The following is a 71636-nucleotide window of genomic DNA, read 5'->3' as shown; positions in this document are numbered from 1 at the left end:
AGACTCCACACAGACAGTGACCCAAGGCCGGAACTGAACCCGGGTCCCTGGCACTGTGAGGCAGCAGTGCTGACCACTGTCACCTTGCTGCCATTTATGGGGAGGTTGGATAAGATATGAGGGAGAAAGGAATAGAGGATATGCTGATAGGGTGACATAATAAGAAGTCTCACAATACCAGGTTAAAGTGCAACAGGTTTATTTGGTAGCACAAGCCACAAGCTTTCAGAGCCCTGCTCCTTTATCAGGTGAGTGGGAGTTCTGTTCATAAACAGGGCATATAAAGACACAAACTCAATTTACAAAATAATGTATTTTGTAAATTATTTTGTAAATTGAATTTGTGTCTTTATATGACCTGTTTGTGAACAGAATTCCCACTCACCTGATGATGGAGCAGCGGTCTGAAAGCTTGTGGCTTGTGCTACCAAATAAACCTGTTGGACTTTAACCTGGTGTTGTCAGACTTCTTAATGTGCTTACCCCAGTCCAACGCCGGCATCTCCACATCAGGATGACATAAAACAGGGGGTGGTAGGAGGCTCATGTGTGTCGAATTGATTTAACACAACGTAAGCCCCACCACACCAAGAAGTCATACTGTCAATGGCACTGCTTCATTGAAGGAGTATCACCCCTGACATTGTCTCCACAACAGACTTAGTTTTATAAAGTTTTATTGTTGCACTGTGTTCTCCCAAGATAACGGGAAAAATATTCCACAGAACCCACTTTGAATAACAATCTTAAAGACTTTTATCCTTGCTGGATGATATTTTGTCCACATATCCAACAGAACCGGAATGTAAAAATGGAATATTGCTGGATTTTGTTTCCTTTTCATTTATTGATTAAAATACAAATCCTTTCTGCCTCAAAGTAATTTTACATTTTATAGCCAAAAGACTAGGTATTACTTCATCACGCCCCTTTCCAGCCCCACTGGGAGACACCGCTTAGAATTCTACAGTGCAGAAGGAGGCCATTCAGCCCATCGGGTCTGCAACGACCACAATCCCACCCAGGCCCATAACCCCATGCAATTACCCTAGCCAGCCCCCCTGACACTAAGGGGCAATTTACCATGGCCAATCCACCAAACCCGCACATCTGTGGACTGTGGGAGGAAACCCACGCAGACAGGGGGAGAATATGCAAACTCCATACAGACAGTGACCCGAGCCAGGAATCGAACCCAGGACCCTGGCGCCATGGGTCAGCAGTGCTAACCACTGTGTCACCGTGCCGCCTGACATGGTCCAGGCTGTGAATGACAGGTGGCAGTGACAACTCAACCAGCAGCTCTCACCCCCAGGGAGGAAACTGTGGGCTCCAGAGGCCTGAGCACAAACTCCAGCACAGAATGGAGAGAGTGCTGCACTGTCAGAAGTGCCTTCTGTTGGATGAAGCAGTCCTGTCTGGCAGGGGTGCAAAAGAGCCCCCGGCACTATCTCAATAAATTTTCTTAGTGTCTTGGCCAATATTTATCCCTCAATCAACTTTATGGAGAAAAGATTCTGGTCATTTCATTATCACGTTGCTATTTGTGGAGTCCAGCTGCTACATTTTCTACTTAACAATAAGGACTACACGTAAAAACCATACTTATCGACTAGTACATACTTTGGGGTATCAGGTGGCCATGAAAGAAACACTCATTTTTTTAAAACAAGAGTATCAAAGAGTACAGAGGAGTCCTGGTTTCCAGTTCGCCTATACTGCGGTCTTCAACAGCGAATTAGAGCGAGAAGGACATTGCTTATAAAATTCTCAAACTCTTCAGCTCAGTAGGAATTTGGAATTAAAATTAACTATCCTGGGTTGAGAAATTTCTCTGTGGATTACAGAAAGAAACGGACACCCAGGTGATGGGCAAGATGTTAACCGGAGGCTCCATGGACATCGCCACCCTAGAATATGGCAAAGACCAGCCAATGAATGTAAAAGACCAGACTGATGAAATATTAACTATCTTAAGCCAGAAATGCCAAGTAGATGGGATTCTTCTTGATTCCCTCGAGGTCCCCACCATCCGAGATGCCAGTCTTCAGCCAATTCAATTCATTTTGCGTGATAAAGAGATAGCTGAGCACAGTGGACACTGCAAAGACTATGGGCCCTGGCTGTCTTGTTAAAGACTTGTGTTCCAGAACTAGCCACGCCCTTGGCCAAGCTGTTCTAATCCAGCTACTGCATCTACTCAACATAGTAGAAAATTGCCCAGGTATGGCCCAGCCACAAAATGCAGGACAAAATCTGATCTAGGTAATTACTGCCCCTTCAGTCTACTCTCAAAGTGATGGAAGGTGTATACAGTGCCATCAAGTGGCACTTACTCACCAATAACCTGCTGAGTTTAGGTTCTGTCAGTGCCACTCAGCTCCAGAACTCATTACAGCCTCAATCCAAACATAGTCAAGAGCTGAACTCCAGAGGCGAGGAGAGAATGACTGTCCTTGACAGCAAGGCCACGCTTGACGGAGTGCAGCACCAAGGAGCCCGAGCAAAACTGAAGTTAATGGGAATCAGGGGGAATAACAGCAAAATTAACTATTATTTAAATGGTAAAAAATTGCAGCATGCTGCTGTGCAGGGTGTCCTTGTGCAAGAATCACAAGGAGTTGGTTTGCAGGTAATTAAGGCGGCAAATGGAATTTTGTGCTTTATTGCTAGAGGGATGGAGTTTAAAAACAGCGGGGTTATGTTGCAGCTGTATAAGGTGCTGGCGAGGCCACACCTGGAGTACTGTGTACAGTTTTGGTCTCCTTACTTGAGAAAGGATATATTGGCACTGGAGGGGGTGCAGAGGAGATTCACTCGGTTGATTCCGGAGTTGAGAGGGTTGGCTTATGAGGAGAGACTGAGTAGACTGGGGCTATACTCATTGGAATTCAGAAGAATGAGGGGAGATCTTATTAGAAATATATATTATGAAGGGAATAGATAAAATAGAAGCAAGGAAGTTGTTTCCACTGTCTGGTGAAACTAGAACTAGGGGGCATGGCCTCAAAATAAGAGGAAGCAGATTTAGGACTGAGTTGAGGAGAAACTTCTTCACACAAAGTTGTGAATCTGTGGAATTCCCAGCCCAGTGAAGCAGTTGACGGTACCTCATTGAATGTTTTTAAGGCAAGGATAGATAAATTTTTGAACAGTAAAGGAATTAAGGGTTATGGTGAGCGGGTGGGTAAGTGGAGCTGAGTCCACGAAAAGATCAGCCATGATCTTATTGAATGGTGGAGCAATCTCGAGGGGCCGGATGGCCGACTCCTGCTCCTAGTTCTTATGTTCTAACTCTCCATGGCTAGAGTCATACCTGGCACAAAGGAAGATGGTCATGGATGTTGGAGGTCAATGACCTCAGTGGCAGACAATGCTCACCTCCAACAAGAGAGTGTGTCGAGTCACCATCACTTCCAGTCAAACTCTGCACCATCAGGATTCCAAGGGTCACCACTGACTAGTAACTTAAGTGCACCAGACACCCAGCCACAGAAACAGGTCAGAGACTGGGAATTCTGCAGCAAGTGATTCACCTCCCAACTCCCCAAAGCCCGTCCACCATCTACCAGACACAAGCCGGGAGTGTAATGAAACACTGTCCACTTGCCCGGATGGGTGCAGCTCCAACATTCAAAAAGCTCAACACCATCCAGGACAAAGACGCCCGCTTCATTGGTGACCCATCTACCACGATAAACATTCCCTGGCCAAGCCAGCAACTCCCAAGTCTCATGAATTAACAGCTGTAAATGTATGTATTAGAAAAACTCCCTTGTCATTATTCATCTTGAGTCAGTGTGTGCACCATTTTACAAGTAGACGAACATTATAAACAGTGTAAAACACATCAGTGTTGGTGGAGTATCCCTCTACACAACCTAAGCTAACTGATGTTAAATGCTGCCAGGGATCCTCAACCCACTACCCTCAGCGTGAGAGAGAGAGAGAGCGACAGGACATTACAAACAAGTATCAGGGTCACAGATGGGGGAACAGGGCAGGTGGTGGGCATGACAGCAGTTGCAATACTTCAAGCCTCACTCACCACTGTGAGTAGGTTGGGGTGGCACAGTGGTTGCACCTCTGCCTCACAGTGTCAGGGACCCGGGTTCAATTCCGGCCTTGGAGGACTGTGTGCACATTCTCCACGTATCTGTGTGGATTTCCTCTGGTTTCTTCCAACAGTCCGAAGATGTGCGGACTAGGTTGATTGGCCATGCTAAATTGTTCCTGAGTGTCAGGGGGACTAGCTAGTGCAAATACATGGGGTTACAGGGATAAGGCCTGGGTGGGATTGTTGTCAGTGCAGGTTCGATGGGCTGAATGGCCTCCATCTGCAGTGTAGGGATTCTATGAAAATGGGTCCAGTTAATGCACCGAGTCCTGGTGCAAAACAAGCAAGTGGAGAAGAGGTTAGCAAAAAGCTCTCAGATACTAACGCTGTTAGTAAAACACCAGTGGTGAGAAATACCCTAGATGCTCTGTGCAACACAACTAAAATTTGAGAATCAACGAAGTATCAGGGAAGAGAACAGCATGAGAACTTGACTTTTTCGAGCTGCATTCCTCTTTCTGGCAGCTCAGAGGCTGAACTAAACTGTTCACAATTTAGTGTCAAATTTGACCAGAGCTGAGCTTCTGACCACAAGCCTGCGTCATCACCATTTCCAACTTGATAACATTGTCTGATCCCATCCCTGCCTCAGCTGATCTGTTATTAGAACCCTCATCACACCTTTGTTATTTTTGGATTTGACTGTTCCAGTGCATTCCTGGCCAGCCTCAAGTCTCCTCTCTGTAAACGTAATCATCCAAAACTTTGCTGCCCATGTGCTAACTTGCACCAAGACCTCCTCACTCATGACACCCAGAGTTTGCTAACCAACGCTGGCTGCTAGTTAAGTTTTCAAATCTCTCCATTTCTAATTTCCTCCAGAGCTACAACCCATCTGATATCCTTGCGCTCCTTCAACTGCGGGCTCGAACACTCCCAATTTTCATTGCTTTATCTTTGGCTTATGTCCTAAGCACTGAGATTCCTACCCAAAATCTCTCTCCTTTAAAATACTCCTGCCCTCTTTTTAGGGAAGTTTATTTATTAGTCACAAGTAAGGCTTACATTAACACTGCAATGAAGTTACTGTGAAAATCCCCTAGCTGCCACAGTCCGGCCCCTGTTTGGGTCAATGCATCTAACCAGCACATCTTTCAGAATGTGGGAGGAAACTGGAGCCCGACAGAAACCCATGCAGGCACAGGAATAACATGCAAACTCCACACAAAGTGACCCAAGCCGGGAAACGAACCCGGGTCCCTGGCACTGTGAAGCAGCAGTGCTAACCACTGTGCTACTGGAATTTGGCCTTCATTTGGAGAACTGTTAGACACAATGGGCCAAATAGCCTCCTTCTGCAGTGTAACAATGTGAAAGCCTATCTCTTTGACAAAGCTTTTGTTCATCTGCCCTAATATTGCCTTGTGTGGCTCGGTGTCAAATTTTGTTTGCTAATGCTCCTATGAAGCACCTTGGGACGTTTTACTAAAGGATTATAGAAATGCAAGCTGTCATTGTCGAGTTTCACATTTGAACAAAGATTATTGGTGCGCAAACATTTAAAAATACAACTGCCAGAGATTCCACAAAGTTGAATGGCTGCCTGACAATTCAACCAAAACGGACTTAATGCTTCTGAAAAGAAACTGACAGTCAGTAGAGGGCCAAGCCTATCATTGGGTCTCACAGGAACAAGTGGCAGCCATTGAGCTCCTCATGCCAGTTCTGACATTCAATGAGATCATAGAATCTCTACAGTGCAGGAGGCCATTCGGCCCATCAAGTCTGCACCAACCACAATCCCACCCACGCCCCATCCCCGCAACCCCTCATGTTTACCTTGCTAATCCCCCTGACACTAGGGTTAATTTAGCTTGGCCAAATCAACCTGACCTGCACATCTTTGGACGGTGGGAGGAAACCGGAGCACCCGGAGGAAACCCACACAGACACGAGGAGAATGTGCAGACTCCAGACAGAAGCCAGATTTGAACCCGGGTCCCTGGCACTGAGAGGCACTGTGCTAACCACTGTGTCACCGTGCTAACCCCCGACACTAGGGTTAATTTAGTACGGCCAATCAACCCGACCTGCATATCTTCGATCTGCATCTTAACCCATGAACATGACTTGTTTACATCCTGCAGGATTAGCTTATTCAATGCACCAGATATTTCTACTCCTGTTATTTGAAGGCAACACAAAGAACCGTAGAAATTAAACAGTTGAAGTGTTGGTGGGGTCTGTTTCAGAATCTTTTAGCACAAAGGGGCGATTGGAAAGGTGCCCATGGGGGAGAGGCTGCGCCACATTCTGGGGGTGAGGGAAAAGCAAGAGGAAGATCAGATTTGACTATTTTTGCACAAACAAAATGATTATTTCACAATAAAGACTGGAGTTGGGGCCCGGCCCCGGACCAGCGGCAGAAACCCCGATACAAACCCGACATTAGAGAGAAAAAAGAGAAATTTAATTATTTAAAACCTCAATCCCCCCTAAATTTAAACATTCATTCACTCCGCCTCCGGGTGGGGGTGGGGTCCCGGGAACGGCAGCGGCTCCGGGGGGGGGGGGGGGGGTGGCAGCGGCTCCGGGGGGGGGGGGGGGGGGGGTGGCAGCGGCTCCGGCCCCCGGGTTTGGGGAAGGGGCGGGGGGGGCGGTGGTGTTGGTCCCCTCAGGCCGGGCCCCGGGACGGTGGGGGGAGGGAAGGCGGCGGCCGGTGTCGCGGTTCCCCGGCCTCCCGCTGCTCCGGCCGGCGGGGCGCTGGCGGCCTCGGCCTGTCCCTGCCTCTCCCTCCGGGCTCCGCTCCCCCGGCCCCGCGGGGGTTTTTACCTTTCACCGAGTCGACATTCCACAGGGCGCCGCCATCTTAACCACCTCACCCCCTCCCCCACAGGACCGGCCACCTCCGCCAGCCTCAGCAAAACAAATAAACCCCGGACTACTTCCTCCAGTGTCCCTCATAAAACCCCCTCAATCGGAGCCTCGGCAGCGCCAAGCCCCGCCTCTACCCCGCCACCTGACCATCCCCCCGGGAAACCCTCTCCCTCCTGGCGGCCGCCTGTGTGGATTTTAATGGAAGGGGAAGGGATCTGTGGAAATAGTTCCCGGGCCGCTTCACCCCTTCCCCCCCCCACAGCGCGCGGAGGGATATGAGGCGGGGCGACGCGGCTGCGCGTGACTGCAGGTGTCCCCTGCGCGCCTGCGCCGGGCTGGAAGGACCCGCATGACGTCACCGTCTCCTGGGGATGAGGTTACTTGCGGGCAAGGGGGCGTGGCCTTCCAGCTGTCAACCGCTGAGTGTGGATAGAGGCAGAGAGAGATGGAGAGATAATTAGAGAGATGGGTAGGGGGAGAGATAGAAAGATGGATAGAGGGAGAGGTAGATAGAGAGATGGATAAAGGAAGAGAGATGGAGAGAAGGACAGATGGAGGGATAAACAGTAACGGAGAGAGATGGATCGACAGGGAGAGGGATAAACAGAGATAGGGAAAGGGATGGAGAGAAAGAAAGAGATGGATAGAAAGAAAATGAGGGATAAACAGATCAGAGGTGGTTTATGAGAAGATTGACAGAGTTATAGATAACACAAAAACAAAATAAGTAGGACCATTTAGCCCATCAAGCCTGCTGTGCAATTCAGTACCATAATGGCTGATCTTGGGTTCAACTCCATTTTCTCGCCCACTCCCCATTTTCCTTCATTCCCTGACAGGACAAAAATCAGTCTACCCCAGCCTTAAATATATTCATGAGGTGGAGATGCCGGCAAGATTAAAGCACACGGGATTGGGGGAAGTGTATTGAGATGGATAAAAAACTGGTTGGCAGAGGGGCAACAAACAGCAGGGATTAATGGGTGCTTTTCAAATTGGCAGTAACTAGTGGGGTGCCACAGGGATCGGTGCTGGGACCCCAGCTATTAACAATGTATATTAATGATTTGGATAAGGTAACATCTCAAAGTTTGCAGATTAAATCAAGTTGAGTGGGAGGGTGAACTGTGACGAGGATGCAGAGATCCTTCAGAATGATCTGGACAGGTTGGGTGAGTGGGCAAATCAATGGCAGATGCAGTATAATTTGGATAAATGTGAGGATATTCACTTTGGAAACAAAAACAAGAAGGCAGATTACTACCTGTAAATTGGGAGAGGGGAGTGTGCAGCGGGACCTGGGTGTCCTTGTGCACCAGTCGCGAAAGGCAAGCATGCAGGTGCAGCAGGTGGTAAAGAAGGCAAATGGTATGTTGGCCTTCATTGCGAGAGGTTTCGAGTACAGGAGCAGGGATGTGTTGTTGCAATTATACAGGGCCTTGGTGAGGTCACACCTAGAGCTTTGTGTGCAGTTTTGGTCTCCTTTTCTAGGAAGGATGTTCTTGCTGTTGAAGGAGCGCAGCGAAGGTTTACCAGGCTGATTCCGGGGATGGCGGGACTGATGTATGAGGAGAGATTGACTCGGTAGGAATTGTTTTTGCTGGAGTTAGAGAGAGTCATGAAAAATAAGACTTGAATTTCTTTCACAACCTGAGGATGTCCCAAAGTGCCTTACATTTGATGAAATGCTAAATGGCAGCCAATTTGTGCAACTCCCGCAAACCAGTGTGATAATCACCTAATCACTGCTTCTTTTTGAGATACTAATTGAGAGATAAATATTGACCATGACACCAGGGGAAACTCCCCTGTTCCTCTTCAGAAGAGTTCCATGGGATCTTTTATGTCCATTGAGAGGACTCTTACTGTGTTCATCCCAGACCAATGCCGGCATCTCCACATCATTGAGAGGGCAGACAGGACAATAGATGGGCAGAGTGACAAATCGAATGAGTTAATAAAGTGCCTCAGGGAACAGGACAACTTTTTATAATAAATTATCATTGAACAGATGGGGCAGGAGTCATTAAATTATTTTATTTTGGAAAAGGTAAATGCTGTCAATAATAAAATTGAATATTATAACTGTTATAACTGAATGTTGTACAGACAGGAGCTGGGGATCTTTCACAATTTATTCTGAGTGAGGGATTATGAAGGATCTCTACCTCCTTGTACCATATTTTAGCCAATTCTGAAATGAAATTGGGTGATAGTGCTCCCTGTTGGCTGGCAGCAGTTACTACAGAAATCAGGGTGTTATTGCTCTTCCTGTCGGATCACTTTGGGAACTGCGCCAACAATATAAACATCAACTCATTCAACAATCTACCACCTGTATCCTATCACGTACCATTTTCCACTCACCCATCAGACCTGTTCTCATTGATCTCCATCAACTTCCCATCCACCAACATCTCAAAGTTAAAATTCTCATCCTGATTTTTAATTCCCTAATTTCTGCATCCTCAGTATCTCAGGTATCTGCTGCCCTACAGCACCCCTTCCTCCACAAACTCCCGCTCTGGCCTCTTGGGCATCCCCTCCTCCTTTCACCCCAACATTCCCAGTCTCAGCCTTTTGGCTAAGATCAGGTGTAGTTATGCGGATGCTGCACTTGGTTGAAGTCATTGGGTTACATTTAAGCTTCATTTTCATATGAAGCAATTTTTAAAAGTGGCATCTCGGCCTTTTGGCTAAGATGCAAATGAGATCAAGCCTTGGAGGAGGAAGACCTGCGCCTCCTCCAATCAGCTTGACCCATGTATATCAGGCCCAGGACAGGGTGATTTGGTCACTCGCCCTGTCTTGTCAGCCTGGATCGGAAATGTCTCAACTTGTTGAGACTCTGAATTGGACTTGATTTGATTGAATTGGAAAAGTATAAAAATAAAAAAAACATTCCCAGAGATGAATTCAGCTACCTAAGGTCTCCGGACAACACATCTTAATGCTAGAGTGTGGTGGGGGTCGGGAACTGACTGCCTGGAAGGGTGGTCGAGGCAGAAACCCTCATTACATTCACATTAGAAACACTTGGTTATGCACACGAGGTGCTGGAATCTACAGGGCTACAGGCCAAGAGTTGGAAAGTGAAATTTTAAAAAAACATTAATGGGATGCGTGCGTCCCTGGCTAGGCCAGTTTTTATTGCCTGACCCTTGTTGCCCTTGAGAAGGTAGTGTTGAGCTGTCTTCTTGAACCCGCTGCAGTCCCTGTGTTGTAGACACATCCATAGTGCTGTTAGGGAGGGAGCTTCAGGATTTTGACCCAGCGACAGTGTAGGAATGGCGGCGATACATTTCCAAGTCAGGATGTTAAGTGACTTGGAGGGAAACCTCCAGGTGCTGGTGTCTCAGGTATCTGCTGCTCTTGTCCTTCTAGGTGGGAATGGCCACAAGTTTGGAAGGTACTGTCTAAGGAACCTTGGTGAATTCCTGCACTACATCTTGTAGATCATAGAATCCCTACAGTGCAAAGGAGGCCATTCAGCCCATCGAGTCTGCACCGACTCTCCAACAGAACATCTTACCCAGGCCCGAACCCCATTATCCCACATATTTACCCTGGTAATTCCCCAACCTGCACATTTTTGGACTGTGGGAGGAAACCAGAGCACCCGGAGGAAACCCACGCAAACTGCAGTCAGACTGTCACCCAAGGCTGAATTGAACACGGGTTCCCGGTGCTGCGAGGCAGCGGTGTTAACCACTGTGCCGCAGTACACACAGCTGCCACTGTTCATTGGTGGTGGAGAGAATGAGTGTTTGTGGATGGGGTGACAATCAAGCGGGGCTGCTTTGTCCTGGATGGTTTTGAGCTTTGTTGTTGGAGCTGCGCCCATCCAGGCAAGTGGAGAGTATTCCATCACACTCCCGACTTGTACCTTGTAAATGGTGGACAGGCTTTGGGAAGTCAGGAGGTTTATTTAAGTTTATTTGTTTATTAGTCACAAGTAGGCTTACATTAAAACTGCAATAAACTCATCACAGAATTCCCAGCCTCTGACCTGCTCTGGTAGCCACTGTGTTTATATGGCTGGGTCCAGTTCAGTTTCTGGTCAATGGTAACCCCCAGGATATTGATAATAGAGGATCCAGCGATGGTAATGCCATTGAATGTCAAAGGGCGATGACTGGATCCTCTCTTGTTGGTCATTGCCTGGACCTTGTGTGGCGTGAATGTTATTTGTCACTTGTCAGCCCAAACCTGGATATTGTCCAGGTTTTGCTGCATTTGGACACCGACTGCTTCAGTATCTGGGGAGTTGCGAATGGTGCTGAACATTGTGCAGTCATTGGCGAACATCCCCACTTCTGACCTTATGATGGAGGGAAGGTCATTGATGAAGCAGCTGGAGATGGTTGGGTCTCGGACACTGACCCTGAGGGACTCCTGCAGAGATGTCCTGGAGCTGAGATGATTGACCTCCAACCACCACAACCATCTTCCTTTGTGCCGAGTGTGACTCCAACCCGTGGAGAGTTTCCCCTCTGATTCCCATTGATTCCAGTTTCACTCGGGCTCCTTGATGCCACACTTGGTCAAATGCTGCCTTGATGCCAAGGGCTGTCACTCTCACCTCGCCTCTGGACTTCAGCTCTTTCGTCCATGTTTGAACCAAGGTTATAATGAGGTCAGGAACTCAGTGGCCCTGGTGGAACCCAGGGCATACCTTGTGTGTACAGGACATACCTAGGGAATTTGCCACATTGCTGGGCAGATGTCAGTGTACTGGAAGAGCTTGGCTAGGGACGTGGCAAGTTCTGGACCACAAAGGCCTGTTTCTGTGCTGTAATGTTCTAAGTTGAGATGTTGTCAGTGTTTCCAGCAATTTCTTGATATCACGTGGAGCGAATCGAATTGGCTGAAGACTGATGCTGGGGACCTCCGGAGGAGGTCGAGATGGACCATCCAATCAGCACCTCTGGCTGAAGATGGTTACAAATGTTTCTTTTGATGGCTCCTCCATCATTGAGGCTGGGGATATTTGTGGAGATTCCTCCTCCAGCTTCCTACAGCCTCCCATCCATTGACTCTGTCTACACTTCCCGCTGCCTCGGCAAAGCAGCCAGCATAATTAAGGACCTCACGCACCCCGGACATTCTCCCTTCCACCTTCTTCCGTCAGGAAAAAGATACAAAAGTCTGAGGTCACGTACCAAATGACTCAAGAACAGCTTCTTCCCTGCTGCTGTCAGACTTTTGAATGGACCTACCTCACATTAAGTTGCTCTTTCTCTACACCCACGCTATGACTGTAACACTACATTCTGCACTCTCTCCTTTCCTTCTCTATGAACGGTATGTTTTGTCTGTATAGGGCACAAGAAACAATACTTTTCACTGTATGTTAATACATGAGACAATAATAAATCAAATTAAATTCCAGTGAGTTATTTAATTGTTCACCACCATTCATGGCTGGATGTGGCAGGACTGCAGAGCTTAGATCTTTTTTAATTCTTACCTGGAATGTGGGTGTCGCTGGACCAGCATTTGTTGCCCATTCCTAATTGCCCTTGACTGGGTAGGTGCTAGGCTGTTTAAGAGTCAACCATATTGTTGTGGGAGAGAAGGATGGCAGATTAGATGGCTTTGTACAGCAATTGACAATGGTTTCATGGTCATCATTAGACTTTTAATTCCAGATTTCTATTCAATTCAAATTTCACCATCAGCTGTGGTGGGATTCAAACCAAGGTCCTGGAACATTACGATGAGTCTCTGGATTATTCGTCCAGTAACAATACCACTACACTACTGCCAGTTGTTAAAATGTTAGCCTGAGATTGATAGATTTTGCTTTGTTGGACGAAAACATTAAGGAATATGGGACAAAGGAAGGTTTGCAAAGTGAGTTCACACAGCAGCCATGATCTCATTGAATAATGGGACAGGCATGAGGGGTTGAATGGCCTCCTGTTCCCATGTTTTTAACCCATCTACCTTGTACAGGTGAACCATTCCTTAAGAGTATTGCAAAATGTATTTCGCATTTCTGTTGCATCTTTTACAACTTCAGGATCTTAAAACATGCTTTATGGCCAGCGGAGTATTTCTGAAATGTAGCAAGCAGCAACAACCTACATTTAGATAGCGCCTTTAGTGTAATGAAACGTCCCAAAATGCTTGGCAGGAGCTTCAGAAAATATGACACTGAGTCACATGATTAGGTCAGGTGACCAAAGGCTTGGGTGTCATGTTTTAAGATATAGATTTTAAAGAGAGTCTCAAAGGAGAAGAGAAAGATGGAAAAGTTTAGGGACAGAATTGGAGCGTCTTGGAACTACTCATTATTGTAATGTAGGAAATGTGGCAGCCAGTTTCTGCACAGCAAGATTCCACAATAGCAATGTGATTCACCCAACTGTTCGAATAATATATTATTGCAACCCTGCCCCCTGCTGAATAATAATGTCACTGCAGCAAAACACCAAGAATTCAATTTGTTTGTAGTGGATGGTGACACTGACACCTGCTGGAAGAAGGGCACTGCTGCAGAACACAACTCTGAACATCAGAACAGCAGCTCTGACGAAGGGTCATCCAGACTTGAAACATTAGCTCTGTTCTCTCTCCACAGATGCTGTCAGGCCTGCTGAGATTTTCCAGCATTTTCTGTTGCTGTTTCAGAACACAACCCTGCTATATTGTTGTACACCGGGTACTATCTATGCCGAACTATAATTGACGAATCATGGTGGCACAGTGCTTAGCACTGCTGCCTCACAGCGTCCAGGACCCAAGTACCATTCCAGCCTTGGTGACTCTCTGTGTGGAGTTTGCATATTCTCCCTGCGTCTGTGTAGGATTTCTCAGGGTTTTCTCCCACGGGGGTGGGGAGGGGGGGGGGGGGTGGGGGCACAGTGGTTAGCACTGCTGCCTCACAGCGCCAGAGACCCAGGTTCAATTCTGGCCTCAGGTCACTGTCTGTGTGGAGTCTGCACATTCTCCCCGTGTCTGGGTGGGTTTCCTCCGGGTGCTCTGGTTTCTTCTCACAATCCAAAGATGTGCAGGCTAGGTTGGGTTGGCCATGCCCCTTTGTGTCCCAAAATGTGTAGATTAGCAGGGTAAATACGTGGGGTTACGGGGATAGGGACGGGCTGCGACTGTTATCGGCACAGGCAGGATGAGCTGAATGGTCTCCTTCTGCACTATAGGGATTCTATGGTATGCAGCTTAGGTGGATTGGCCATGGTAAAGTGCCCCTTAGCATCCAAAGATGTGCAGGTTACATGGATTGGCTGTAGTAAAAATCTACAGGATTATGGGGCTAGGGAGAGGGCGTGGGTGAGAAAGTTGGTGCAGATTCAATGGACTGAATGGCCTCCTTCTGCGCGGTCGGGACTCTCGGATCGTCAACAACAACTCGTATTTATATAGCACCTTCAGTGTATAATAAAATGAATGAACTGAGTAATTAATAAGGTGTCCCAAGGTGCTTCATTACAAGGGTAATTATTATTATATAAATATTATTAGGTTAAGTAGCCAGGAGTTTAGTTAAAGGGATAGGTTTGAAGGAGAGCTGAGAGAGGCAGGGTAGTTTAGGGAGAGAATTCTAGAACCGAGATGCCAGGATGTTGAAGGAATGTCCACCAATAGTGGAGTGATTAAAACCGATGCACCAGAGGCCAGAATTAGAGGAGTGCAGAGATCTCTGAGAGTTGTGGGGCAGGAGCTGATCACAGAGATAAGGGGGGGTGAAGCCATTGAATGATTTGTAGACAAGGTTGAGAATTTTATAATCAGGTGGCACAGTAGCACAGTGGTTAGCACTGCTGCCTCACAGCACCAGGGACCCATCAATTCCAGCCTTGGGTCACTGTCTGTGCGGAGTCTGCACGTTCTCCCCGTGTCTGCGTGGGTTTCCTCTGGGTGCTCTGGTTCTCTCCCACAGTCTAAAGATGTGCTGGTTAGGTTGATTGGCCATGCGAAATTGACCCTAGTGTCAGGGGATTAGCAGGGTAAATAGGTGGGGTTATGGGGATATGACCTGGGTGGGATTGTGATCGACGCAGCCTCGATGGGCCAAATGGCCTCCTTCTGTAGGGATTCTATGATAATTGGGAATTTGCCTGACTGGGATCAAAACAGGGCAACAAACATTTGGCCTTCGAGCCTCCTCTGCCATTCAATAAGATTGTGCCCTTAACTCCACTTTCCTGTCCAACTCCCTTAACCCTCGGCTCCCTCGTCAATCAAAGATCCCAGTTGGATAAATTAAATGACCCAGTCTATCGAAGGTAGAATGTGCAATGCTGGCTAGGAGTGTTAGAAAAGCCATGTCTGGAGATAGCAAAGATGTGGAGATGCCGGCGTTGGACTGGGGTAAGCACAGTAAGAAGTCTCACAACATAGCAAAGGCATGGATGAGGGTTTCAGCCGTAGGAAAGCAGAGTTGGGTTTCAAAGTTCCATACTTTTCAATATCTCATCGCTTATTAATAATTTGTGAATTATATTTGTTTACAGTACAAGAAAAACGCAGCAATCTGTGCACAACACTTACTCAGTGTTCAACATTGCCTCCCTCGGATGCAAATGAACATGAGTTTAGTTAAAATATTTTATACAACAGATTTCCTGTCTAAAATAATGAGGTGAAAAGTGCGGTTGTTCTGTAAAATTGTCTAACTTTTTAAATAGCTCGACATTGCCTCTAATTGGGGGCATGCGGTATTACACCAATATTATTTTTCTGGTTATATTGCGTTGGTGCCAACAGGTGGTGCTGTTACACCAGGCCGCGGTTTGACATTTCTATAGAATGTGTTCATGTCTCCAGATAACCCAAAAGTGTTTCACATTCAGTAGATTCGTTTTTGAAATGTAGTCTCTGTTGCTATGCAAATAAAGAATTTGAAAATCCACAATCCCTGAGAAAACTCTTTTCCACTCCCCATAACATTCGCCTACCTTCGCTCCCTCGCTGCTGAACCAGCCTTTGCTACTTCAGACTTGACTATTCCAATGCTTGGCTCCCTGTCTGCAACCTGTTGAAATCTGAGTGCATCCTAAAATCAGCTGCCCATCTCAATCCCACATCCACCTGTCACCCCCTGTCCTGTCTTCTGGTTCCCCAAGGTTTACAATTCACCCTTCGCTGTTTCCATCATTTCCACCAATCTTACATTTTGCTCATATCATGAAACTTTAGAATCATAGAATCCTTACAGTGCAGAAGGAGGCCATTCGGCCCATCGAGTCTGCACCGACCACAATCCCACCCAGGCCCCATCCCCGTAACCCCACATATTTACCTTACCAGTAAGAGGCATGTTGGCATGGCCAATCAACCTAGCCCACACATCTTTGGAGAAACTTTGCTTTCCTTTGGCTCTGGTCTATCCCCACACCATTGATCTTAAATTTACAGGAATGGTTCCGGGGATGAGAAACTCCAGTTATGCGGATAGACTAAAGAATTTAGGACTCTTATCCTTGGAGAAGGCTGAGAGATTTGATAGAGATGTTCAAAATCATGAGGGGTCTGGACAGAGTACCACAGGACCATAGAATCCCTACAGTGCAGAAGGAGACCATTTGGCCCATCGAGTCCTCACTGACTCTCTGAAAGGGCATCCTACCCAGGCCCTTCCCCTCCGTCATATCCCCGCAACCTTGCACATGTTGGACTTTAACCTGGTGTTGTTAGACTCCTTACCCTGCTGTGAGGCAGATTGAACATGAGAGGGCACAGATTTAAAATGAAAGAAGCAAAAATGATATTTTTATGCACTGGTGGCTAGGGTTTGGAATGCAATGCCTAAGAATATGTTAGAGTCAGGGTGAAAAGGAAATTAGACTGTTATCTGAAAAGGAAGAATGTGCAGGGGTTACAGAGAGAAAGCAGGGAATACGCTAAGTGAGTTGCTCATTCAGAGAGCCAGTGCAGACATGGGCCAAGTGGCCTCCTTCTGCGCTGTAACAATTTTGTGATAGGAATAGGAATTGGGCATTGGTGGCCAAGCCTTGGATTTTCCAGGCAATCCCTTTCCTTCTGCCTCTCTTACTTCCTGCTACACCAGGGCATTTTTCTGTCTTAAAACATTGTGTAAATACAAGTTATTCTTGTGTGCTTGAATTACATTAAGGCGGCACGGTAGCACAGTGGTTAGCACTGCTACTTCACAGCTCCAGGGACCTGGGTTCAATTTCCGGCTTGGGTCACTGTCTGTGTGGAGTTTGCATATTCTCCTCGTGTCTGTGTGGGTTTCCTCCGGGTGCACCGGTTTCCTCCCACAGTCCAAAGATGTGCGGGTTAGGTTGATTGGCCATGATAAAATTGCCCCTTAGTGTCCTGAGATGCGTAGGTTAGAGGGATTAGTGGGTAAAATATGGGGGTAGGGCCTGGGTGGGATTGTGGTCGGTGCAGACTCGATGGGCCAAATGACCTCTTTCTGTACTGTAGGGCTTCTATGATTGACAACACTATGCATCTAAAAGTATGACAATGCCATTCACTCATCCCACACACTCCGGTCATTCTCTCTTCCACCTTCTTTTTTTTATTTCAAAAATATACTTTACTTTAGGGCGGCACGGTAGCACAGTGGTTAGCACTGCTGCTTCACAGCTCCAGGGTCGCGGGTTCGATTCCCGGCTCGGGTCACTGTCTGTGTGGAGTTTGCACATTCTCCTCGTGTCTGCGTGGGTTTCCTCCGGGTGCTCCGGTTTCCTCCCACAGTCCAAAGATGTGCGGGTTAGGTTGATTGGCCAGGTTAAAAATTGCCCCTTAGAGTCCTGGGATGTGTAGGTTAGAGGGATTAGCGGGTAAATATGTGGGGGTAGGGCCTGGGTGGGATTGTGGTCGGTGCAGACTCGATGGGCCGAATGGCCTCCTTCTGCACTGTAGGGTTTCTATGGTTCTATGGTTTCTATTCATAAAAAAACCTCTCAAATAAACCATTGCAAAATGACATACCCAAAAATTACAAACAGTGCAAAAAAACCAGTCATTTTTACAGTACTATACGATGCTTATTTACACGACATTACATTCATTACATTTCAGTATTTGAAACTATATACATACATCAGATTTTACTGTGTGCTGTTGTTTTTCAGATTAGCACACAGTTACACAGGCCCTCTTCCATCAGGAAAAAGATACAAAAGTCTGAGGTCACGTACCAATCAACTCGAACAGCCTCTTCCCTGCTGCTGTCAGAATTTTGAATGGACCTACCTCACATTAAGTTGATCTTTCTCTACACCCTAGCTATGACTGTAACACTACATTCTGCACCCTCTCCTTTCCTTCTCTATGAACGGAATGCGTTTTCCATATAGCGCGCAAGAAATAATACTTTTCACTGTATATTAATATATGTGACAAGAATAAATCAAATCAAATCAAAGAAATCTGAAGAGTATTTTTATTTGTCTCTCCAGCGATTAATTCGCAGACATTTGAAGCTGTGGTCACACTTTCCCAAATGCTGTAGGTTTGTGGACCAGCTGCTGGAAAATTTCACCAAAAAGGAGTTTAATTCTGTTTTGAGCAAAAAGTTCCAAATGTGAACGGATAAAAAACGGAGCTCAGCGCTCCCATCTGCTGGCAGCTGGCGGTATTGCAGGCCGGTGTAGTGCTGCTTTGTGACCAGCAGAGGACGCGCGTATGTCATTGTCCCAAACTCGCCAAAGCGCTCCTGTTGGAAATGGAGCCACGCTGCAGCTTTAACCCTTTCCTGGCTCAGCTTCAATGCCTTGGAATTGTCCCATGTACATTGTAGAATCGTAGAATCCCTACAGTGCAGAAGGAGGCCATTCGGCCCATCGAGCCTGCACCAACCCAGGCCCAATCCCACCCAGGCCCTATCCCCGTAACCTCATTTACCCTGCTAATCCCCCTAACAATTTAGCATGGCCAATCCAGCTAACCCGTACATCTTTGTTTGGACTGTGGGAGGAAACCAGAGCACCCGGAGGAACACACGCAGATACGTGACACGGGAGAACGTGCAGACTCCACACAGACACCGGAATTGAACCCGAGTCCCTGGCACTGTGAGGTGGCTTTTGCTACCAAATAAACCTGTTGGACTTTAACCTGGTGTTGTTAAACTTCTTACTGTGAGGCAGCAGTGCTAACTACTGTGCCACTGTGGGTCTGCAGAGATGGTTCAGAGTGCCTGGATAGACCTGAGTGGGGAGTAGTCCAGGTGGTTTGCTGCACTTCTGTGGCTACAGGAAACGGCTTATGAATGTCTGCGAGAGGGAACAAGAAAGTGTGAGGAATAGGCAGGAACAAAGAGAGGCCATTCAGCCCCTTCAGCTTATTCCTCCATTCAATGAGACCCAAAAATGTGCAGGTTAGGTTGATTGGCCATACTAAAGTTGCCCCTTAGTGTCCTAAGATGAGTAGGTTCGGAGGGATTAGTGAGGTTATGGGGACAAGGTCTGGGTGGGATGCTCTGTCAGAGAGTCGGTGCAAACACGATGGGCAGAATGGCCTGCTGCTGTACTATCCAGTTTCTATGATTCTATGATCTTGGCTAATTTCACACTAACCTCAGAGCCTTTGCCCCAGATCACTAACACATTTTTTAAACAAAAAACTATCAATCTCAGCTTCAACATTAATAATTGATCGACTATCATTTTGATTTGATTTACTATTGTCACATATGTCAGGGGAGTGGGAAAAGGAGTTGTAGTCCGGAAGTCAGTGTTGAGGGTGGTGAGATATTGGGGAAGGTATCAAGGTCAAGGGTGGGTACCGGTAGACAGGAAGATGGGTTGAAGTGTGTCTACTTCAATGCAAGGAGCATCCGGAACAAGGTGGATGAACTTGGGGCGTGGATTGCTACTTGGGACTACGATGTTGTGGCCATTACGGAGACGTGGGTAGAACAAGGACAGGAATGGTTGTTGGACGTTCCGGGGTATAGATGTTTCAGTAAGTGTAGGGAAGCTGGTAAAAGAGGTGGAGGAGTAGCATTGTTAATCAAGGATAGTTTAACGGCTGCGGAAAAGCACTTTGAGGGGGATATGCACACTGAGGTAATATGGGCTGCAGTTAGAAACAGGAAAGGAGCGGTCACGTTGCTAGGAGTTTACTATAGGCCCCCAAATAGTAATAGAGATGTGGAGGAAGAAATTGCTAAGCAGATTATGGATACATGTGGGGGTCACAGGGTAGTTGTCATGGGGGACTTTAACTTTCCAAATATTGATTGGAACCTTTGTAGGTCAAATAGTTTGGATGGGGCACTTTTTGTGCAGTGTGTGCAGGAGGGTTTCCTGACACAATATGTGGATAGGCCGACAAGGGGTGAGGCCACATTGGATTTGGTACTGGGAAATGAACCGGGCCAAGTGTTAGATTTGGTTGTGGGAGAGAACTTTGGAGATAGTGACCACAATTCGGTGTCTTTTGTTATTGCAATGGAGAGGGATAGGGCCGGACGGCAGGGCAAGGCTTACAATTGGGGGAGAGGTAATTATGATGCGATTAGGCAAGAATTAGGGGGCATAAGATGGGAACAGAAACTGTCAGGGAAAGGCACTGATGAAAAGTGGAACTTTTTCAAGGAACAAATACTGGGTGTCCTTGATAGGTATGTCCCTGTCAGGCAGGGAGGAAATGGCCGAGTGAGGGAACCGTGGTTCACAAAAGAGGTGGAATGTCTTGTGAAAAGGAAGAGGGAAGCTTATGTAGGGATGAGGAAACAAGGTTCAGATGGCTCGATTGAGGGTCACAAGTTAGCAAGGAATGAGCTGAAAAAGGGGCTGAGGAGAGCTAGGAGGGGACATGAGAAGTCCTTGGCGGGTCGGATCAAGGAAAACCCCAAGGCTTTTTACTCTTATGTGAGGAATAAAAGAATGACCAGGGTGAGGTTAGGGCCGGTCAAGGACAGTGGTGGGAACTTGTGTATGGAATCAGTAGAGATAGGCGAGGTGATGAATGAATACTTTTCTTCAGTGTTCACCAAGGAGAGGGGCCATGTTTTTCAGGAAGAGAAGGTGTTACAGACTAATAGGCTGGAGGAAATAGATGTTCGGAGGGAGGATGTATTGGCAGTTTTGAATAAACTGAAGGTCGATAAGTCCCCTGGGCCTGATGAAATGTATCCTAGGATTCTTTGGGAGGCGAGGGATGAGATTGCAGAGCCTTTGGCTTTGAACTTTGGGTCCTCGCTGTCCACGGGGATGGTGCCAGAGGACTGGAGAGTGGTAAATGTTGTTCCTCTGTTTAAGAAAGGGAATAGAAATGACCCTGGTAATTATAGACCGGTTAGTCTGACTTCGGTGGTTGGTAAATTGATGGAAAAGGTCCTTAGGGATGGGATTTACGACCATTTAGAAAGATGCGGATTAATCCGGGATAGTCAGCACGGATTTGTGAAGGGCAAATCGTGCCTCACAAATTTGATAGAATTTTTTGAGGAGGTAACTAAGTGTGTTGATGAAGGTAGGGCGGTTGATGTCATATACATGGATTTTAGTAAGGCGTTTGATAAGGTCCCCCATGGTCGGCTTATGATGAAAGTAAGGAGGTGTGGGATAGAGGGAAAGTTGGCCGATTGGATAGGTAACTGGCTATCTGATCGAAGACAGAGGGTGGTGGTGGATGGAAAATTTTCGGACTGGAGGCAGGTTGCTAGCGGAGTGCCGCAGGGATCGGTGCTTGGTCCTCTGCTCTTTGTGATTTTTATTAATGACTTAGAGGAGGGGGCTGAAGGGTGGATCAGTAAATTTGCTGATGACACCAAGATTGGTGGAGTAGTGGATGAGGTGGAGGGCTGTTGTAGGCTGCAAAGAGACATAGATAGGATGCAAAGCTGGGCTGAAAAATGGCAAATGGAGTTTAACCCTGATAAATGTGAGGTGATTCATTTTGGTAGGACTAATTTAAATGTGGATTACAGGGTCAAAGGTAGGGTTCTGAAGACTGTGGAGGAACAGAGAGATCTTGGGGTCCATATCCACAGATCTCTAAAGGTTGCCACTCAAGTGGATAGAGCTGTGAAGAAGGCATATAGTGTGTTAGCTTTTATTAACAGGGGGTTGGAGTTTAAGAGCCGTGGGGTTATGCTGCAACTGTACAGGACCTTGGTGAGACCGCATTTGGAATATTGCGTGCAGTTCTGGTCACCTCACTATAAGAAGGATGTGGAAGCGCTGGAAAGAGTGCAGAGGAGATTTACCAGGATGCTGCCTGGTTTGGAGTGTCGGTCTTATGAGGAAAGGTTGAGGGAGCTGGGGCTGTTCTCTCTGGAGCGGAGGAGATTGAGGGGAGACTTAATAGAGGTTTATAAAATGATGAAGGGGATAGATCGAGTGAACGTTCAAAGACTATTTCCTCGGGTGGATGGAGCTATTACAAGGGGGCATAACTATAGGGTTCATGGTGGGAGATATAGGAAGGATATCAGAGGTAGGTTCTTCACGCAGAGAGTGGTTGGGGTGTGGAATGGACTGCCTGCAGTGATAGTGGAGTCAGACACTTTAGGAACATTTAAGCGGTTATTGGATAGGCACATGGAGCACACCAGGATGGTAGGGAGTGGGATAGCTTGATCTTGGTTTCAGATGAAGGTCGGCACAACATCGTGGGCCGAAGGGCCTGTTCTGTGCTGTACTGTTCTATGTTCTATGTTCTATGTTCTATATATTGGGATACAGTGAAAAGCATTGTTTCTTGCACGTTATAGAGACAAAGCATACCGTTCATAGAGAAGGAAAGGAGAGAGTCCAGGATGCAGTGCAGAATGAGAAACGACCTGATTGAGGTGTTCAAGATTATGAGGGGCATGGACAGGGTGGATAGGGAGCAGCTGTTCCCCTTAGTTGAAGGGTCAGTTACGAGGGGACACAAGTTAAAAGTGAGGGGTTGGAGGTTTAGGGGGGGGGGGGATTTGAGGAAAAACCTTTTTACCCAGAGGGTGGGTGAGGGTCTGGAATGCGCTGCCTGGGAGTGTGGTGGAGGCGGGAGGGGGGTGGAGGCGGGAGGGGGGTGGAGGCGGGAGGGGGGTGGAGGCGGGAGGGGGGTGGAGGCGGGAGGGGGGTGGAGGCGGGAGGGGGGTGGTGGCGTGAGGGGGGTGGAGGCGGGAGGGGGGTGGTGGCGTGAGGGGGGTGGGGGCGGGAGGGGGGTGGGGGCGGGAGTGTGGTGGAGGCGGGAGGGGGGTGGAGGCGGGAGGGGGGTGGAGGCGGGAGGGGGGTGGGGGCGGGAGGGGGGTGGGGACGGGAGGGGGGTGGGGGCGGGAGGGGGGTGGAGGCGGGAGGGGGGTGGGGGCGGGAGTGTGGTGGAGGCGGGAGGGGGGTGGAGGCGGGAGGGGGGTGGAGGCGGGAGGGGGGTGGGGGCGGGAGGGGGGTGGAGGCGGGAGGGGGGTGGAGGCGGGAGGGGGGTGGAGGCGGGAGGGGGGTGGGGGCGGGAGGGCGGGAGGGTGGTGGGGGCGGGAGGGGGGTGGGAGGTGGGATGCCTCACATCCTTTAAAAAGTACCTGGATGAGTGCTTGGCTCATCATCACATTCAAGGCTATGGGCCAAGTACTGGGCAAGTGGGATTAGGTGAGCAGGTCAGGGCATTTCATGCATCGGCGCAGATTCGATGGGCTGAAGGGCCTCTTCTGCACTGTGGGATTCTGTGACTCTTTGATTCTAGTGTTACAGTCATAGCTAAGGTGTAGAGAAAGATCAACTTAATGTGAAGTAGGTCCATTCAAAAGTCTAACAGCAGCAGGGAAGAAGGTGTTCTTGAGTCGGTTGGTACGTGACCTCAGATTTTTGTATCTCTTTCATGACGGAGGAAAGTGGAAGAGAGAATGTCCGGGGTACGTGGGGTCCTTGATTATGTTGGCTGCTTTGCTGAGGCAGCGGGAAGTGTAGACAGAGTCAATGGATGGGAGGCTGGTTTGTGTGATGGATTGGGCTACATTCACAACCTTTTGTAGTTTCTTGCGGTCTTGGGCAGAGCAGGAGCCATACCAAGCTGTGATACAACCAGAAAGAATGCTTTCTATGATGCATCTGTAAAAGTTGGTGAGAGTCGTAGCTGACATGCCAAATTTCCTTAGTCTTCTGAGAAAGTAGAGGCGTTGGTGGGCTTTCTAAACTACAGTGTCAGCATGGGGGGGACCAGGACAGGTTGTTGGTGATCTGCATTTGTGGAAGAGGAGGTTCACTAGATTGATTCCAGAGATGAGGGGTTTGTCGTGTGAAGAGAGATTGAACAGTTTAGGCCGATACTCTCTGGAATTTAGAAGAATGAGGGGAGATCAAATTGAGGTTTACAAAATGGTAAAAGGTCTGGGATAAAGTAGACGTGGAGCGGATGCTTCCTCTTGTGGGACATTCTAGGACGTGAGGTCATAGTCTTAGGATAAGGGGCAGCAAATTTAAAACAGAGTTGAGGAGAAACTACTTCTCCCAAAGGGTTGTGAATCTGTGGAATTCGCTCCCCCAAAGTGCGGTGGATGCTGGGACAGTGAGTAAATTTAAGGAGGAGTTAGATATAGAATCCCTACAGTGCAAAAGGAGGCCATTCGGCCCATCGAGTCTGCACTGACCACAGTCCCACCCAGGCCCTATTCCCCTGTAACCCCACATATTTACTCTGCTAATCCCCTGATATGAGGGTCAATTTAGCATGGCCAATCAACCCAACCCGCACATCTTTGGACTGTGGGAGGAAACCGGAGCGCCCGGAGGAAACCCACAGAGACACGAGGAGACTCCATAAAGACAATGACCTGAGGCCAGAATTGAACCCGGGTCCCTGGCACTGTGAAGCAGCAGTGCTAACCACTGTGCCACCGTGCTGCCCCAAGAGATTTTTAATTGGTAATGAGTTGGAGGGTTATGGGGAGAAGGCAGGAAAATGGGGATGAGGAGCATATCAGCCACGATCGAATGGTGGAGTGGACTCAATGGGCTGAATGGCCTAATTCTGCTCCTATATCTTATATCTAAGAGAGTTCCAAACTTCTCCCAGCTTTTGTGTGTAAAAGTTCTGGTTAATTTCACTCCTAAAAGCTTTGGCTGTGATTGTTAGACTCTGTCCCCCAGTCCGAGAGTCTCCGAGCTGCGGATAGAGTTTCTGTCTGTTGACCCCGTCTATTTATAAGCTAGCCGAGGAAGGGGATAGTCTGACAAACTCACAAACTGCCAGACAGTTGGATAAAGTGATGTCTCATCTAAACCAGCGCTGACTGCAGCCGCCCTGTCTTCAGGTTTATCTTTGATGGGGATTGTTCCTGTCCCAACATTCCATACACCCCCCAAGCAATATTCCCAGCTCCAATCCATCCTGGGAATCAACCTGCACAAATGATTCATTGCCACCGAAGAGAATCCAGCCGCTTAGAGATAAAAATAAAGAAAGATTTCCATTGTTATTGGTGTTGTGTTGAGGCAGTATAAGATGGCAGAGATTTCACTGTGTGACTTACAGTTCCTTCGCTTGCTGGAACAGGTATTCGAACCTTCATTTCCATAAAGTCTGTTCCAGCAACAGTTTCTCACAACAGTTGTACTCAAATCAGATGGAAACATTTGAAGTTATTTCCAATGCAAATGAACTGAAGAGGCCGGATTGCGAGGTATCTGAGCCCAGCCTGCAGGAGAAAGGGGCAGTGACTGGCTTCCAGCTGTGAACTAGAGCTAGTGGGTTAACAAACTGGAGGGAACTGGGCCAGAGCAAAATGGGAGGGAGAAACCTTGAGTGAGGAAGGGAGGGAGAAGAGGGGGCGGGGTGGGGGGGGGGGGGGTGGAAGAGGGCATAGAGAGAGTGTGAGAAATGGATTGAAATTGACAACGATAGGAAAAAGCAATCACTCTGATTATCCGATTGTTATCACTTTGCTATGTGTGGGATCTTGCTGTCCTCAGGGATGGCACAAGCATTTCACTGGCTGTAAATCACTTTGGGACATTCTGGCTGCTATAGAAATGCAAGTCCTTTCTTTATTACAGTCCTAAGAGGTCGTGACTGCTGTTCAAGTGTTGCTATGACGATAAGCAGAGTGGTCAACTTATGCACAGGACAATCCCACAAACAGCAAATGAGTATAAAAGTTGGCAAATTATGTTACAGTTGTATAAAATGTTTGTTGGGCCACATTTGGAATATTGTGTCCAATTCTGGTCGCCGCACTACCAGAAGGATGAAGCTTTGGAGAGAGCGCAGAAAAGGTTTACCAGGATGTTGCCTGGTATGGAGGGCATTAGCTATGAGGAGAGATTGAATAAACTGGGATTGTTCTCCCTGGAAAGATGGAGGCTGAGAGGTGACCTGATAGAAGTTTATAAAATTATGAGGGGTATGGATAGGGTGAACAGTTGGAAGCTTTTTCCCAGGGCAGAAATGACAATTACAGGGGGCACAAGTTCAAGGTGAGGGGGGAAAGGTTCAGTGGAGATGGGGGAAGTTTTTTACACAGAGGGTGGTGGGGGCCTGGAATGCACTGCCAAGTGAGGTGGTTGAGGCAGACACGTTAGTGACATTTAAGACTTAGAGTCATAGAGTCATAGAGGTTTACAGCATGGAAACAGGCCCTTCGGCCCAACTTGTCCATGCCGCCCTTTTTTTTTAAACCTCTAAGCTAATCCCAATTGCCCACGTTTGGCCCATATCCCTCTATACCCATCGTACCCATGTAACTATCTAAATGCTTTTTAAAAGATAAAATTGTACCCGCCTCTACTACTACCTCTGGCAGCTTGTTCCAGACGCTCACCACCCTCTGTGTGAAAGAATTGCCCCTCTGGACGCTTTTGTATCTCTCCCCTCTCACCTTAAACCTATGCCCTCTAGTTTTAGACTCCCTTCCCTTTAGAACATAGAACATAGAACATAGAACATTACAGCGCAGAACAGGCCCTTCGGCCCACGATGTTGCACCGACCAGTTAAAAAAAAAAACTGTGACCCTCCAACCTAAACCAATTTCTTTTCGTCCATGAACCTATCTACGGATCTCTTAAACGCCCCCAAACTAGGCGCATTTACTACTGATGCTGGCAGGGCATTCCAATCCCTCACCACCCTCTGGGTAAAGAACCTACCCCTGACATCGGTTCTATAACTACCCCCCCTCAATTTAAAGCCATGCCCCCTCGTGCTGGATTTCTCCATCAGAGGAAAAAGGCTATCACTATCCACCCTATCTAAACCTCTAATCATCTTATATGTTTCAATAAGATCCCCTCTTAGCCGCCGCCTTTCCAGCGAAAACAATCCCAAATCCCTCAGCCTCTCCTCATAGGATCTCCCCTCCATACCAGGCAACATCCTGGTAAACCTCCTCTGCACCCTCTCCAAAGCCTCCACATCCTTCCTGTAATGTGGGGACCAGAACTGCACACAGTACTCCAAGTGCGGCCGCACCAGAGTTGTGTACAGTTGCAACATAACGCTACGACTCCTAAATTCAATCCCCCTACCAATAAACGCCAAGACACCATATGCCTTCTTAACAACCTTATCTACTTGATTCCCAACTTTCAGGGATCTATGCACACATACACCTAGATCCCTCTGCTCCTCCACACTATTCAAAGTCCTCCCGTTAGCCCTATACTCAACACAACTGTTATTCCTACCAAAGTGAATTACCTCACACTTCTCCGCATTAAACTCCATCCGCCACCTCTCGGCCCAACTTTGCAACCTGTCTAAGTCTTCCTGCAGACTACGACACCCTTCCTCACTGTCTACCACACCACCGACTTTGGTGTCATCAGCAAATTTGCTAATCCACCCAACTATACCCTCATCCAGATCATTAATAAATATTACAAACAGCAGTGGCCCCAAAACAGATCCCTGAGGTACACCACTTGTAACCGCACTCCATGATGAATATTTACTATCAACCACCACCCTCTGTTTCCTATCCGCTAGCCAATTCCTGATCCAATTTCCTAGATCACCCCCAATCCCATACATCTGCATTTTCTGCAGAAGCCTACCATGGTGAACCTTATCAAACGCCTTACTAAAATCCATATATACCACGTCCACTGCCTTGCCGCCATCCACCTCCTTGGTCACTTTCTCAAAAAACTCAATAAGGTTAGTAAGGCACGACCTACCTGCCACAAAACCATGCTGACTATCACCTATCAATTCATTACTCTCCAAATAACTATAAATCCTATCCCTTATAATTTTTTCCAACATCTTGCCGACAACAGAAGTGAGACTCACCGGTCTATAATTCCCGGGGAAGTCTCTGTTCCCCTTCTTAAACAATGGGACAACATTCGCTAACCTCCAATCTTCTGGTACTATACCAGAGGCCAACGACGACCTGAAGATCAGAGCCAGAGGCGCTGCAATCACTTCTCTTGCCTCCCAGAGAATCCTTGGATAAATCCCATCCGGACCAGGGGATTTATCTATTTTCAGACCCTCCAGAATATCCTGCACATCCTCCTTATCAACTGTAATACTGTCTATTCTACTCCCTTGCAACCCAGTGTCCTCCTCAGCTATATTCATGTCCCCTTGCGTGAACACCGAAGAGAAATATTGGTTCAATGCTTCACCAATCTCCTCCGGTTCCACACATAACTTCCCTCTGCCATCTATAACTGGCCCTAAACTTGCCCTAACCAACCTTCTGTTCTTGACATACCTATAGAACGCCTTAGGATTCTCTTTAACCCTATCCGCCAAAGTCTTCTCATGTCCCCTTTTAGCCCTTCTAAGCTCGCTCTTCAACTCCCTCTTAGCCAATCTAAAGCTTTCTAGTGCACTACCCGAGTGCTCACGTCTCATCCGAACATAAGCCTCCTTTTTCTTTTTAACCAACAAAGAAACTTTTTTGGTGCACCACGGTTCCCTAGCCCTACCAATTCCTCCTTGCCTGACAGGGACATACCTATCACAGACTCGCAGTAGCTGCTCCTTGAAAAAACTCCACATGTCGGACGTTCCCAGTCCCTGTAATCTCCTAGTCCAACCTATGTTTCCTAATTCTCTCCTAATAGCCTCATAATTACCCTTCCCCCAGCTAAAACCACTGGCCCGAGGTTCATGCCTATCCCTTTCCATCACTAAGGTGAACGTAACCGAATTGTGGTCACTATCACCAAAATGCACACCAACTTCCAAGTCTAGCACCTGGTCTGGCTCATTTCCCAGCACCAGATCCAATATAGCCTCACCTCTAGTTGGCCTGTCTACATACTGAGTCAAAAAACCTTCCTGCACGCTTTGAACAAAAACTGACCCCTCTAACGAGCTAGAGCTATAACAATTCCAGTCAATATTAGTCAAGTTAAAATCCCCCATAACAATTGCCCTATTACTTTCACTCCTAAGCAGGATTGACTCCGCAATCCTTTCCTCAACCTCTCTAGAACTTTTAGGAGGTCTATAAAAGACTCCCAACAGGGTGACCTCTCCTCTCCTATTTCTAATCTCCGCCCATACTACCTCAACAGATAAGTCCTCATCAAACCTCCTCTCTGACACTGTGATACAATCTCTGACCAATAATGCTACCCCTCCCCCTCTTCTACCTCCTTCCCTACTTCGACTAAAACATTTGAACCCCGGGACCTGCAGCATCCATTCCTGCCCCTGCTCTATCCATGTCTCTGAAATAGCCACAACATCGAAGTCCCAGGTACTGATCCACGCTGCAAGTTCACCCACTTTATTGCGAATACTCCTGGCATTGAAGTATACACATTTCAAACCCTGCTCCACCCCACCTCTGCAATGCCGTGCATTGCAGTCCCCATCCATGCATCCCTCACTTTCAGCCCCACTACTCAGGATCCCTCCCCCCCCCCGAATCAGTTTAAACCTCCCTGCATGGCCTTAGCAAATTTACCCCCCAGGATATTGGTCCCCTTCTGATTAAGGTGTAGACCATCCTTCTCATAGAGGTCACACCTTCCCCAGTACGAGCCCCAATTGCTTAAGTACCTGAACCCCTCCCTCCTGCACCATCCCCTCAGCCATGAATTCAAACCTTCCCTCTCCCTATTCCTCTCTAAACTATCCCGTGGTACAGGCAAGAGTCCAGAGATAACCACTCTGTCAGTCTTGGCCTTTAGTTTCCACCCCAACTCCATAAATCCCTGCCTAATATCCCCTTCCCCTATCCTCCCTATGTCGTGTGTCCCCACATGTACAATAACTTGTGGTTTATCTCCCTCCCCCCTAAGAGTCCTGAATACCCTGTCAGACACATCCCTGACCCCAGCCCCTGGTAGGCAACACACCAACCCTGAGTCCCTACCTTTAGTTCCGACCCTCCTATCTGTCCCCTTAATTGTGGAGTCCCCAATCACAAGGCCCAGTCTTTTACAGCCCCTAACCACCTGAGCTTTCTCACTCGGCTCACCCCCAGAGATCTGCTCTCTATGCTCAGTTGATTCCTCCTCAACTGTAGCCTCCAGCACCGAAAACCTATTATGGAGGGGAACCGCCCCAGGGGATTGTCTTCCCGATTGCTTCTTACCCCTCCTCCTGGCATTGACCCAAGCCTCATTTCTAGGAGTTACTATTTCTCTATAACTCCTATCAACTTCCACCTCCGCCTCCCGAATTATGCGGAGTTCCTCTACCTCCCCCTCCAGCTCCTTTACACGCTCCTCCAGAAGCTGCAATCTAATGCACTTCTTACAACTAAAATCTCCTGAAACACTACTGGATTTCCTCACCACATACATCCCACAGGAGATGCAGCATACTGCCTGAACTGCCATCCCTGAAGCCATTACCAGCAAGAAAAAAAGAAAACAAAAAACTTCCCCACACTTATAATTAGGTTAGAGGAGGATGGAAGGGTGGGATCCTCTACCAGTGTAGAGGATCGGGTATCTCCTCTGCACCAATTTATAGGGCTAGGGGCCCGAGAGAAAAAAAAACTACTACTGAGGGGGAACCTCCCAGGTAACTGACTTTTAAAGTTAAAATAAAAACCCTTCCCAGACTCCTTTGCTGCCCACTTCTAGTTTTCACTTTAAACTTGAAAAACTGCTGTTAAAGTAAAGGCCAAAAAAATACACACACTAGCTGACTAATTAAATAAATAAACAATTCAATTAATCCAATTAATCTCTTACCAGCACTGCTGCTTTTCAATCACCCCTCTCAGCTTGCTCCAGTGGATCAATGAGCAAAAGATATTGACTATCTACCTTGTCTATGCCCCTCATTATTTTATAGACCTCTATAAGATCACCCCCTCAGCCTCCTACGCTCCAGAGAAAAAAGTCCCAGTCTATTCAGCCTCTCCTTATAACTCAATCCATCAAGTCCTGATAGCATCCTCGTAAATCTTTTCTGCACTCTTTCTAGTTTAATAGTATCCTTTCTATAATAGGGTGACCAGAATTGCACGCAGTATTCCAAGTGTGGCCTTACCAATGTCTTGTACAATTTCAACAAGATGTCCCAACTCCTGTATTCAATGTTCTGACCGATGAAACCAAGCATGCCGAATGCCTTCTTCACCACTCTGTCCACCTGTGACTCCACTTTCAAGGAGCTATGAACATGTACCCCTAGATCTCTTTGTTCTATAACTCTCCCCAACGCCCTACCATTAACTGAGTAAGTCCTGCCCTGGTTCAATCTACCAAAATGCATCACCTCGCATTTGTCTAAATTAAACTCCATCTGCCATTTGTCAGCCCACTGGCCCAATTGATCAAGATCCCTCATCTAGATAGACACATGAACAAATGGGGATTAGAGGGATACAGACGGTTGGTCTAGATAGGACAACGTGATCGGCCCAGACTTTGTTGAACAGAAGGCCCAAGAATGGTTCCAACTTTGTTTCATTTTTATGGTACTGGTTGAACAAAGAGAATTGGCCGGATACCTGTGCTCATCTGCAAAATATCCAATCACTTAACTGAAAAAGTTGGCATGTCAGCTACGATTCTCACCAACGTTTACAGATGCACCATAGAAAGCATTCTTTCTGGTTGTATCACAGCTTGGTATGGCTCCTGCTCTGCCCAAGACCGCAAGAAACTACAAAGGGTTGTGAATGAAGCCCAATCCATCACGCAAACCAGCCTCCCATCCATTGACTCTGTCTACACTTCCCGCTGCCTTGGCAAAGCAGCCAACATAATTAAGGACCCCACGCACCCTGGACATTCTCTCTTCCACCTTCTTCTTTTGGGAAAAAGATACAAAAGTCTAATAACTTGTACTAATCGACTCAAGAAGAACTTCTTCCCTGCTGCTGTCAGACTTTTGAATGGACCTACCTCGCATTAAGTTGATCTTTCTCTACACCCTAGCTATGACTGTAACACTACATTCTGCACTCTCTCCTTTCCTTCTCTATGAACGGTATGTTTTGTCTGTATAGCGCGCAGGAAACAATACTTTTCACTGCATGTTAATACATGTCACAATATTAAATCAAATCAAAACAAAATCTGGGGTTACACACAGTCTGGGGTAAATCACAGTCTAATGCCTTGTCCCAGAGGCAGGATCCTGACAAGGTGACACACCCCAGGCGCTGCACTGAAATGTCAGCCTGGATTACAGCCTCACATTTGTAATGGGAAAGGGGCAGCAGCTGACCATCACCGAGCGAGGGAGATGGGCATGGCTGCAGAGAGGGGTTGTGTAGGATAAAAGAGTCAAAGGGATAGGGAACAATTATCTGAGGGAAAGGACCTCACCAGCCTAAGGGAATTATTCAAAAAGGCACTTCATAGAATCCCTACAGTGCAGAAGGAGGCCATATAGCCCATCAAGTCTGCACCAACCACAATCCCACCCAGGTCCTATCCCCATAACCCCACATATTTACCCTGGTCATTCCCCTGACACTAAGGAGCAATTTACCATGCCCAATCCACCTAACCCACACATCTTTGGACTGTGGGAGGAAACCCACGCAGGCATGGGGAGAACGTGCAAACTCCACACAGAGAGTGACCCGAGCCAGGAATTGAACCTGGGTCCCTGGTGCTGTGAGGCAGCAGTGCTAGCCCACTGTGCCATCATGACGCCCATTCGATCTATGTAGACAACTTTAAAACCTTTGCAGTGTTTGTAGTGACCATTTTGAAATGTCTGTAATGTTTCTTTGACTAAATTGAAGAATCTCAGAGTGTAGCGTGATGTATTTGAGAACCTGAATGTTATCGTACTTTGTGTGTTGGCCACTTTGGAATGTTGGTAACATTCTTTCAGATATATATTTTTTTATTCATTCATGGGACATGGGCGTTGCTGGCTGGCCAGCATTTATTGCCCATCCCTGGTTGCCCCTTGAGAAGGTGGTGGTGAGCTGCCTTCTTGATTCGCTGCAGTCCATGTTCTGTGGGTTGACCCACAATGCCGTTAGGGAGGGAATTCCAGGATTTTGACCCAGCGACTGCGAAGGAACGGCGATGTATTTCCAAGTCAGGATGGTGAGTGGCTTGGAGGAGAACTTGCAGGTGGTGGTGTTCCCATGTATCTGCTGCCCTTGTCCTTCTAGATGGAAGTGGTCGTGGGTTTGGAAGGTGCTGTCTAAGGATCTTTGGTGAATTGCTGCAGTGCATCTTGTAGATAGTACACACTGCTGCTACTGTGCGTCGGTGGTGGAGGGAGTGAATGTTTGTAGATGTGGTGCCAATCAAGTGGGCTGCTTTGTCCTGGATGGTGTCAAGCTTCTTGAGCTGTGCCCATCCAGGAAGTGGGGAGTAATCTATCACACTCCTGACTTGTGCCTTGTAGATGGTGGACAGGCTTTGGGGGGTCAGGAGGTGAGTTACTCACCGCAGGATTCCCAGCCTCTGACCTGCTCTTGTAGCCACTGTGTTTATATGGCTGGGTCCAGTTGAGTTTCTGGTCAACCCCAAGGATGTTGACAGGGAGATATGGAGGAGACAGGTGTGCCTGGTGATGTACTCACTTGACATTAGACAGGCATCAAGAGAGACGTTCCATCTTGTACTGTACGTTAGAAACACTGGGAGTTATATTGGGATTGTCACTGAACAGATTTATGGGATATTCTTGCGTGATAACAAACTATAGTGAAATGCATTCAGTATCATAATGCAGAGGGATGTATCGAGCTTTTTCTTTGGCAGTCCCTCAGGGTCGAGGGTTACTTGCTTGCACTCCGGGGAGGTGGGTTCTGCGGTAGCTGAATAGTCCAATCCAGGAGCTGCGGACTCTGCAGCAGGTTTGGCGGGTGGTGTTTGATGAGGTGGGTGGGAGTGCGCTCTGGATCCTGCGCTCCCTTTCCGCTGTTTATGCTTGGCTCCCCGCGTGCTCCACGCGGTGACGGTGGAGGTGATCGGCTCTCTCATGGCAGCTTCTTCGCGATGTGTCGATACCCAAAAAGCAGCCCCTTCACCAGGATCTAGGGGAGCTGGTTTTAACTGTTCTCACTGTTGGTGCTTCATTGGGTCACTGGGGAAATATGTCCCCCCGCTGGTTTGAGGGTTTCTGGGCGAATGGGATGATGCTGCTCTGAACTTCGTCTAAATGAACCATTATAATCTCTTGCCTGTCACGTCTGGATCAGGGGAAACAGTCATTGCATATTGTGTGAGTGTGAGCATGTGAGCGTGTGTGTGTATGTGTTTGTGGGTGTGCATGAGTGTCTTGTGTCTGGGGGTGTGTGTGAGTGTGTGCGTGTGTGTGTGTGTATGTGTGTGTGTCCATGAGTGTCTGTGTGTGGGTGTGTATGTGTGTGTGTGTATATGAGTGTGTGTGTCGGTGTGTGTGGGTGTGCATGTGTGCGTGTGTATATGAGTGTGTGTGTGGGTCGGTGTGTGTGTGTGTGTGTGTGTTTGTATGTGGGTGGGTGTGTGTGTTGTGTGTGGATGTGGGTGTATGTGTGTGTGTATATGTGTGTATGTGTGTGTGTATGTGGGTGTATGTGTGTGTGTGTGTATGTGGTGTGTGTGTGTGTATGTGGTGTGTATGTGGGTGTGTGTGTGGGTATGTGTGTGTGGGTGCATGTGTGTGAGGATGTGTGTATGTGGGTGTGTGTGGATGTGTGTGTATGTGGGTGTGTGTGTGGGTATGTGGGTGTGTGTATGTGGGTGTGTATGTGGGTGCATGTAGGTGTGTGTGTGGGTGTGTGTATGTGGTATGTGCGTGGGTATGTGGGTGTGTGTATGTGGGTGTGTATGTGGGTGTGTGTGTGGGTATGTGGGTGCTTACCTGTTTCACTCTGTGCCTATATCTGTGCAGTGTGTGAATGTCACCTCTGTGTTTGTGTAAATGTCTCTGTTTTTCCGTCTACCTGTTTTCTTTACAGAGTGACAATCATTTTCTTTGGAACTTTGCAAGAATCGGTGGAATATTCTTTGTATTTCAGATATGATATTACACAATGGTTAATAAACGGTGGCTCCAGGGTCTGTGTATATTCAGCACGGATTATTAATGACATTACATGTAAAATTAGAGCTTGACTGCTAAATGTTATAAATATTGCTGCTTTCTTCCTCTGCCCATCATATCTTCTTCCTTCTGCCTCTCCTTCCTTGCTATTTTCCTTTTGCACTCTCCTCTTCCTTCTTTCTGCCCTATCTCCCCGCTTCACTCGGTCTATCTCTCCGTTTTCTCCCTATCTGTGAAGCAGGGCAGTTTTCTGTCGCACTGAAGCTTTCTCTGTCCGTCTCAGATAAGAATTCTGTTATCTGTGAGATGTTAGTGTGTTGCCTAAAAAGAGGGAATTAAAAAAGAGACAGCAGCCTCCTAATGAGCGAAATGGAATAAACACATTGCAACTTGAAACACAGGCGGTTCCCAGTGATAGTTTACGCTTCATATACTGTAGAACTGTCAGTGATCGAGTGACCATTAAATCTACTCCAAAACTGCGTTCCCTCTAACGAAACACCGACACGTTAAATACATGCTGATACCCTGTACTCCCAGAGACTGGTGTCTGTACATTAAATACACGCTCCTTTGTCACAGGTATAGATTCCAGACTGTTCATAGCTTGTGATACCTGAGTTGGTATCATTGGCCAAATGTACTGTCCAGTGTGAATGAGTGCTGTAGACATCTGTACACCCACAAGGCTACATAACCACCAGGGATGTTATACGCCAAATAATTTTTATTTTAATAACAAAAACACCCCCCATGATATTTGTACATCCGTCGAGATGTTGTTTTGTAAGTGAATGTCGACTGGACTTTGTCTTTTAATACAAACCTTGAGTGTCTCTCTCTCTGGTTATTTGTGTGTGTCTCACTCTGTCCCTTTTTCTCTGTCACTTTCAGCATGTGTGAGTGTGTCTGTCTGAGAGTGTGTGTCTATCAGTCTGTGTGTTTGCCTGTGTCAGCGTGTGTCTGCACTTGTGTGTGTCTGTATTTGTGTGTTTGTCTGTGTGTGTGTATGTGAGAGTGCGTGTCTGTGTATGTGTGTGTGTATGTGAAAGTGTGTGCATGTATGTTTGTGTGAGAGTGCGTGTATGTGAGAGTGCGTGTCTATGTATGTGAATGTGTGTGTGTACGTGAGAGTGTGTGCGCCTGTGGGTGTGTGTGTTTGTGTGTGAGTGTGTGTCTGTGCATGTGCGTGTGTTTGTATGTGTGTGTTTGTGTGTGAAAGTCTGTGAGAGAGTGTGAGAGTGTGTATGTGAGAGTGTGTGTGTTTGTGTGTGAGAGTCTATGAGAGAGTGTGAGAGAGTGTGTATGTGAGTGTGTGTGTGTTTGTGTGTGAGAGTGAGCGTGTGTGCAAGTGTATTGTATCTGTGAGTTTGTGTCTGTGTGTGTGTGTCTGCGTGTGAGAATGTTCTCTATCTGTCCCTCAATTTATTTGTTTATTCATTTAATTTCTTTATTTCCCTTCATTTTGATGTCAGTTTATGACCTTCTACATGTCTCTCTCTCTCTGTCTCTGTCATTCTAACTCTGTGTAAGTATGAATCTCCCTCTCTGTCTTTGTGTGAGTCTGTCTAAGCCTCTCTCTCTATCGCTTCATGTCTCTGTCTCCAAACCGTGTGTCTCTCTCAATCTCAGTTGTGGTCATGGATTTGAAAGAATAACTCTTTCTCACTCCACAAATACTCCTCAACCAGCTGAGTTTGTATTTCCAGTATTTTCTGATTTTATTTCCTATTTCTAGCACCTGTGTCTCTGTGACTGTGTGTGTTGGAACCATAGAATCCCTGCAATGTAGAAAGAGGCTCTTTGGCCCATCGAGTCTGTACTGACACTCCGAAAGAGCATCTTACCCAGGCCCTCCCCCCCACCCTATCCCCATAACTCTGCATATTTAGCAAGGCCAATCGACCTAACCCATACAGTGGGAGGAAACTGGAGCACCCGGAGGAAACCCACGCAGTAACAGGGAGAACGTGCAAACTCCACACAGTCACCCAAAGCCAGAATCAAACCCAGGTATTGGCGCTGTGAGGCAGCAGTGCTGACCACTGGGCAACTGTGCTGGCCACGGTATGTGAGTCTGTAACTGTGTGTTTGTGTAACACTGTGTGTGTCCATAACCCTGTATGCCTCTATAACTGTGTATGTGTGTGTGTCTCTCTCTTTGTTGGCGTGTGTGTCTAACTTTCTCTCTCTTTCTGTAGCTGTGTACGTGTCTCGCTGTAACTCTCTCTCTGTAGCTATGTGTGTGTGTCTGTAATTAGAAACATAGAAACATAGAAACCCTACAGTGCAGAAGGAGGCCATTCGGCCCATCGAGTCTGCACCGACCACAATCCCACCCAGGCCCTACCCCCACATATTTTACCCGCTAATCCCTCTAACCTACGCATCCCAGGACTCTAAGGGACAATTTTTAACCTGGCCAATCAACCTAACCCGCACATCTTTGGACTGTGGGAGGAAACCGGAGCACCCGGAGGAAACCCACGCAGACACGAGGAGAATGTGCAAACTCCACACAGACAGTGACCCGAGCCGGGAATCGAACCCGGGACCCTGGAGCTGTGAAGCAGCAGTGCTAACCACTGTGCTACCGTGCCGCCCTCTCTCTCTGTTACTCTGTGCATGTGTTTAACTCTTTCTCTCCCTGTAACTGTGTGTGTCTCGCTGTCTCTCTCTCTCTGTAGCTGTGTGCCTCTCTCCCTCTCCCTGTAACTCTGTGAGTGTGTCTTTCTCTCTCTGTAACTGTGTGTGTTTCCCTCTCTCTTTCTCTCTGTAACTGTGTCTTTCTCTCTGTAATTGTGTGCCTTTCTCTCTGTAACTGTGTGTGTCTCTGTGTCTCTCTCTCTCTGTAACTGTGTGTGTTTCTCTCTGTAAATGTGTGTGTCTCTGTGTCTCTCTCCCTCTCTGTAACTGTATCTCTCTCTCTGTAACTGTGTGTGTCTCTCTCTCTGTAACTGTGTCTCTCTCTCTAACTGTGTGTCTCTCTCTCTAACTGTGTGTGTCTCTCTCTCCAACTGTGTGTGTCTCTCTCTGTAAATATGTCTCTCTCTCTCTCTCTGTAACTGTGTGTGTCTCCCTCTCTCTCTGTGTCTCTCTCTCTGTAACTGTGTGTGTCTCTCTCTCTGTAATTGTGTGTCTCTCTCTGTAACTGTGTCTCTAACTCTCACTCTTTGTAACTGTGTGTGTCTCTCTCTCTGTAACTGTGTGTGTCTCTCTCTCTGTAACTGTGTGTCTCTCTCTGTAACTGTGTCTCTAACTCTCACTCTTTGTAACTGTGTGTCTCTCTCTTTAACTGTGTGTCTGTGTGTCTTTCTCTCTTTAACTGTGTTTGTGTCTCTCTGTAACTTGTGTCTCTCACTCTCTCAGTAACTGTGTGTGTCTGTCTCTGTAACTCGCTGTGACTGTGTCTCTCTGTAACTGTGCGTGTCTCTAACTCTCTCTCTGTAACTGTGTGTCTTTCTCTCTGTAACTGTGTCTCTAACTCTCTCTCTAACAATGTGTCTTTAACTCTGTAACTGTGCCTCTCTCTAACTGTGTGTCTCTCTCTCTCTCTGTAACTGTGTGTCTCTCTCTCTGTAACTCTGTGTCTCTCTCTTTCTGTGTGTCTCTCTCTCTGTAACTGTGTGTGTGTCTCACTCTGTGTGTCTCTCTCTGTGTCTCTCTGTAACTGTGTGTGTGTCTCTCTGTGTAACTTTTCCACTTCTCTCTTTTTCTATTGGCCAACGCGAGACTCCCAGAAAACAGATTTGCGGGGAAAAGCTAATTATCAGATTGAAAAATCAGGGCGGGTTGGAGGGAGAGAGAGAGAGAGAGAAAGCAGTGGGGTGACAGAGTGAACAGAGAGAGCGGCGCACACACAGCACTTTGAGAAAGTCCTAGGAGTTCTCACTCCAGCTTCAGTTGACACAAGAACAGGATCTTCCCGGATCAGGTGCAGTTTGCAGAGTGGAAGGTGAGTCTTACAGGTATTACAGGTGGGACAGGAATCAGCAAATCGAGATTTAAAAACAGCCTTAAAAGAAACATCAAACTGTGACATTATTACTTTAATCAGATGTCTTTCACTGTCATTAATAAATATTTACAAATGAATATTAAATCTAACCAGATGTGGCTCGGATGAGCAGAGTGTGTTTTAACATGGGAAGCAGGGGGTTTGATCCGACTCTGTGTCGGTTCTATCCGCGATTCCAGGAACTTCATCCTGTTCCCAGGATTTCTGAACAGCCTGCAATCCAATTGGAGCGAATCCTGATCCGATTCCCTATTCCCAGAGACCGAGACACTGCTCAATCCCAGAGCCAGGGTTTAGTCCAAGAAATAAACCAATCCCAGTCTCTCTCTAAAGCCCAGTCTCCCCCCCACTCCCAGTCTCCCCCCCACTCCCAGTCTTTCCCAACCCAATCTCTCCAATCCCAGTCCCCCTTCCAAATCCCAGTCTATCCTAATCCCAGTCTCTCTCCCAAATCCCAGTCTCCCTTCCAAATCCCAGTCTCCCTTCCAAATCCCAGACTCCCGTCCAAATCCCAGTCTCTCTCCAATCCCAGTCTCTCTCCAATCCCAGTCTCTCTCTAAATCCCATGCTCTCTCTGAATCCCAGTCTTTCCCACTCCCACTCTCTATCCCACTCCCAGTCTCTCTCCCAACCCCAGTCTCTCCACTTCCAGTCTCTCTCCCACTCCCAGTCTCTCTCCCACTCCCAGCCTCTCTCTCAATCCAAGTCTCTTCCAATCCCAGTCTCTTCCAATCCCAGTCTCTCCCAATCCCAGCCTCTCCCAATCCCAGTCTCTCTCCCAATCCTAGTCTCCCTCCCAATCTCTCTCCCAATCCTAGTCTCCCTCCCAATCCCAGTCTCTCTCTAATCCCAATCTCTCCACCAATCTCAGATTCTCTCTAATCCCAGTCTTTCTTGCCTGTTCCCAGTTTCTGAGTGCAATAATGGATTAATATTGACAATTTTGCTTTGACCCTAAATGTGGAAGACTTGGGAATCTTTTCATCAGACACTCCCTTGTTTAGATGGCACACGTTTTTCTTTATTTTTAATTCATTGGATGTGGGCATAATTGGCTTGGCCAGTAGTTGCTGCCAGTGGTTTGCTAGGTTATTTCAGAGGGCATTAAGTGTCACATATAGGTCAGGCCAGGTAGGGATGGCAGATTTCCTTCATTAGTGAACCAGATGTGTTTCTTTTACAATCAGCAATGGTTCTATGGTCATCATTAGACTTTTCTTTAATTCCAGGTTTCTTTTCACTTCAAATTTCACCATATTCCATAGTGGGATTTAATCCAGGTTCCCAGAGCATCACTCTGGGTCTCTGGATTACTAGTCCAGTGACAATATCTGCATAGATCTTGATATGGACATGCAAATTAGGATCAGGCATAGGCCATTTGGCCCCTTGAGCCTGCTCCCCCATTCAGTAAGATCATGGTTGATCTGACTATAACCTCAACCTCACATTCCTGCCAACCCCCCGATAACCTTTCACCCCCTCGTTAACCAAGAATCTATCTAGTTCTGCCTTAAAAATATTCAACCATTCTCTTCCTACTGCCTTTTGAGGAAGAGACTTCCAGAGACTCATCGCCCTCAGAGAAAAAAGTTACTGTGAAGATCCCCTAGTCCAGCACCTGTTCAGGTAGACTGAGGGAGAACTTAGCATGGCCAGTTCACCTAACCTGCACATCTTTGAACTGTGGGAGGAAACCGGAGCAAACCCACGCAGACACGAGGAGAATGTGCAAACTCCACGCAGACAGTGACCCAAGCTGGGAATCGAACCCATGTCCTTGGTGCTGTGAGGCAGCAGTGCTAACCACTGTGCCACCGTGCCGCTCCGAACTTGCTGAACCTGCATACTAACCATCTGTGATTCATCCACTAGGACACCCAGATCCCTCTGCATCTCTGAGCTCTGCAATCTCTCACCATTTAGATCATAAGCTTCTTTTTGATTCTTCCTGCCAATATGGACAATGTCACATTTGCCCACATTATACTCCATTTGCCAGCCCTTGGCCCACTCACGTAACCTATCAATGACCCTCTGTAGCCATCTACAGAATTTACTTTCCTACCTATCTTTGTGTCGTCAGTAGATTTGTCAACCAACCCTTCAGTCCTTTCATCCCAGTCATTTATACAAATTGTAAGAAGTTGACGCCCCAGCACTGATCCCATGGCACCCCACTCATTATACCCTGCCAACCTGAGAAAGACCCATTTATGCCAACTCTGTTTCCTGTTAGCTAGCCAATCTTCAATCCACGCCAACATATTACCTGCTGCATCGTGTACATTGATAGTCTTGAGGAATAACCACAGAGGAAAGGCAGGAAATGCCCCAAGCTCAGGAGGTCAAAAAATATCATGGCTTCTAACCAAATCATTGACTCGTAACTAATGGGGCAGCACGGTGGCACAGTGGTTAGCACTGCTGCCTCACAGTGCCAGGGATCCGAGTTCGATTCCCGGTTTGGGTCATTGTCTGTGCGGAGTCTGCACGTTCTCCCCGTGTCTGCGTGGGTTTCCTCCGGGTGCTCTGGTTTCCTCCCACAGTCCAAAGATGTGTGGGTTAGGTGGATTGGAAAGGCTAAATTTCCCCTTAGCGTCAGGGGGATTAGCAAGGTAAATGCATGGGGTTATGGGGATAGGGCCTGGGTGGGATTGTGGTCGGTGCGGACTCGATGGGCCGAATGGCCTCCTGCACTGTAGGTTTCTATGATTCTATAATGACTATCTCCCCAAATATTGAGGGCCTCAATGAAATTTCAGTGAGGGTTCAATATCCATTTATGAAACTATTGATACTTTCTAATGATGCACCATGTGTTAAGGACAGATTCTGTTGTTGTGTTAGTTTTGTATGGTTTTACTAGAGCTCCAGCCTTTGACAGACCTCCGAAAGGCGAAACCACAAACTGTCCTGAAATACATTGAGATCCGAGTGTGTCAGAAATTCCAAGAAAAATCTTAGCTATTCCTTGAACTTTCCCATTCTGTCAATTTGCTTCCGCTGGGATGGTGGGGGGCGGGGAGGAGATGGGTGAAAGGAAGAAGGAAGGAAGTTGAAAGGGAGACATCTTATTTAAATATGACATGGTTTTGCGATATTCTCTGCCATAGTTTCTCCCCTTCCCTCCTCCCCTGTGGTGGTGCACTGGGATGCACAGAATCAGAAGAGGCCATTTGGCCCATTGTGTCTGTGCTAGCTCTTTGAAAGGGCTATCCAATTAACTCCACTCCCCCTACCCTTTCCCCGCACCCTTGCACTTGTTCTCCTTTCCCAGTTTTTATCTAATTTCATTTTGACAGTTCCGATTAGAATCATAGAGGTTTACAGCATGGAAGCAGGCCCTTTGGCCCAATTTATCCATGCCGCCCATTTTTTAGCCACTAAGCTAGTTCCAATTGCCCGCATTTGGTCCATATCCCTGTATACCCATCTTACCCCATGTAACTGTCTAAACGCTTTTTAAAAGACAAAATTGTACCCGCCTCTACTACTACCTCTGGCAGCTCATTTCAGACACTCACCACCCACTGAGTGAAAAAATTGCCCCTCTGGACGCTTTTGTATCTCTCCCCTCTCACCTTAAACCTATGCCCTCTAGTTTTGGACTCCCCTACCTTTGGGTAAAGATATTGACTATCTAGCTGATCTATGCCCCTCATTATTTTACAGACCTCTATAAGATCACCCCTCAGCCTCCTACGCTCCAGAGAAAAAAGTCCCAGTCTATCCAGCCTCTCCTTATAACTCAATCCATCAAGTCCCGGTGGCACTTGATTGATTCTTCTTCCACTGCCTTTTTACTGCCAGATCACAACTCACTGCGTTTAAACAAAATTCATCTTCACTCATAGTTCTTTGTTGGTTATTTGAAATCGGTTTCCCCGGTTACCATTGCCCAAACCACCAGAAACAGTTTCTCCTTACTCAACCTCTCAAACTAATTTTGAAGACTTCTTCAGATCTCCTCTTCTCCTCCCCAGTTCTGAGAAGCACAATCCCAGTCTCTCCATCCAACTGAAGTCCCATCTCTCTGCTACCATTCTAGGAAGAAAGGAGGCAGTGGTGTAGTGGTATTGTCACTAGACCAGAGACCCAGGGTAATGCTTTGGGAACCCGGGTTCAAATCCCACCCTGGAACGGTGAAATTTGAATTCAATAAAAAAAATCTGGAATCTGGTGTTGATTGTCGGAAAAACCCATCTGGTTCATGAATGTCCTTTAGGGAAGGAAATCTGCCGTCCTCATCCAGTCTGGCCTACATGGGACTCCAGAGCCACAGCAATGTGGTTGATTCTTAATTGCCCTCTGAAAAATGGCCAAGCAAGCCACTCAGTTCAAGGGCAATTAAGGATGGTGAATCAGCCTGGTGATGGTGTAAAACATAGAATCCCTACAGTACAGAAGGAGGCTATTCGGCCCATTGAGCTTGCACCAACAATAATCCTATCCTATCCCCGTAACCCCACATATTTACCCTGCTAGTTCCCCCGAAACTAGGGTCAATTTAGCACGGCCAATCAACCTAACTCACACATCTTTGGACTGTGGGAGGAAACCGGAGCACCCGGAGGAAACCCACACAGACACGGGGAGAACGTGCAGACTCCACACAGACAGTGACCCAAGCTGGGAATCGAACCCAGGTCCCTGATGCTGTGAGGCAGTTAGTGAGGTTAGGAAGGCCAAATGCTTTTTCTCACCTGTGGTGAACCATCGTTGGTTCCCACTAGATAGTACTGAGCCAGGGTCTGGCCAGTACTACAAGTATGTATATATGTTGCTGTTGGGGTTAGGGATGGGTTGTTCTACTTGTTGCTGTTGGGGTTAGGGTTGGGCTGTTACACCTTGTATTATAGTTATTGTGGTACATCCCAGTCGGGCTCCGCCTCCTGGGAGAGGTATAAAGGTCTCTGCTCTGTCTGGGACCCCTCAGTCTGGGATCGTGTATATAATTAGTAGCTGCCTTGTTTCAGCAAATAAAAGCCTTTATTTCCTGAGCTTCTCAAGCCTCGTGAGTGATAACGCGCATCATCACCTTGACTTTGGCTGTTTCAATTTATGATTCTTTATTTCCTCCATTCTCTCTCCCGCTCCTAATTTTCCAGAGTTGTCAAACAATGCCACGATCATTCTTGGTGAAGATAAAGAGAGCAAACACCTACCACCAGCCCTGGTACACCGAGGATGAAATGTGTCCCAGACTGGAGCCTGTACCACCACCTCCTATCAGTGAGTTCCCTGTAGGATGTGGATAATGTGCGATGTATTAACCTGTGGACATGTGGGTAATAATATTATGATGGGGCAGGGGGGAGGGAATTAATTAGTTGATTATGATATCATGATCCCCTCTGAGGGTCTATCTCATGCTCCAGTTCTCTGTGTCACACTCTTTCTCTCTATCTTGTATCTACATTTCGATCTTGTATCACTTCTTCCTATCACTCTTCTCTCTCATTCTTCCTCTTTCTGTTCCTCTTTGGCTTTCCAACATTGTCTTTTTCCATCACTCGCTGCACCCTTTGCCTGGCGACATTATTAATAGAAACGGCTAATTAAACATTAGCCTTTATAACTAGAGGCTGGAATATAGAGTGGAGGATGTTCTGCTCCAGCTGTACAAAGCCCTGGTTAGAACACATCTGGAGTAAGTGTGTACAGTTCTGGACACTGCGCCTCAGGAAGGAAATAATAGCTTTGGAAGGGGTGCAGTGATAGATTCACGGCAATGTTACCAGGATTCCATTACGAGTTCATAAGCCAGCCCTGGTTGAAGGCAGATTTCATAGAATCATAGAACAGAATCCTCACAGTGCAGAAAGAGGCCATTGGGCCCATCGAGTCTCCACCGACCACAATCCCACCCAGGCCCTATCCCCGTAACCCTACGTATTTAACCTGCTAATCTCCCTGACACTAAGGGGCAATTTAGCATGGCCAGTCCACCTAACCAGCACATCTTTGGACTGTGGGAGGAAACTGGAGGAAACCCATGCAGACACGGGGAGAACGTGCAAACTCCACACAGACAGTGACCCGAGGCCGGAATTTCACTGAGGGTTTTTGGATTTTGAAAATAATTTTTTTTTTAAGTTTCAAAGTTTATTTATTAGTGTCACAAGTAGCTCACATTAACACTACAATGAAGTTAATGTGAAAATCCCCCAGTTGCCACACTCCGGCACTGTTCGGGTACACTGAGGGAGAATTTAGCATGGCCAATCCACCCTAACCAGCACGTTTTTCAGACTGTGGGAGGAAACCGGAGCACCCGGAGGAAACCCACGCAGACACGGGGAGGAGGTGCAGACTCCACACGCACAGTGACCCAAGCCAGGAATCGAACCCGGGTCCCTTGGCGCTGTGAGGCAGCAGTGCTAACCACTGTGTTGGGGTACATAGAGCGAATCTCTTTTGCTTTTGGTGGGGAGGGGTACAGTTCTGGGATAAGGCAACATAACCTCAAAATCCAAGCCAGACCATTCAGGAAAGAACTTCTTCCTGTAAAGGGCGATAGAAATGTGGAATGCTCTCCCACAAGAAGCAGCGATGCTCACTCAACTCATTGTTGTAAATCTAGCATTGAGAGATTTGTACTCACAAAGGATCTTGAGGAATGTGGAGCCAATAAAGTTGGGCTACAGATTATCCAGGATCATACCAAGAGGTGGAACAGGCTCAAGGGACTGGATGGCCTGCTCCTGGTTCCATATTCCCTCTTTCTCACCATCTCTCCATCTCCTATCCACTCTTCATTCCTCAGTCAGCAGATGTAGGACAACATCTTGCTGGGATTCAGGGAATTATTCTCTTTAGTAATATGCTTGAAGGTTATACCTTATTAAAATGCAATCTTGGCTCCAATGTTAATACTGGGTGAGCGTTGGGATTTTTAGATTTTTAATTTGATTTATTATTGTCACATGTATTAACACACAGTGAAAAGTATTGTTTCTTGCGCGCTATACAGACAAAGCATACCGTTCATAGAGAAGAAAAGGAGAGAGCGCAGAATGTAGTGTTACAGTCATAGCTAGGGTGTAGATGCTCCAAGTGAGCAGGTAGGCCGTGAGTTCAAATCCCACCATGGTAAGTAGGATGCCCCGTATGGGGCGGCACGGTGGCACAGTGGTTAGCACTGCTGCCTCTCAGCGCCAGGGATCCCGGTTCAATTCCAGGCTCGGGTCACTGTCTGTGTGGAGTCTGCACGTTCTCCCCGTGTCTGCGTGGGTTTCCTCCGGGTGCTCCGGTTTCCTCCCACTGTCTAAAGATGTGCTGGTTAGGTGGATTGGCCATGCTAAATTGCTCCTTAGTGTCAGGGGGACTAGCAAGGTAAATATGCGGGGTTACAGGGAATAGGGCCTGGGTGGGATTGTGGTCGGTGCAGACTCGATGGGCCGAATGGCCTCCTTCTGCACTGTAGGGATTCTATGATTCTCAGTTATAAAAATTATTTGGAGAAATCTTATACTGCAGGTTGTGAGTGTGCAATATGGTGGCACAGTGGTTAGCACCACCGCCTCACAGCATCTGCACATTCTCCCCATGTCTGCGTGGGTTTCCTCCTTGTGCTCCAGCTTCCTCCCACAGTCCAAAGATGTTAGGCGAAATGGCCATGCTAAGTTGCCCCTTAGTGCCCCAAGATGTGTAGATTGTGGGAATTAACCATGGTAAATTTGTGGGGTCACAGGGAGAGGGTGGAATGGAGGGCCTGGCTTGGATGCTCCTTCGAAGAATCGGTGCAGACGCGATAGGCTGAATGGCCTCCTTCTGCACTGCAGGGAATTCTATGATTTGATGAAATTTGGCCACTTGTGGCGTGTCACAGGAAAATTGGCACGTGAAAAGTTGCCTTAAGATTATAAAAACCCTTTCATGATTTGTGAATAGTTCTGATTATTAATGATAACAATATTGGAGATTTGGGGGGAAGGTCATTTGGCTGACAGTTAAGAATCAATTAAAGTTATAAGGTTTATTTATTTGTCACAAGTAAGGCTTACATTCACACTGCAATGAAGTTACTGTGAAAATCCCCCAGTCGCCACACTCCGGCGCCTGTTCAGGTTACACTGAGGTAGAATTTAGCACGGCCAATGCACCCTAACCAGCACATCTTTGGACTGTGGGAGGAAACTGGAGCACCCGGAGGAAACCCACGCAGACATGGGGAGAACGTACAGATTCCACACAGACAGAACTAAGGGTCACAGTCTAAGAATAAGGGGTAAGCCATTATCCTGAGATGAAGAAGAATTTCTTCACTCAGAGAGTTGTGAAGCTGTGAAATTCTCTACCACAGAGAGCTGTTGGGGCCAATTTGTTAGACATGTCCAAGAGGGAGCTGGACTTGGCCCTTGTGGCTAAAGGGATCAAGGGGTGTGGAGAGAAAGTGGGAGTGGGGATACTGGAAGTACATGATCAACCATGATCACAATGAATGGCGGAGCAGGTTCGAAGGGCTGAATGGCCTCCTCCTGCTCCTATTTTTTATGTTTCTATGATAGTGACCCAAGCTGGGAATTGAACCCAGGCCCCTGGCACTGTGAGGCAGCAGTGCTAACCACTGCGCCACCATGCCGCCCCTGGCCATGGGAAGGCAAGGGTCTGTGATGATGGATCCAGCAGATGACCAATAGCTGGGGTGTGTTCGTTGGGGTGGGGGTGGGGGGGGGGGGGGGAGGGAGGGGGGGGTTTGGGGAGTGGGGGGGGGGGTAGTGCGGTGGGGTGGGGATAGCAGGGGGAGGATGGGGTTGGGGAGTGGGGGGTGTAGTGCAGTGGGGTGGGGATAGCAGGGGGAGGGTGGGGTTGGGGAGTGGGGGGATAGTGTGGTGGGGTGGGGGGGAGGGAGGGTGGGGTTGGGGAGTGGGGGGGGAGTAGTTCGGTGCGGTGGGGTCGGGGGGTGAGAGATTGTGTGATTAAAACCTTCACGATTATATCCAATCAGAGTTGCAAATCCTACTGGCTGGGTGCATGGAAGGGGATTGGTTACCAAGTGACTGTGGAATTTGCATCCAGCCAGAGAGTAATGGCTTTGGGTGAGGAGAAAACAGACAAGAAAAAAACAATCCCAGCCAACAAATGTTTATATATAAACTCTGTGCCAATTATTATGAATCTTTTTTAATGGGCAGGGGGTGGTTTTCGGGACAGGAAGTGGGTTTGTGTTTCTAGCAGTAAACACGGAGACCATTATCTTCCTGCGATCAGCACCTTACGCACAGCTTTCACCGTGAAGAGATTGGGAACTCCAATCCCAAACGCTGCCAATTGCTAATGGGCTGAAAAATGATTTACATAAACCTGGTGTGATATATACCTGATACTATACCTGATCTATAGCATAAACAGGGCAAGCTAACACATCTCCAGAGGTAACTGGGTCATCCAGGGGGCAGGGTGCGGTTGGATTGCGGTGGGGGGGTGGGGGGAATGGGACATGAATGTACACAGATAGATAGATAGACAGATAGGTAGATAGTGGGTTTTTACGGCCTCATTCAAGCGAGACTGGAAAATCCTACCCGAGGTCAACGGATATTTCCATTGGCTGCCCCTCGCCCGCTCTGATTCCGTGGTGGGCGGGGCAAGTGTAGTTACATCTTGCCCTTTTTTGATTTGATTTGATTTGATTTGGTTTATTATTGTCACATGTATTAACATACAGTGAAATGTATTGTTTCTTGCGCGCTATACAGACAAAGCATACCGTTCATAGAGAGGAAAAGGAGAGAGTACAGAATGTAGTGTTACAGTCATAGCTAGGGTGCAGAGAAAGATCAACTTAATGCAAGGTAGGTCCATTCAAAAGTCTGACAGCAGCAGGGAAGAAGCTGTTCTTGAGTCGGTTGGTACGTGACCTCAGACTTTTGTGTCTTTTTCCCGATGGAAGAAGGTGGAAGAGAGAATGTCCGGGGTGCGTGGGGTCCTTTATAATGCTGGCTGCTTTGCCGAGGCAGTGGGAAGTGTAGACAGAGTCAATGGATGGGAGGCTGGTTTGCGTGATGGACTGGGCTACATTCATAACCTTTAGTAGTTGGATTAAGTGTGAGGTCAGGTGTAATGCCTGCTCTTGTCAGCGTGAGCCCTGTATGTCTCCCTTGTGGGGACCATGAATTGGATTCAATTTGAATTGGGTTTTTGGAGTAAGCAGGGCGATGGGTTTAAGGGCTTGCCAAGTCCACTATGCACATTGGCTTTGTAACGCCGAGACAGGAATAACCTATCAAATAATAGGCAGACAGACAAAAGGAACGGGTAGACAGACAGGCAGATAGACAGACGGTCAGAAAGACAGACACAGAGGCGAGCAGACAGACAGACGGATGGATGGGCAGACAGACAGACGGACGGGCAGACAGACAGACAGACAGATGGGTGGATGGGCAGGCGGGTGGACATTTGCTGTATCGTACCAGCCTCATAGCAGCTTATGCCAAACTGAGACGGCAAAACAAATAATCATAATTCATAACATAGTTTAATTAAAGTTTCAAATAATAAAAGATTTGCACAATTATGAACATTGCTGTTTATAAATAGTTACAATACGTTGCTAAATGCTGCTCCCCTGAGCTTACAGTATAAAAATCAAATGCTGCTCTCTGTATTAAAGTTTTATCTATCTGTTTAGTTCAGTAATTCTCACTCATTTACAAACCCTTCCTGACTCTGTGGGACATTGGGCTGCATCATCATCGTCTATTTGTTCAGTATCATATTTGCAGAATGTTGTCTTTTCTCCTGAATTTCATCACACATTTACTTCCGTCTGGTTGTGGCAAGTGATAGCGACAATGGGAGTTTTAGAGTCAGAGTTTTTCAGCGCACAAAGAGGCCCTTTGACCCATCGTATCTATTCTAATCCCATTTTCCAGCACTCGGTCCATGGCCCTGTATGCTAAGGCGTTTCAAGTGCTCATCTAAATGCTTCTGAAATGTTATGAGGGTTCGCGCCCCTCCTACTCTTTCAGGCAGTGAGTTTCAGATCCCCCCCCTCACCTGCCCGTTACCTTAAATCTCTACCCCTTGATTATTGATCCCTCCACGAAGGAAAAGTTTCTTCCCATCTATCTTACCTATGTCCTTCATAATTTTGTATACCTCAGACTGCTCCCTCTGTCCCTCCTCAGCCTTCTCTGTTCTAAGGAAAACAACCCCAGCCTAACCAGCCTCTCTACCTGGGTGAAACGTTCCGTCCCAGGCAGCATCCTGGTGAATCTGCCCTGCAGCCTCTCCAGTGCAATCACATCCTTCCTATAGTGTAGCGACCAGGGCTGCACACAGTCTCCAGCTGTAGCCTCATGAGTGTTTTATACAGCTCCATCATAACCCCACTGCTCTTATAAGACCATAAGATAAAGGAGCGGAATTAGGCCATTCAGCCCATCGAGTCTGCTCCACTATTCAATCATGGCTGATATGATTCTCATCCCCATTCTCTTGCCTTCTCCCCATAACCCTTGATCCCCTTATTGATCAAGAACCTATCTATCTCTCAATGACCTGGCCTCCACAGCCCTCTGTGGCAAAGAGTTCCACAGATTCACCACCCTCTGGCTGAAGAAATTCCTCCTCATCTCAGTCTTCAAAGAGCGTTCCCTTCACTCTGAGGTTGTGCCCTCGAGTTCTAGTCTCTTCCACGAGTGGAAACATCCTCTCCACGTCCATTCTCTCCAGACCTCTCAGTATTCTGTAAGTTTCAACTGGATACCACCCTCATTCTTCTAAGCTCCACCGAGTACAGGCCCAGACTCCTCAACCGCTCCTCATATGACAAGCCCTTAATTCCTATATTCTCTGCCTGGGCTAATAAAGGCAAGTATCCCATATGCCCTCTTAACCACCTTATCTACCTTTCCTGCTGCCTTCAGGGATTTATAGACATCCACCCCAATGTCCCTCTGACCCTCTGTCCTTCCTAGCATCCGACCGTTCATTGGTTATTCCCTTGCCCCGTTAGTCCTTCCAAAATTCCAACACGTTTTTCCCTTTTAACACCAAGGGAACAACATAGAATCATAGAATCCCTACAGGGCAGAAGAAGGCCATTCGGCCCATCGAGTCTGCACTGAGCACAATCCCACCCAGGCCCTATCCCCATGTATTTACCCTAGCTAGTCCCCCTGACATTAAGGGGCAATTTTACCACGGCCAATCCATCTAATCTGCACATCTTTGGACTGTGGGAGGAAACCGGAGCACCCGGAGGAAACTGGGTTCACCTAGGGGGCATAGGTTAAAGGTGCGAGGGGCAAGGTTTAAAGGAGATGTATGAGGCAGGTTTTTTACACAGAGGGTGGTGGGTGCCTGGAACTCGTTGCCGGGGGAGGTAGTGGAAGCTGATACGATAGTGACTTTTAAGAGGCGTCTTGACAAATACATGAATAGGATGGGAATAGAGGGGTATGATCCCCGGAAGGGTAGGGGGTTTTAGTTCAGTCGGGCAGCATGGTCGGTGCAGGCTTGGAGGGCCGAAGGGCCTGTTCCTGTGCTGTAATTTTCTTTGTTCTTTGAAACTCACGCAGACACGGGGAGAACGTGCAGACTCCACACAGACAGTGAGTGACCCAAGCCGGGAAGCGAACCCGGGTCCCTGGCGCTGTGAGGCAGCGGTGCTAAGCACTGTGCCACCATGCCGCTCCATATTGAGTTATTTGAATCAGTCGGAGTAGCTTTGGAACTCGCTACGTTAGATCAGTTTCAATGCTCACTTCTGAATGATTTTGAACTTTGCCACACACTCTAAGGACAAGCCACAATTCCCCTGATCCCACATTTCAGCCCCACAGCACTGTTACCAACTCCTCCAGGACTGCCCTGGAGTCTCCAGCAATTAAAAGATTAATTTCCTTAACGCCACTGGGAGCAACACCTGAGAGAAAATCACAGAGACACTAAAATAAATGGTCTTTAATACAGCTTCCTTTGAACTCTGCTTTATTAAACATTGCAATATTGGCCACTGGAGAGTAAAAGGCAGCTGGAGCAATGGTCAAGAATCAGCCAGTGGGATAATGAAAGGTCCATTTGCTTTTTGATCGGCCGTGGAAAGGCGGGACACTCTGAGATTGGACCTGTCGAGTGACCAATGACAGGGGTTCAGGGCTGCGTTGTTGGAGGCCATGTGGTGAAACCTCCAGGATTCTGTCCAATTCGAGTTGGCAACATCTACTCTGGATACTGGGGGCTCCCGATTGATATTGTGGACAGTGGGGAGGGTCGGCGGAGAACTCGAGCTGCCAGCGTACACCTACAAGACAGCTCTTCCATCAGCGGTGTGTGTAACTCATGCCCCAGCATAGGGGAGAGCCTGACATGGTTAGGGTGCATTGGCCACGCTAAATTCTCCCTCAGTGTATCTGAACAGGTGCCGGAGTGTGGCGACTAGGGGATTTGCACAGTAACTTCATTGCAGTGTTAATGTAAGCCTACTTGTGACAATAATAAATTAACTTTAAAACGATAAAATGTCCCAGAGTGCATCATAGAAGCATTTTCAAACTGAAACTAACGCTGGGATTTTCCAGCCCCGCTGCAGTGTGTTTTCCAGCAGCAGAGGTGGCTCATCATTGACCGCTGGTGGGATCTTCCAGTCCCGCCGAGGTCAATGGTGTTTTCCATGGCTCGCCCGACCCACCACTGGGGAACACGTCTTTGGTGGGGACTGGAAGATCCCGCTGGTGGGAAGGTCTGGAAAATCCCGCCCTGTCATCGAGCCACATATGGAGATATTTGCCGAAATTCTGCTCCTGTTCACGCCGGTGGGATCTTACATCCCGCTGGTGATGAATCCCCGTCGTGGCTTTCCCAGCACCGAGAGGTGTGTTCAATGGTAAATCCTGTTGCCAACGGTGGGGCCATAGGATCCCACCACCAGCAAGTGGGCGCCACATCCCACTGCTGCAAAACACCCTGGGGAACGGGCGGAAAATCCCTCCCATTATGGGGAGACAGCGACCAAAAACCTGCCCAAAGAGATAGGTTTTATGGAGGGTCTGAAAGAGGGGAGAGAGAGAGAGGTGAAGAGGTTTAGCGAGAAATTCTCAGAGCTCAGACGGGCTGAAGAGTGAGGGAAGGGAGAAGGAGACAGACAGCGGGCAGGATTTGAAGAGATTTGGGAGAGTTGTAGACCTGGAGGAGGTGACACCACCCATTTCTCTGGAGGGTTACCAATCCAAAGCACGATACTGGTTACCCGTGATAACAATCGAGAGATAGGATTGACAGTCTTCTAGCAGAAAGGGAGGCTGTTCGGCCCATCATTCCTGTACCAGCTCTTTGGCAGGATTGGAAATTCCCGCCCAAAACCAGTGGGCCTTTTGGCTGTTTCCAAATGTGCCAATCACACAATCCCTCACGGAAAGGACAGGAAAATGGCTGCCGCCGTTGGAACGCTGAGCTTCCATTCTGGAGCAGTGAAGGGTTCTGTAGAAACAATTACTTTCTAAATTTGCCTCCCCGCTCCCCATTAACCACCATCCACCAACCCCCCACCCCTACCCCACCCCCATCTGCCCCCCAAACCACCCCCATCTGCCCCCAAACCACCCCCATCTGCCCCCATCCCACCCCCATCTGCCCCCATCCCACCCCCATCTGCCCCCATCCCACCCCCATCTGCCCCCACCCCACACCATCACCACACTCCCCCCACCCCCCCCCCCGCTCTCACCCCCACCCCCTCCCGCCATTCCCCCCACCCCTACCCCACCCCCATCTGCCCCCATCCCACCCCCACCTGTCCCCATCCCACCCCCACCTGCCCCCACCCCACACCGTCACCGCACTCCCCCCACCCCCCGCTCTCACCCCCACCCCCTCCCGCCATTCCCCCCACCCCCTGTTATTGTGAAAACAGGCCGGTTTGCTGAACAATGTGGCAGAGATTAACAGGCTGCGGATTTTTTCACACTGGTTTAAAGTCTGGAATTTGGGGCAGTTAAACCAAAGGCTCTGTATTCAAATCAGCCTCATTCAAACCACGGCCTGCCTGACACTGTGGGGGGGTGGGTGGAGGCAGCCGGTAACTGCAGCAACACCTGGGCGTTGTGAACACTGAGGCACAAGGAGAGGCTGCACACAGAGAACAGTGAACGAAACAACGCCCGGAGAGGATTCTTACACTGACAGAATCAGAACATTCACCCTCTCAACATCAACCTTTATAAACTTCACTCTCCTGTGTAACGCCCCCTGTTGACGCCTCTCCGCTCTCTCTGTCCCGGACACTCTGCGGGAGAGGGGCTTCCACATTCCTCACTGTATTTATTCATGATTATTTTATTTTGATATATTTATATTCAGCTGCCTGAGCTGTAAGCTCTGGTGTCCCTCCTCTCTACCTCGCTTACTATCCTGGGCTGTAGATTATATCTCGGTCGGTTTGATGAAGTCTTTGTTCTTTAGCAGGTTAACTGTCAGTCTTTGTTAACAACTAGAACTATTTACAAACATACAGTAAAGGTACCAGCTGGGATCTGTCTCCAGACTGAGGCCTGAGCACAGGAGTGTGCCAACACCACACGGCTCTGCCCCTGTGCCACACGGCTCTGTCTCTGTGCCACACATGCCCCTGGGTGCAGGTCATGTGTTCTCTTACATCACTGTGGGGGTGGTACAGCTGTCCCACATTAACCCTGAATATGCCAGTCCCTTATACTACACTTACCTCCTTGTCACCAACCTCCCTGACCAAGCTCTTATTCACCTGACCAAATATTTCTTTATGTGGCTCGATGTTTAATTATGTTTTATAATGCTTCTGTGAAACACCTTGGCATGTTTTAATTTGTTAAATTTGCTATATAAATGTAAGATATTTTTTCTTAATCCTATCCTGGGAAGGGGGCGTCTCCCCATCCGTCCCAATCCCCACCATCTCCCCGTTAAAAGTAAAGTTTATTTATTAGTGTCACAAGTAGGCTTACATTAACACTGCAATGAAGTTACTGTGAAAATCCCCTAATCGCCACACTCCGGCACCTATTTGGGTACCTATTTGGGTACAGTGAGGGAGAATTTAGCTTGGCCAATGCACCCTAACCAGCACGTCTTTTGGACTGTGGGAGGAAACCGGAGCACCCGGAGGAAACCCACGCAGACACGGGGAGAATGTGCAAACTCCACACAGACAGTGACCCGAGCCGGGAATCGAACCCAGGTCCCTGGTGCTGTGAGGCAGCAGTGCTAACCACTGTGCCACCCAGTCCCAATCCCCACCGCCTCCCATTAGTCACAAGTAGTCATTAATGCTCCGCTCATTCCCATTGGCACTGCAAATTTTCCATTCAAATGCGTTTATCCAATTCCCCTTCGTGAGCTCTGATTGAGTTTGCTTCCTCTGCCCTTTCTTTGGGCACCATTTATTTCCCTGGTTTGGCATCACCCCCAATACAGTGACTACACTTGAAAAATACTTCATTGGCTGTAAAGTTAAAATAAAAAGGGAAGGGAGTGAGGGAGAAATCTTGGGGGACGGAAAGATTAATGAAACCGCAGCAGAAGTGAAAATAAGTTGTGAGTAAATACTCCTTCCTCGTAAGATTTGGAAAAGGTGTCTAGTTTTTCTGGCTTTTTCCAGATTCGCCCATTTGGTCTCCAGTGCAATGCGTGGACCCCAGCACGGGGGTGAAAGGTCATGACCCCGAGCCTGAGCAGGAGCAGCCTCCAAGGGAGAACAATGCAGCCTATGAGAGGGTGTCTCCATGCCACATGACTAAGGACACCACCCACACCTTCGCGTCAGGTACCGAGATCTCGCTTCGTGTTTGTGAGCTGCAATGCCCCCTCATTTAAAAGGTTGCGGAGCGCGAACAACAAGAACATTTTCACTTGAAAACCTTAAATCTCAATTTACACCTGGACTCGTGAGTGTACGAGGAACAAGACTCACATTCTATAGTGACTTCCGTGATCTCAGGGTGGTCCAAACTGCTTTGGAACCATTGAAGTATGTTTGAGATGTGGTCACTACTGTAACAGTGTAGGAAACGGAGCAACCAATCTACTCTCAACAAACTCCCACAAATTGATTTGATTTATTATTGTCACATGTATTAACACACAGTGAAAAGTATTGCTTCTTGCGAGCTATACAGACAAAGCAAACGAGAGAGTGCAGAATGTAGTGTTACAGTCATAGCTAGGGTGTAGAGAAAGATCAACTTAATGCAAGGTAGGTCCGTTCAAAAGTCTGACAGCAGCAGGGAAGAAGCTGTTCTTGAGTCGGTTGGTGCGTGACCTCAGACTTTTGTATCTTTTTCCCGACGAAAGAAGGTGGAAGAGAGAATGTCCGGGGTGTGTGGGGTCCTTAATTATGCTGGCTGCTTTGCCGAGGCAGCGGGAAGTGTAGACAGAGTCAATGGATGGGAGGCTGGTTTGTGTGATGGGTTGGGCTACATTCATGACCTTTTGTAGTTCCTTGCGATCTTGGGCAGAGCAGGAGCCCCATACCAAGCTGTGATACAACCAGAAAGAATGCTTTCTATGGTGCAACTGTAAATGTTGGTGAGAGTCGTAGCTGACATGCCAACTTTCCTTAGTCTTCTGAGGAAGTAGAGACTTTGGTGGGATTTCTTAACTATAGTTATGTTTCTTAACTATAGTTATGTCACTAACCCAACTGAATGGATTGTGTTATCTGTGGCAATAAGAACGGGAGTTACTTGTTGTACTGATTTACTGAGACTGATTATCCCTCCGTCTCAGATCTGAGAGAAATGGAATTCTGCTTGACATCCTGGGAGTAAGAGTTTCCGCACAAAACCTGTGTGCCCACCAGCTGCCCGATTTCAGGGTCCGATTTTGCTTTAAGTGGGAAGCGTCCAAGATCCCGTAAGCATGTGCCAGGCATAACAGTGACCCATCCAAACTCAACCGTGCCACCTGCCCTGCCTCTGTGCTCACTGACCTAGATAGGTTCCTGGGTGAGCAATGCCTCGATTTTAAAATTTCTAAAGCTTGTTTTCCTCACCCCTCCATGACCCCACCCCGTCCCTAATTCGGTAACCTCCTCTAACCCACAGCCCCTCCGAAAGAAAGGATATTATTAAATGAGAAAGAGTGCAGAAAAGATTTACTAGGATGCTACCGGGACTTGATGTTTGAGTTATAAGGAGAGGCTGGATAGACTGGGACTTTTTTCTCTGGAGTGTAGAAGGCTGAGGGGTGATCTTATAGAGACCTATAAAATAATGAGGGGCACAGATCAGCTAGATAGTCAATATCTTTTCCCAAAGGTAGGGGAGTCTAAAACTAGAGGGCATAGGTTTAAGGTGAGAGGGGAGAGATACAAAAGTGTCCAGAGGGGCAATTTTTTCACACAGAGGGTGGTGAGTGTCTGGAACGAGCTGCCAGAGGTAGTAGTAGAGGCGGGTATAATGTTGTCTTTTAAAAAGCATTTAGACATTTACATGGGTAAGATGGATATAGAGGGATATGGGCCAAATGCGGGCAATTGGGATTAGCTTAATGCTTTAAAAATAAGGGCGGCATGGACAAGTTGGGCCGAAGGGCCTGTTTCCATGCTATAAACCTCTATGACTCTATGACCCTTCGAGGTCTCGGTGCTCCTCTAACTCTGGCCTCTTGTGCATTTCCAATTTCCATTGCTCCACCACCGGTGGCCACGCCTTCAGCTGCCTGGGCCCCAGGCTCTGGAATTCCCTTTCAGAGCTGAACCAGTCCTGTCGGTAACATTCTCATCCTGGGTATATCAGCCTCTGGGTTCAGGTCCCACTCCAGGATTTGAGCAAGGCTGGAGCTCCAGTGCAGCAGCGAGGGAGTGCCACACAGCTGAAGGTCCACTTGGGAACCTGTCTCGGGGGCAGGGGATTCATATGGTGTTCGTGGAAGTGGAAATGACTCGGGTTGGGAAGCATTTTCCGATCGGGGCCATTGTGATCTCCTGGACTCGTTTTGATCGCCTCAGGGGGTCGGAGAGGAATTTCCCAGATTTTTTTTTCCCCATATTGGCCCTGGGGTTTTTCACTCTGGGTTTTCGCCTCTCCCTGGAGATCACATGGTCTGGAATGGGGGGGTGGGGGTAAGTTAATAGGTTGTAATGAACAAAGCATCGTAGCTGTGAGGGACAGCTCGGTGGATAGGATATTGGTATGTAGATAGGCTGGAAAATTGGGCGGGGATCCTGGATTCAGGATTCAATCCTGGACCGGGGAGCGGCGCGGGCTTGGAGGGCCGAAGGGCCTGTTCCTGTGCTGTATTGTTCTTTGTTCTTTGTTCTTTGTTCCAGAAGAGGTATTAACCTGAGACCCTGGCTGCCCTCTCAGGTGAACATAAAAGATCCCACGGCACTAGGTTGAAGAAGAGTTGGGGAGTTTTCCCCATGTGTCAGTACAAAAATCTGAGGTCACGTACCAACCATCTCAAGAACAGCTTGTTCCCTGCTGCTATCAGACTTTTGAATGGACCTACCTTGCACTAAGCTGATCTTTCTCTACACCCGAGCTAGGACTGTGACACTACATTCTGCCCTCTCTCCTTTCCTTCTCCCCTATGTACTCTATGAACAGTATGCTTTTTCTGTATAGTGCGCAAGAAACAATACTTTTCACTGTATCCCGATACATGTGACAGTAATAAATCAAATCAAAATATTAATTGCTCAATCAACATCACAAGAAACAGAGTGATTATGTTGCTGTTTTTGGGGTCTTATTGTGCAGAAATTGGCCGCTGCGTTTCTCACATTACAACAGTGACGACCCTTCACAAAGTACATCATCGGCTGTAAAGCGCTTCCGGACATCCTGAGGTCTTGGAAGGTAGAAATGCAAGGCCGAGATTCTCCCAAAAAAATTCTAAATCCCCAATTTGTGGGAAAAAGGGAGTAAATCCCTGCGGATTTTTTAGCGTGATTTCCAGAATGAATCTCTGACACTGTGCATTGCAGCGGATTGGGAGAATCACCTCCCCAAGTCTTTTTGTCATCAAATCATGTAACAAACACCTGGTTTCCTTTCCACTTGACTGTGGGCGGGTGGTATATTAGGAGATGGGCGTCTAAGATGACCAATGGCGGGAGAGTGAAGTGCGTGGGGGACGGGACGGGGATGGGGGAGGGACGACGGGTGTGGTTGGGGGTCATGTGATGAACTGTCCAGGAACGTCCAATCAGGATTGGCAGCCCTGGGTTGTGTCAGGTTTTGGAATGCCAATGGGCCAATAGGATTGACTGTACCTCATCATTTACTTTAGCTTCTTTCTGTTGCAGTGTCGGGCTCCCTGCCCCAGAGATACCCCAGCAGTAAGGCGTTGCTATCCTCCAGCTGCACTCCCGGCTTTCCCTGGGACACCTTCCAGAATGTGTATGATTTCTGCCATCTGATCGGCGCGCCGGATTTGTACGGCTCTCCGATTTCTAGTCCAGTGGAAGTTGATCAGCCCATCGATTACAGCACCCATTACAACTCACAATCCCCCGCTTACAACTGCATCAAGTGTAACAAGGTAACTGCAACTGAGAGGGGAGACGCCCCCCTCAGCCCCGCTCAGCCCACCTGGTTTGTACAGGTTACAATCCCCGCCCATTACTGGTTCAGTGGGTGACGTCCTTACCTCCCAGTCAGTAGGCTGTAGGTTCAAATCCCACTCCACAGAATTAACGTGTAAACTAGGCGACTGAGGGTGTGCTGCAGTGTTGGAGGAGCCATCTTTCAAATGCAATGTAAAACTGATGCCCAATCTGATTGCAGAATCATAGAATCCCCACAGTGCAGGAGGAGGCTATTCGGCCCATCGAGCCTGCACCGACAACAATCCCACCCAGGTCCTGTCGCTGTAACCCCAAGTATTTTACCTACTAGTCCCCCTGACACTAACGGGCAATTTAGCATGGCCACCCAACCTAACCCACACACCTTTGGAATGTGGGAGGAAACTGGAGCACCCGGAGGAAACCCACGCAGACACAGGGAGAAGGTGCATTCTCCGCACAGACATTGACCCAAGCCGGGAATCGAACCACTGGCGCTGTGAGGCTGCAGTGCTAACCACTGTGCCACCCATTGTTAGGGGTGGGTGTAAAAGCCCCCTCAACTCTATTTTAAAGAGGAGGGGGAGTTCACTCCAGCGTACTGGCCAATATTAAAATCACAATAAGAACATGAGAACTAGGAGCAGGAGTCGGCCATCTGGCCTCTCAAGCTTGCTCCGCCACTCAATAAGATCATGGCCTTAAAAACATTCAATGAGGTAGCCTCAACTGCTTCACTGGGCAGGGAATTCCACAGATTCACAACCCTTCGTGTGAAGAAGTTCCTCCTCAACTCAGTCCTAAATCTGCTTCCCCTTATTTTGAGGCCATGCCCCCTAGTTCTAGTTTCACCCGCCAGTGGAAACAACCTCCCTGCTTCTATCTTATCTTTTCCCTTCATAATCTTATATGTTTCTATAAGATCCCCCCTCATTCTTCTGAATTCCAATGAGTATAGCCCCAGTCTACTCAATCTCTCCTCATAAGCCAACCCTCTCAACGCTGGAATCAACCTAGTGAATCTCCTCTGAAGTTCTGGTCATTATGTTTGTGGGATCTCGCTTTGCGCAACTTGGTATTTCCAACAGTGACTTCACTACAGAAGTGTTTAATTGGTTGTAAATGTTTTGGGGAGTTCTGAAAGAGGCTATAGAAATGCAAATGTCTCTTTATAAGGTGCCTGGGAATTTTGTTTGAAGAAAATAAAAATCTTACCTCATCTCTGGGGCTTCCTGGCATTTCCTTGGTTTGGCTGCCAGCACCAGTTGGGCCTATCAGCGGGCAGGTACGCCTCAATCATAGAATCCCTACAATGCAGAAGGAGGCCATTCAGCCCATCTAGTCTGCATCGACTCTCCGAAAGAGTTCAGAAAAATGAGGGGGGATCTCATAGAAACCAATAAAATTCTAACAAGACGAGACAGGGTCAATGCAACAAGGATGTTTCCAATGATGGGGCTGTTCAGAATCAGGGGTCACAGTCTGAAGCTAGAGGGTAGACAGTTTGAGACAGAGGTGAGGACAAATTTCTTCACCCAGAGGGTGGTGAATGTGTGGAATTCACTCCCACAGAAAGTAGTTTAGGCCAAAACATTGAATGTTTTTAAGAAGCAGTTAGATATAGCTCTTGAGGTGAAGGAGATCAAAGGATGGCGGGGTGGAGGGGGGGGGGGGGGCGGGGGCGGGAGGTGGTGGCGGGAGGCAGAATCAGGCTATTGAGTTGGACGATCAGCCATGATCATAATGAATGGTGGAGCAGATTCGAAGGGCCAAATGGCCTCCTCCTGCTCCTATTTTCTATGTTTCTAACCCAGGTCTGCTGGCACTGTGAGGCGGCACCTTATCTCATATGGGATACGCAACTCCATATTTACACCAGGTCCCACTGGGAATGAATGGAAATGGGAATGAGAATGGGAGAATGGGTGCTCTCTGCCACTGAATGTGACGTGGGAGTACAGTCCGCGATCCTCGATTCACCAGGAAAGGCCTCTGGAGATCTTCATGTTTAACAGAGCAACTTCTCCCAACAGGTTTTCTCCACAGCTCACGGCCTGGAGGTCCATGTCAGGAGGTCACACAGTGGGATGCGACCTTTCGCCTGTGACCTTTGTGGGAAAACGTTTGGCCATGCAGTCAGCTTGGAGCAACACATGAACATTCACTCACAGGTAACTGAGGCCGGGCTTTAGCTATAACATCACCCCGTCCTGTGTTTAAAATAACAAGCTCCACAAACCCACCAAAAGGTGGGACCCTGTACCCCAGTGAGAGTCAGCACCCTCGGGAGAGGAGGGGGGACCCTGTACCCCAGTGAGAGTCAGCACCCTCGGGAGAGGAGGGGGGACCCTGTACCCCAGTGAGAGTCAGCACCCTCAGGAGAGGAGGGGGACCCTGTACCCCAGTGAGAGTCAGCACCTTCAGGAGAGGAGGGGACCCTGTACCCCAGTGAGAGTCAGCGCCTTCAGGAGAGGAGGGGGGACCCTGTACCCCAGTGAGAGTCAGCACCCTCGGGAGAGGAGGGGGGACCCTGTACCCCAGTGAGAGTCAGCACCTTCAGGAGAGGAGGGGGGACCCTGTACCCCAGTGAGAGTCAGCACCCTCAGGAGAGGAGGGGGACACTGTACCCCAGTGAGAGTCAGCACCTTCAGGAGAGGAGGGGGGACCCTGTACCCCAGTGAGAGTCAGCACCTTCAGGAGAGGAGGGGGACCCTGTACCCCAGTGAGAGTCAGCACCCTCAGGAGAGGAGGGGGGACCCTGTACCCCAGTGAGAGTCAGCACCTTCAGGAGAGGAGGGGGGACCCTGTACCCCAGTGAGAGTCAGCACCTTCAGGAGAGGAGGGGGGACCCTGTACCCCAGTGAGAGTCAGCACCCTCGGGAGAGGAGGGGGACCCTGTACCCCAGTGAGAGTCAGCACCTTCAGGAGAGGAGGGGGGACCCTGTACCCCAGTGAGAGTCAGCACCTTCAGGAGAGGAGGGGGGACCCTGTACCCCAGTGAGAGTCAGCACCTTCAGGAGAGGAGGGGGACCCTGTACCCCAGTGAGAGTCAGCACCCTCGGGAGAGGAGGGGGGACCCTGTACCCCAGTGAGAGTCAGCACCCTCGGGAGAGGAGGGGGACCCTGTACCCCAGTGAGAGTCAGCACCTTCAGGAGAGGAGGGGGGACCCTGTACCCCAGTGAGAGTCAGCACCTTCAGGAGAGGAGGGGGACCCTGTACTCCAGTGAGAGTCAGCACCCTCGGGAGAGGAGGGGGGACCCTGTACCCCAGTGAGAGTCAGCACCCTCAGGAGAGGAGGGGGACCCTGTGCCCCAGTGAGAGTCAGCACCTTCAGGAGAGGAGGGGGACCCTGTGCCCCAGTGAGAGTCAGCACCTTCAGGAGAGGAGGGGACCCTGTACCCCAGTGAGAGTCAGCACCCTCGGGAGAGGAGGGGGACCCTGTACCCCAGTGAGAGTCAGCACCTTCAGGAGAGGAGAGGAACCTGTACCCCAGTGAGAGTCAGCACCCTCGGGAGAGGAGGGGACCCTGTACCCCAGTGAGAGTCAGCACCTTCAGGAGAGGAGGGGGACACTGTACCCCAGTGATAGTCAGCACCTTCAGGAGAGGAGGGGGACCCTGTACCCCAGTGAGAGTCAGCACCTTCAGGAGAGGAGGGGGGACCCTGTACCCCAGTGAGAGTCAGCACCTTCAGGAGAGGAGGGGACCCTGTACCCCAGTGAGAGTCAGCACCTTCAGGAGAGGAGGGGGACCCTGTGCCCCAGGTAGAGTCAGCACCCTCGGGTGAGGAGGGAGAGGATTTGGAATTGTGACAGTACCTCTTGATGCTGCGTATTAAACCTCATGGACATGTTTGATTTTTAAGGCTCGAACTCACTCGAATTATTTTCTTTTGCAGGAAAGAATCTTCGAATGTAAAATGTGTGGGAAAAGCTTCAAGAGATCGTCCACATTGTCTACTCACCTACTGATTCACTCAGACACCCGACCTTACCCCTGCCAGTACTGTGGGAAACGCTTCCACCAGAAATCAGACATGAAGAAGCATACCTACATTCACACAGGTACACAGGAATATACCTACATTCACACAGGTACATGGGAATATACCTACATTCACACAGGTACATGGGAATATACCTACATTCACACAGGTACATGGGAATATACCTACATTCACACAGGTACATGGGAATATACCTACATTCACACAGGTACATAGGAATATACTTACATACACACAGGTACACACATAATTTAAACAATGTGATAATGACCAGATGATCTGTTTTGACAATATTGGGTGAGGATAAACTATTGGCTGTGACACTGCGGGGAACCACTGCACTTTCCTCAAAACAGTGGCCTCCTGAGAGAGCAGACATGGTTTAACGTTTTGGGCAGAGTTCTCCGCTCTCCTCTGTGGCAGGACCCATTGCGAGTGAGAACGGAAAATTTGGTGTTCCAGATAAAACCCCGGCAGCCAATGAGGATGGAAAGTTTCAGCCCTGATCTGAGACACAGCTACTCCAACAGTGCAGCACTCCCTCAGCACTGAGCCTCTGACAGTGCGGCACTCCCTCAGTACTGACCCTCTGACAGTGCGGCGCTCCCTCAGTACTGACCCTCTGACAGTGCGGCACTCCCTCAGTACTGACCCTCTGACAGTGCGGCACTCCCTCAGTACTGACCCTCTGACAGTGCGGCACTCCCTCAGTACTGACCCTCTGACAGTTTGGCACTCCCTCAGTACTGACCCTCTGACAGTGTGGCACTCCCTCAGTACTGACCCTCTGACAGTGCGGCACTCCCTCAGTATTGACCCTCTGACAGTGCAGCACTCCCTCAGTACTGACCCTCTGACAGTGCGGCACTCCCTCAGCACTGACCCTCTGTCAGTGCGGCACTCCCTCAGTACTGACCCTCTGACAGTGCGGCACTCCCTCAGCACTGACCCTCTGACAGTGCAGCACTCCCTCAGTACTGACCCTCTGACAGTGTGGCACTCCCTCAGCACTGACCCTCTGACAGTGCGGCACTCTTTCAGTACTGACCCTCTGACAGTGCGGCACTCTCTCAGTACTGACCCTCTGACAGTGCAGCACTCCCTCAGTACTGACCCTCTGACAGTGTGGCACTCCCTCAGTACTGACCCTCAGTCAGTGTGGCACTCCCTCAGCACTGACCCTCTGACAGTGCGGCACTCCCTCAGCACTGACCCTCTGACAGTGCGGCACTCCCTCAGTACTGACCCTCTGACAGTGCGGCACTCCCTCAGTACTGACCCTCTGACAGTGCGGCACTCCCTCAGTACTGACCCTCTGACAGTGCGGCGCTCCCTCAGTACTGACCCTCTGACAGTACGGCACTCTCTCAGTACTGACCCTCTGACAGTGCGGCACTCCCTCAGCACTGACCCTCTGACAGTGCGGCACTCCCTCAGTACTGACCCTCTGACAGTGCGGCACTCCCTCAGTACTGACCCTCTGACAGTGCCCAGAGCTTCGAACGCCAGGGTGAGAATGCTCAGTTACAAATGTGACATTAAATTTTGATGACACTCGTAGTTCAAAAGCCCTTGCGATACGCTCCCTCCTGTGATTGGAAACATTACTGAGGCCCGATCACACACTTCACTCCCCACCGTGGTGGCAGCATCATGCTAGTCTGAGGGCTCATAGAATCCTACAGTGCAGAAGGAGGCCATTCAGCCCATCGAATCTGCAACGACCACAATCCCACCCAGGTCCCATCCCCATAACCCCACGTATTTTCCCTGTGACACTAAGGGGCAATTTATTTTGGCTTTTATTTTTAACATTCCGATTGCGGAAGGAAACCGGAGCACCCGGAGGAAACCCACACAGACACGGGGAGAACGTGCAAACTCCACACAGACAGTGACCCAAGCTGGAAATCGAACCCGGTCCCTGGCGCTGTGAGGCAGCAGCGCTAACCACTGTGCCACCCAGCCACATTACAACAGTGGCTACACTTCAAAGACCGATTTCCTTGGCTGTAGCGCTGTGGGGTGTCCTGAGGTGAGAGAAGGCAGGAAGGAAGCGCGAGCTCTTTGTTAACGTGTCTTTTTGGTCCTGTTTTATTTCCAGGCGAGAAGCCTCACAAGTGCCAGGTGTGTGGCAAATCGTTCAGCCAGAGCTCCAACCTCATCACTCACAGCCGCAAACATTCCGGCTTCAAACCTTTCGGCTGCGAGCTGTGCGCCAAAGGCTTCCAGCGAAAGGTGGATCTGCGGCGTCACCGGGAGACGCAGCACGGTCTGAAGTGTTAGGTTCCGGCCGCCATCCAACAGTGGGCAGCCACCACTGACCGTTCCACAGTGACCGACAGCACCCGCCCTTCCACACCGACGCCTAACAGCTGGGCAGAGGGCATCGCCTGGGCAACCCCCGGGCATTAAACCGAGAGAAACTGGACAATGCCCAGGAAAGAACATCTGGTCCCTCTTTGCTCTCACATCCCCCCCCTCACCCCCACCTCCCTCCCACCCCCACCTCCCTCCCACCCCCACCTCCCTCCGCACCCCCCTCCTACCCCTCACCCCTACCTCCCCCCCACCCCCACCTCCCTTCGCACCCCCCTCCTACACCCTCACCCCCACCTCCCCCCCCACCCCCACCTCCCTCCCACCTCCCTCCCCATCCCCCACCTCCCCCCTCCCTCCCCACCCCCCACCCACTCCCACCTCCCTCCCCACCCCCCACTTCCCCCCACCTCCCCCCCCACCCCCCACCTCCCTCCAGACCCCCCTCCTACCCCTCACCCCTACCTCCCCCCCACTCCCACCTCCCTCCCACCTCCCTCCCCATACCCCACCTCCCCCCCTCCCTCCCCACTCCCCGCCTACCCCTCACCCCTACCTCCCCCCCACCCCCACCTCCCTCCCACCCCCACCTCCCTCCCACCTCCCTCCCCATCCCCCACCTCCCCCCCTCCCACCCCACCCTCCACCTCCCTCCCCACCCCTCCATCCTCATTGGGGACATTCGAAAAAATCTCGCATTTTCAGAAAACTGTCTTTGCAAAGTTCTGTTTATGAGTTGTAATGATATTGGACATGGGAAGTAAAGGTGCTTGATGGATAAGGGGAGACAATGGCCTAGTGGTATTATCGCTAGGCTATTAATCCTGAGACCCAGGGGAATGTTCTGGGGACTCGGGTTCGAATCCCGCCACGGCAGATGGTGGAATTTGAATTCAATAAAATAAATCTGGAATTAAGAATCTACTGATGACCATGAAACGATTGTCGGGAAAACCCATCTGGTTCACTAATGTCCCTTTAGGGAAGGAAATCTGCCGTCCTTACCCGGTCTGGCCTACATGTGACTCCAGACCCACAGCAATGTGGTTGACTCTCAACTGCCCTCTGAAATGGCCTAGCCACTCAGTTTAAGGGAAATTAAGGATGGACAATTATAAGATGGGCCAACCAGTGACGCCCGTGTCCCACGAATTAATTAAAAAAAAGTCAAGGATCATCCAATGAGGCTCATGAAAAGTCAATTCTCGTTCTGATTGGCTGTGGGAAGGTTGGAAGATGGACATAAAGGTAAATTACTGCAGATGCTGGAATCTGAAACAAAGACAGAAAATGCTGGAAAATCTCAGCAGGTCCGACAGCACCTGTGGAGAGAAACACTGGCTCTATTCTCTCTGCAGTTGCTGTCGGACCTGCAGACATTTTCCAGCATTTTTCTGTCTTTGTGAAGGTGGATATTTCGGGCAGCCAATGACAGGAGTGTTTGGAGGGTCGGGGGGCGGGGCAGTGAGGTGGGGGGAAGGAGGGGTGGGGGGCGGTGGGGGGGGGGGGGGGGGGGCTGTGGGGGGTGGGGGGGTGGGGGGGTGGGGGGGTGGGGGGGCGGGGGGGCTGCAGGGGGTGGGGGGTTGGTCGGAGATGATGAAACTTCCAGCAAAATGTACAATCAGAGGTGACAATCCCTCGTGCGATGTGGTAAGGATTCTTTATTTCTTTTCCTGTTTCCATTGATGATCCACCAGGAGTTTATTGAGAATAAAATCTTTTTGAATTAGTGTTCAAGTTCTTCCCTCATTTTTACTCTTCAGACGTTCATTATTCTGATCTATCCCTGGCGCTATTGAAGTGTAACCTCTGGAATTGAACCCGGGTCTCTGGAGCTGTGAGGCAACAACAACAACTTATATCCACAAGACCATAAAATATAGCAGCAGAATTAGGCCATTCAGCCCATCGTGTCTGCTCCACTATTCGATCATGGCTGAGATCATTCTCATCCCCATTCATAGAATCATAGAATCCCTACAGTGCAGAAGGAGGCCATTTGGCCCATCGAGTTTGCACTGACCACAATCCCACCCAGGATCTATCCTCACAGCCCCATGCAGTTACCCTAGCTAGTCCCCCTGACACTAAGGGGCAATTTAGCATGGCTAATCCACCTAACCAGCACGTCTTTCGGACTGTGTGAGGAAACTGGAGCACCCGGAGGAAACCCACACAGACAATGACCCAAGGCTGGAATTGAACTCGGGTCCCTGGTGCTGTGAGGCAGCAGTGCTAACCCACTGTGCCACCCGTGTTGCCCGACCTTCCTTCTCCCCATAACCCTTGATCCCCTTATTGATCAAGAACTTATCTCTCTCTGTCTAAAGACACTCAATGACCCGGCCTCCACAGCCTTCTGTGGCAATGAATTCCACAGATTCACCACGCTCTGGCTGAAGATATTCCTCCTCATCTCAGTTTTAAAGGAGCGTCCCTTCACCCTGAGGTTGTGCCCTCGAGTTCTAGTCCCTTTCCCTAGTGGAAATATCCTCTCCATGTCCACTCTATCCAGGCCTCTCAGTTTTCTGTAAGTATCCACGGTCAGTTGCAGACGGGTGCAGGAATAACTGGCTGGATGGAAGGGGCAGGTGTCAGGTGTGGCTCAGAGGGAGCACTCTTACCTCCAAGTCAGAAGGTTCGGAGTTCGAGTTTCACACTCGGGCTTGAGCACAGCAGTCGCGGCTGAAGGTGCAGTTCAGTGCTGAGGGAGTGCTGCATTGTCAGAGATCCACCTATCGAATGAGGAGTTAAAGCAAGACCCCTCCTGCCTGCTCGGGTGGAGATGAAAGGTTCCCGTGGGGCTATCAAAGGGCAGGGAGTTCTCCCTGGAGTCCTGAACAATGTTTAACCCTCACTCAGCATCACAAAAACAGATTATTTTCACATTGCTGCTGGTGGGATCTTGCTGTGCGCAACATTGGCTGCCTCGTTTCCTACTTTACAGCAGTGACTGCACTTCAAGAAGTGCTTCATTGGCTGCAAAGTGCTTTGGGGTGGCCAGGTGTCGCTATAGAAATGCAGGTCGTTACCAGGTGTGTCGAGTATGAGTGGGGATCTCAGCCAGTGATTTGAGTGATCTCACTCACTGAACTCGGCAGAGGGAAAAACCAGGGTTCCTGCTCCTGCTAGAATGTGCATGAGTGCACATCAGCTCCAGAGATTGAAGGTCTTCAGTGATACAGGAGCTTGCGGGAGTACAGGAAGGTACAATATTACAGGTATGCGTGTGGATACAGATGTGCGCTGGTACAGATGTGCGCTGGTACAGATGTGCGCTGGTACAGATGTGCGCTGGTACAGATGTGCGCTGGTACAGATGTGCGCTGGTACAGATGTGCGCTGGTACAGATGTGCTCTCCATGGACAGAGTCAACACAGAGTATTGAACGATAAGCAAAGAAAATTACAGCACAGGATCAGGCCCTTCGGCCCTCCAAGCCTGCACCGACCATGCTGCCCGACTTAACTAAAGCCCCCTACCCTTCCGGGGACCATATCCCTCTATTCCTATCCTATTCATGTATTTGTCAAGACGCCCCTTAAAAGCCACTATCGTATCTGCTTCCACTAACTCCCCCTAAACACGAAGCTGGCATGGAAGGAGTTAAATCTCCGTGTTGCTGCCTTGTCTCTATAAGCCACTGGGAGAGACGTGTGCTGGGATTTTGCTCACAGCGACAGGCAGATTTGACTGCGACCTTTACCCTCCGCAGCCCATGAGCGCCCCCAGCCCTACCCCCCCCGCTCCCTCACCACCCTTCCTCCTCCAATCGGCTGCTTGGGGAGGGGAGGTATCGGGAGAAGCTGAGCAGGTTCCTGATTTGCCAAGCAAATGTGCCCTGACACTGAGGGAGGTGTTTGTTTAAGAAGGAGTCTAGATTTCAGAACAGACCCGGCTTTGAGCCTCAACTCGAGAGGCAAATCAGGTCATTAAACAGAGAGTTGAATCAGTATTGGAGCTGAGAAGGGAACAGGTTCTGGGAGGTCTGACACTGTCTATGCAAATAGCTCAGTCACTTCTTCCATTGTTAATGAAAACAGAATCTTTAACTGGCAGATTGTGAAAAGTCACTGAGATAAAAGCAAAATCCTGTTGGTGCTGGAATCTGAAACCAAAGCAGAAAATGCTGGAAAATCTCAGCAGGTCTGCCAGCCTCTGTGGAGAGAGAATAGAGCCAACGTTTCGGGGCGGCACGGTAGCACAGTGGTTAGCACTGTTGCTTCACAGCTCCAGGGACCTGGGTTCAATTCCTGGCTTGGGTCACTGTCTGTGTGGAGTTTGCACATTCTCCTCGTGTCTGCGTGGGTTTCCTCCGGGTACTCCGGTTTCCTCCCACAGTCCAAAGATGTGCGGGTTAGGTTGATTGGCCATGCTAAAAAATTGCCCCTTAGTGTCCTGAGATGCGTAGGTTAGAGGGATTAGTGGGTAAAATATGAAGGAATATGGGGGTAGGGCCTGGGTGGGATTATGGTCGGTGCAGACTCAATGGGCCGAATGGCCTCTTTCTGTACTGTAGGGATTCTATGAAATTCTATGAAATTCTATGAGTCTAGATGATCCTTTGTCATTCGAAACGTTGGCTCTATTCTCTCTCCACAGAGGCTGTCAGACCTGCTGAGATTTTCCAGCATTTTCTGTTCTTGTTTGGGAAGTAACTGTTGGATAAGGCTCTGGATTACAGAAGAATTATAGAATCCCTACAGTGCAGAAGGAGGCCATTTGGCCCATCAAGTCTGCACCAACCACAATCCCACCCAAACCCTATTCCCGTAACGCCATTTAGCCTGCTAGTCCCCCTGACACTCGGGTCAATTTAGCATAGCCAATGCACCTTACCCACACATCTTTTGGATTGTCGGAGGAAACCGGAGGAAACCCACACAGACACGGGGAGAATGTGCAGACTCCGCACAGTGATCCGAGGCTGGGAATTGAACCCGGGTCCCTGGCGCTGTGAGGCAGCAGTGCTAACTCATGTGCCACCGTGCCACTCCAAAGTCACTGTTGGTTAAACCTCTGGATTATAGAAGATTCATAATTGTGGCATTGCGGCATGGCAGCACAGTGGGGCCCATGGGGCGACATCAGTGCTAACCACTGTGCCACCCCATCAATGTTTTAACAAAAATCATTCATGGGACATGGGCATGGCTGGTTGGCCAACATTTATTGCCCTTGGAGGGCAGTTGAGAGTCAACCACATTGCTGTGGCTCTGGAGTCACATGTAGGCCAAACCGGGTAAGGGTGGCAGATTTCCTTCCCTAAAGGACATTAGTGAACCAGATGTATTTTTCTGACAATTGGCAATGGTTTCATGGTCATCGGTAGATTCTTAAATCTAGATTTACTTTATTGAATTCAGATTCCACCTGAGTTTCTGGATTAATAGTCTAGCGATAATTCCACTAGGCCATCACCTCCCCCTATGTGATGTCAGCTTGATGTTGGCATTATGAAAGTATTGGACACTTACTGAACCGCGCATTGAGCAGATTAAGAAATCACAATGTCAGCTGCCACTGTGGGTAGGCTCTGAGCTGGAATGGTTGTGAGTTAAATTTCC

The 71636-nt window shown here is 48.7% G+C and overlaps 2 protein-coding genes across 5 annotated transcripts in view; one reads left to right on the top strand and one right to left on the bottom strand.

Moving 5' to 3' along the window:
* tsc1b (TSC complex subunit 1b) overlaps positions 1–7119 on the bottom strand; it is a 55774-nt gene extending 48655 nt beyond the window's left edge. Inside the window, exon 1 of one of the 2 annotated variants that reach the window (XM_078226186.1) lies at positions 6890–7119. The gene's annotated coding sequence lies outside the window, so the exon portion shown is untranslated. The remainder of the gene's footprint in view (positions 1–6889) is intronic. The other variant, XM_078226184.1, reaches the window with a different exon arrangement.
* A 30077-nt stretch (positions 7120–37196) lies between these two features.
* gfi1b (growth factor independent 1B transcription repressor) lies at positions 37197–66396 on the top strand. 3 transcript variants are annotated; one of them, XM_078226182.1, is made up of 7 exons: positions 37197–39181; positions 44356–44479; positions 55833–55997; positions 59484–59719; positions 61778–61915; positions 63642–63867; positions 63958–64423. In XM_078226182.1, the coding sequence occupies exons 2-7, from the start codon at positions 44368–44370 to the stop codon at positions 63963–63965; spliced, it is 885 nt and encodes a 294-aa protein (XP_078082308.1). In that variant the 5' UTR covers positions 37197–39181; positions 44356–44367; the 3' UTR covers positions 63966–64423. The 3 variants fall into 3 exon arrangements, with proteins under 3 accessions (XP_078082308.1, XP_078082309.1, XP_078082307.1); XM_078226181.1 differs by lacking the exon at positions 63958–64423 and adding an exon at positions 65854–66392 and having other exon boundaries at positions 37202–39181; positions 63642–63807; XM_078226183.1 differs by lacking the exons at positions 55833–55997; positions 63958–64423 and adding an exon at positions 65854–66396 and having other exon boundaries at positions 37198–39181; positions 63642–63807.
* The last annotated feature ends 5240 nt before the right edge of the window (positions 66397–71636 follow it).

The sequence above is a fragment of the Mustelus asterias genome, chromosome 13 (assembly GCF_964213995.1).
Source record: "Mustelus asterias chromosome 13, sMusAst1.hap1.1, whole genome shotgun sequence".
In the NCBI taxonomy this organism is placed as follows: domain Eukaryota; kingdom Metazoa; phylum Chordata; class Chondrichthyes; order Carcharhiniformes; family Triakidae; genus Mustelus; species Mustelus asterias.
This window is presented reverse-complemented; position numbering and strand designations above follow the sequence as displayed.

Coding starts and splice junctions, on each gene's coding strand:
- gfi1b (XM_078226181.1), top strand. CDS start 44,368: ATGCCACGATCATTCTTGGTGAAGATAAAGAGAGCAAACACCTACCAC. Junction 44,480..55,832: donor TGTACCACCACCTCCTATCA/GTGAGTTCCCTG, acceptor GGCTTTTTCCAG/ATTCGCCCATTTGGTCTCCA. Junction 55,998..59,483: donor CACCCACACCTTCGCGTCAG/GTACCGAGATCT, acceptor TTTCTGTTGCAG/TGTCGGGCTCCCTGCCCCAG.